Source organism: Ixodes scapularis, unplaced genomic scaffold (genome assembly GCF_016920785.2).
Source record: "Ixodes scapularis isolate PalLabHiFi unplaced genomic scaffold, ASM1692078v2 PGA_scaffold3__209_contigs__length_174095766, whole genome shotgun sequence".
NCBI lineage: Eukaryota > Metazoa > Arthropoda > Arachnida > Ixodida > Ixodidae > Ixodes > Ixodes scapularis.
In genome coordinates, this window is record NW_024609868.1 from 49,527,396 (window position 1) to 49,599,484 (window position 72,089).

At 45.4% G+C, this 72,089-nt stretch overlaps 2 protein-coding genes across 2 annotated transcripts; one reads left to right on the forward strand and one right to left on the reverse strand.

The window, feature by feature from the left end:
* Positions 1-22,071: 22,071 nt before the first annotated feature.
* Positions 22,072-53,382, reverse strand: LOC115316443. Its single transcript, XM_029975814.3, has 5 exons — positions 53,137-53,382; positions 35,537-35,607; positions 30,074-30,151; positions 27,598-27,639; positions 22,072-22,294 (listed from the first exon to the last, which is right to left on the reverse strand). Exons 1-5 carry the CDS (start codon positions 53,351-53,353, stop codon positions 22,196-22,198), a joined length of 507 nt encoding a protein of 168 aa, XP_029831674.2. The 5' UTR covers positions 53,354-53,382; the 3' UTR covers positions 22,072-22,195.
* A 9,815-nt stretch (positions 53,383-63,197) lies between these two features.
* Positions 63,198-67,822, forward strand: LOC8043318. The gene is made up of 5 exons (XM_002416203.4): positions 63,198-63,406; positions 63,647-63,702; positions 63,786-63,878; positions 64,430-64,456; positions 67,645-67,822. Exons 1-5 carry the CDS (start codon positions 63,271-63,273, stop codon positions 67,738-67,740), a joined length of 408 nt encoding a protein of 135 aa, XP_002416248.3. The 5' UTR covers positions 63,198-63,270; the 3' UTR covers positions 67,741-67,822.
* The last annotated feature ends 4,267 nt before the right edge of the window (positions 67,823-72,089 follow it).

Below are 72,089 nucleotides of genomic sequence, written 5' to 3' on the forward strand. Positions count from 1 at the left end.
GCTTTAGGGCTCGTTCGCACAAACCCGTTTTCTTACGTTACGTTACGAAAAGTGTCCGGGAAATATGTTCTTCGTATTAAGCGTGGCTACCAATTCAAGGAGATAGCCTGGCACGCGACATTCGAGACAAGAATGTTTCGGTGATGACAAGCTAGGGCGGTGAGCTACCGTGGCAACCAAGGACCCAAGGCTCGTCGTAACGTAACGTAAGGAAATGAGCTCGGTTCAACTTTTTCACACAGCACCGTTTTCTTACGTTACGTCTAAGTCACCGAAACATTCGTGTCTCGAATGTCGCGTGCAAGGCTATCTCCTTGAATTGGTAGCCACGCTTAAAGCAGTGCACAGATTTTCCGGCGACTTTTCGTAACGTAAGGTAAGAAAACGGGTCTGTATAAACGAGCCTTTAGACTTATTTGACCTGCGATTTGTAATAGTTCGACGGGGATCGGCTCGTCGGATGTCGTTCGTTGTGTGTTTCTTACAGTGTTCTAGAGGGTGTAGTGGCAAGAGCGGCGCCCGCTTACAATGAAGTGCGTGAAGACGGTCGATGTAGATACCGCGAGTGGCGCTGGAGTTCTGTGCCCTAGGAGAATTAATGGCACGTGTGCGATGAACGAAGAAGACGACGAGGATGACGTGGTACGCTTCTCCGAAATGTAGCACCGTAGAACTTCTTTCGCAGCTATTAAGGCTGCAGCCCAAGTGATAGCGTTGCTGAACGATGTGTCAGTACTGGGGGGAAGGGGGGGGGGGGGGGGAGTCGATATTAATTAAATAATCTCCCTCAAAACACGGGAATATTTCAAGTAGAGGATAGCACACACTCTAGAGGCATTAGTCCAAAGGCAGAACTACAATTTACTATACTTCGTTTCACCTTATTTTGTACCGCAGCGAAGGCTAGAGGCGCGAGCTCATAGCGTTGGCAGCTGCTCTTAATTCACGAGAGCGTGTGCCGTCGAGATGTGCCCCAGAGCAAAGAACTCGCGCTTGTAGCCTTTCCTGCGGTACATCATAAGGTGAAACAGAGTACACAGAACAACATTAGCAGTTGTTTCGCACCGCGAAAAGCTCCAGTCAAGCCACAGTAGTAAGCGCCTAACAGCGCTGATGATGGGGCTGACGGGGGCGCGCTCCTAGGGCACAGAACAGCAGCGCCATGGTGTCGACTACGCGCAAAATCTTCACAAAGCGGCCGCCGCTCTTGCCACTACAACCCCCTCTAGAACACTGTAGTGTCCCTCAATGTGGGGGCTTCTTCTTCTCTCGTGCGTACCCCAACGTGTGCCTCAGCGTGCGTCAATAGACCTCTCGCAAAATTACCCAAGCACCAAGGAGCATACAGGAACGCAGCTACACGCGCTTGTGTGTTCCCGCGTTGACAGCAGCAACTTTTTTAACGCAAATATCTAAAGTGGCACCCCGCACCTCCGTCCGCGAACGCCTCTTTATTGTGATGTATTTCGAATCATAAATGCAGGTAAGTCGAGCACGCGCAGCGCGTATAACTACGTTTTTTTACATGCTCTTTGAGCACGAGTTTTTCGTGTAGTTCCGTTCGTGCACAAACCTGCGTGTCAGTGTTTATCCAGGGTGACACTGTGGTACCTTTATTTTTTTTAACTTGTGCTGAGTGTTTGGTTTGTATTTTGCAGGTCTTCCGAGATCTACCTATACTCCGTTTCACCTTATGTTGTACCGCAGCGAAGGCTAGAAGCGCGAGCTCATGGCGTTGGCAGCTGCCTTCACAAGAGCTTGTGCCGCCGAGATGTGCCCTAGAGCAAGGAGCTCGCGCTTGTAGCCTTTCCTGCGGTACATTATAAGGTGAAATAGAGTATAGGTGCGTATTCGGTGCGTGTCTCATGGCGAATTCCCCTGGGCGTTTTGGAGCGCGCCGGGATGAGTTGACCAGATCCGGACTGGAGCACACGATCCCAACGGGGTCGCAACTACGGATTCCCAGTGGAACATGACCACTGCTCCGGGATCGGCGGATGCCTTCCCGTCATTCAACTGCCCGGGAATCTCCTTTTCGCGACCGCCGCGGTCGTTTCGAAGACGTTTTCACAATCGCGGCGCGAACACGTACGTGTTCGACGCACGAGCGGTGGGAATGGCTCAGGCGCTTCTAGCAAAGATTGCCGAAATGCCCGTAGCGCGGCAAATACCTTCTCTTCTCCTTCCTGGAAAACGAACCGGCTGTCGAGCCAAGGGGTAAGCAAGCGGCCATTACGAATTCTTCTGATGTCCAGACAAGGAGCCCAGCCCGCGACGTGCTTCTTCTTCTTCTGAGGCGAGATGGGCGAGATCAGGCGAGATGCCCCACGAGAAAGGAAGTCACGTGTGTGCGCCAAGGGCTGGCCCGGCTGGCTTCCGGTTGAATCCGCCGAAATCGTGGGAGCGACCTTTCTCGGATCCAGATCGATATCTGGAGCGGGAGCTAATCCAAAACGACCAGTGAAATACGTCGGACCATGCCGTTCAGTCGCTGAACGTGTCATTTATTTGGCAACCGAAGCAAGCGACGTCGGTAAAGTCAATGGTGCTCCGGCCGATTTTTTTTTTTTTTTTAAATCGATGTTTGAACGTTTCACGAATTTCGATTTGATCTCCAAGCATCCGATATAATGATCGCAGCACGTCATAAAACACTCGTCCTTGAGCAACGCGTACAAGCTTTCTACTATTGCGTGTTTCTCTTTTAGACTTGCGTGTATTGCCTGTTGTCAAGCAATAAGGCCGCCGGTGATGCCAGTGGCGGGCTCCCGATCCGCTATCCAGACTTGCACTGTGAGAGTTCTGATGCATTGCATCCGCGAAGTGCTGCACGGAGAACCGAACGAACTTGCCGAATGTCAAGAGTGCAGACTGATGCTGTCGCCATAGATGTTGTAGAAAAGTACCGACCTCAAACCGAAACTAGCGCTTTTTCGTTCGACGTGATGGGTGGGAATGCGAGAGTGCCCAGTCGCTGCCATCGTTTATCTATAAACATTGGTTGCTGAAACGCGGGTCTTACATTTGCGATGACTCCCAATTACGCAACTTGGCTGTCAGAGATATCTACAGGTTTCTGTTGTGGGAGCTTTGTCGACAAATGTTCCAATGTTCAGTGCTGGATTGACTCTAATGGCTTGTAGCGTCCGCATGATTAACTTCGGCTATTCATTGACCCATTTTTTACGTTTTCGCTGATTGCACAGACTTTTGCATCTTTCGGCAACTGTGCATGGCCGCCGCCATAAAATATACCTTCCCTTTTGGTTTCATCTTATTCTTGATACTTTACTTCACTATTACCATGGCCGGTCAGGTTATTGCTATTTTAGATCCTACTATGTCCTTCCCAACATTGACCTTTGTGAACGCTCGTGAAGGCTCGTTTAAGTGGCTCGGTATCTCTTTAATACCCAATTCACACGGCAGCGTAAAGGTGCCTTTAGCTTAGGTCCTTCAGCTGAAGGTACCTGTAGTAAACGGCGTTCTTGATCACACGATAAATAAAGGGAGCACTTCAGGTTGATGTCGATTACGTTCCAGCTTAACCGCGAGAGGAGCACGTGATAAATAATTATTCCTCGAAATCGGTTTGCCGCGCACTTTTTTTTTTTTTTGTTATTAGATGTGAACTATCACATTTCAAATCGAAATATTATTTCTGTTTGCATTTGTGGCACTTTGCTTCTTTTTTTCTAAGTCTAAGGGCGCACCTAAATGAGTCTTGCTTTAAAACGCCCGACCCGTCTGGCCACACTGGCCCTAAATCATCTGCGTTCACGTGTTTGAATTGCGAGGTGGGAAAGTTATCACTGAAGTAGCTAAATTGTGCCTGGCAGAAACGAACCACGACGGAGTCTCACGGTTACGCCAGTCACGCGATTGAAAGGAATGGACGACGACGAAGATAAAGAGTCCTGGGTGGGAGAGTCGGGCGACTCGTCTACAACCTCGAAAAAGAGCTCGCAGTAGTCCATCGCGTTCGTGTTCGTAGCAGACATTGTTCTCCACGTGCCGCCGCTGCTACTTGCTAGCTAGAGTATGCGTTCATCATTATTGTATTATTCCATCTTAATTGTGTTCACAATCATTTTATAATTTGATATATATATATATTCGATTTCTTATAATGCATTCAACAAGATATATTTATATATTTGATATTATTTTGAGTTCGTGGGTCCGAGGCTACTTCCTGTAGCTGTTAAGGGAGCTCGGCGAGATGCGTTTAACACAGGACCTCCCTTAGCGAAAGGGACCTTTATACGCCGCGTGATCACGGTCTCCAGCTCCCTTTACGACAGGTACCTGGGCTAAAGGTACCTTTACGCTGTCGTGTGATTTGGGTATAAGACAAGAGAAAGTCAATAATAGCGGCTGTAATCTGGCACGTTTCTAAAGCGTATATGCAAAACCGAAAGCACGAGCGCAATGGTCTCATAGCCCGCACTGACGTCACACCAGATACCATTGTGGTGTCCTTGGTGCTGAGAATATACCTTTTAAAGCGTAAGCTGCGTACTATCGCATTTCTTTTTTCTTTTTTGCAGGACGAAGTAGGATGCACACCGGCATGGTGCAACGACTTTATGTGCGAGCCATGTATAGGGCGGTTCAAGTCACCAGGCTAGATCTAAAATGGACCGTAAAAATCGACGCCGGCACGTAACATTCCAAACTTTTCGTCAAAAGGGGAATTCACAGGTCGTTTTTTTTTTTGTAAAATTACAAAGCGTAGCTCTTTTTCTGTAAAAAATAAGGCCCAGAAACTTGCCAGGGTATACAGCGGGTAGCAACGCAGACGACATGGGTGGGTCCAGTAGCGGGGTGTTTTTGGCTTTCGTATTGATAGATGGCGGTACCTCCTTATCGGGACGGCTCGCGACCACCGTGGTTTATAACAATGAATATAATCTTCTTGAAATGTACCTTCAGTTAAAAAATAAATGCGAAAAATAAAAGCAAAACTTAAAATAAAAAAAAAAAACGCGTCTGCATAACGGCGGTGCTTTTGCTGCCAACGGAATTCGTCTGCGTGTCGTCTGCTATCTTTCTGTAGAAATAAATGAACTGTGCAAAGGACGAGGACAGAGGTAGAAACGAGTACGACACACGGAGCGCAGACTTCCAACTGTTTATTTGGCGCAGACACAACAGTATATATAACAGCAGCAATCAGTTTGCGGCGAAATAAGGCTTAAACATGACCATCCAAAAAAGAAAATTCCTTGTCTGATAGTGAAACAGATTGCACGCTAATGCAGTCGTGACCTTTCTTTTTAATGAAGTAGGCTTCTACAAGTTTTCTTTCCGTTGCCTCATTTGCTCTTGCGAGAACACGTGTCCTTTGCAAATCAGGATGACAATATCTTTCGCTGGTCGGCTGCACATTCAGACGCTGCTCCCGACGCCACCTATCAATACGAACGCGAAGGACACCCCGCTACTGGACCCTCTCGTCTGGGTCGCTGCCCGCCGTAGACCCTGGCACGTTTCTTGGCCCTATTTTTTTACTAAAAGAGATTTACACCTTGTAATTTTACAAGAAAAAACCGACCTGTGAGATACACCTTTGACGAAAACGCAGACGACACAGCTGTGTGAACGAGCCTTGAGTCGGCCGATTTTGCGCCTTCTTGCTTTTTGATCTGCGCGACGTCGTAGGATCAAAGACCTAAGTTGGATGACCCCATTCACGGTTGTCACGGGATCATCATCAACACCTGCCTTGGTTCACACAAGTACTGAATGCTAGACAAAAGGCATTTCTAGATAGATGGATAATTAAATTTAATATAACCTGAGATCTCACGTTATATACGAAACAGCGAATGTTTTTTGCAAACATAAGTTTTGCCAGGAAATGACCGAGATGTAAAGCGGCCGATAGAAGCCAAGGGAGCCAAACCAGCGCTGTAAGCTAAGGTATCTGGACAAAATTCACGATTGGCGTTTCTTACAAGCACCGACAACCACTGTTGGAAAACGCGAGAGACACGTACCACGAGGCCACGAGCAAGAGCCGCACCAGTTTCCTTTCAGGGGTCGGTGGTGCTCATTTTAGTGCTGCGGCGCCATTTGCTTGCAAGTGTCGCAAGGGGCACAGGCTCGTGCATTGGCGTATTTGATTATTTGATGTCACGTACAAGACAAGCGAACAAATCCAAGGGCTTTACCATCTTTACTAAAGGCATGTGACCCTTCGGTGTGACCTAGGGACTCGCGGAGCGCGAGGTTACGTGGACATCGGCCATGGTCATTCTAAAATTGAAAGTCAAATCTTGTCGCGCGGCGGCGAGACACAGCACGTTGCCATGGCATCACTACGCCATACATGCGTCGCCTCTCATTGCTCCTATTTTTTGTGTGGTGCAGCAGACCGAAATTTCACACAGATCATTCTCCGGCAAAAAGGCAAAACTGCTTGGCAGCGTCAAGCAGAGGACTCGTGCCGCGAGTCGCCGCCCGTGAAAGCTCGTGAAAACAGCAGCAACAACAAATTCTCTCTCTGTCTTGGGGGATTTGGTGCAGGTGTCGTCATCTCGTTAAACCCAATGAAAATAAATCTAGTGAAAACTGCCCTGTCAAATTTATTTACACAAATACGTAAATACCAAGACGTTTAGGCGTCTCTCCAGGGTTATATAGATAGCAGACGTGTCTAGTACGTACTACAATTCGTTTTGTCGCATTTATCATCTGAGTAATTTTAAGTTCAAAATTGCTTCAAAATGCATTTCAATCAGTCAACATTGAAATATTCCTAGATTTTAATAAAAAAAAACCTCAGCGCTCTCAGGGGTAAATCCAAGAGTCGTACGACCTTCATTACATCTTCTTAATTAACCTAAAAAATAATCAATACTCTGGTGCATTCCTGAAACTCAGGTTCGTGTAGCGAAATTTGCCCATTTAGTGACGAGCGGGTGTATCATCCTTAAACATCAAATAAATCCTTCCCATTTCCAAACACCACTATTCGCTATGGGGCCAGTAAAAAAAAGAAATAAAAAGAAAATAAAAGGATACTTAAAAATCCCGGTAGCATGAAGCGCCACTCGTCTTTTAAGGAGCCTCAGAACTGCCTGTTGAAAACACCTTTCAGATAAAGGTTAAAAGGCTGTCCTCATAGACCGCGCCTGCATCCAACACCTTTGGTGCGCAGCTTTTTCTGTGAGACGACGCGTGTTCGCGGTTGCTTGAGGAAGCGCTTCGCCTGCAGTCTGTTTCACTTCAAAATGAATCGCAGAGCGCGCTACGAACTAGCCAAGCCAATTCAATGCCGTGAGTCTCATGTGACGTTCACGAGTGGCGCAGCGATGCGCGTAGTCACGTGATATGTTGACAGCGCTGTATTTGCTAGAATTGCTTGTAGGGTCCGTTGCAGTCCATCATAAGGTGAAATGGAGAGAATATAGCAACGGGGCAACACTTTCCGTTCCGCAATCGGCCGTATACGCCACGGAAGAAAGTTGCAACAAAATCAACTATTCGCGACTCCAATTCGCTGTACACTCTAAGAAAAAAATACCTACCCTGGGTAGTCAAAGTACCGTTTTGAGGCTTTGACCACCCCAAAAAGCGAATGACTAGCCATTGGGCAAAGTGTCGACCGAAATGACCACTCTTCTGCAGGTTACAACGGGAAGGGGGGGGGGGGTCACTTTCTTGTCCAATATTTACGTGCAGGCAGTCGTAAATGATATTAGTAACTGGGACAACTACAAAAAGACTATAAAATATGTTCTTTAGCTTTCTTGATCCTTCAAGATCCGCCAAGATCACATCTGTTGTGGAATTCGCGTAAATTGGTGGAATAAAACGTTTGTCAGCGCGAGCAGCAGCACTGGTTCTCAACAATCGACGCTTGGCTTTACGTGAGTATTTGCGGAAATGAGGTAAGGATATTTTTTTGCCGTATTTTATTGTGCAGCTTATTTAAAAAAAAGTCACTTGTCGTATATCTGATCGTATTGAACCATTGAACACTGAGACCGAAAATCGGCAATGAAAACATGTTCAGAGGTATGTGACTGTGTCGCCCGTTCTGTTTTCCTCAATCTCGAACTGGTTGAATTTCTGGGCTGCACCCGTCATTGTTGTGATCTCCCGGCTGTATGTACGTAGCCCGTTAACCTTCCAATTCATTAGCGGGTTCCAGTTCAGTGGCAGTTTAGTAATCGGCTTTTACTAGATTGTTGCGTCGTCACGGACGCTACTTGTGCTGTTATAAACGCCAGCTGGAGCCCGAACTCTCGCCTCTTTCGCCGTTCGTGTTCTTGAGTTTTGATGTTCTGCCTATGATTCATTAAATCTAAACCTAAAAGTCGATGAACTCTGCCTCTTCTCTCGTCAGGGCACCCCATAACCGGGCCGCTGTACCGGCCCTTCCTAGATGTCTCCTGCCGCCAAGTGGCAGCCTGATCGTCGAACCATCAACATCGTCGCCTCTCCATCAGAGAATCACTACATTTTGCTGCGTCGGCCGCTACTACGTTTTGGTACGTCGGCCGAGCCTGTCGGCCCATCCCGTTTCTTCGACTGTTTAACTTTTTCCAGGGCAGAAAAGGAGCCTTTTTGCGGTTTTTCACGACGTTCTTGCGCTCGTGCTCGTTCAGTTTTTTTTAGGGCAGTATATAAGCTTCCCAGGTTCTTTGCACTATTCCAACGCTTGTGTTCCTTCAGTTCTTTTACGGCAGTAAATAAGCCCCTGAGGCTCTTCACAGTGTTCCAACGTTCGTAATCGTTCCATTCCCGCCTGCCCTGCAAGACGTGGCCTTTCAAACCGTCTGATCTTTTTCCTTCGGCCAGTCGCTCTGCTGTACCCGTTTTTGGACTTCACGAAATTTCATTGCATTGAGGCATGCTCTATACTCCGTGTACCCCAAAGCTGCGACTACAGTGGGAACTACGTCCCCACCGTACCAATCAGCCGCCTCCTTTTTATCAGCTAACCCAGTTATCTGCGCGTGGGTATGAGCGGGAGCGTGATCACGTGGCGAAAGAGATATGTATGATTGGTCGGACGAGGACGTAGGTTCTACCGCAGTGTCAGCTTAGGGGTGAATGGAATATAGTCAGCGCGCAAGATGACCGCCCAGCTCCGGCCTCCAGAGAACTCAGTGTTTACTAGACGGCCGCTGTCTTTATTGGCTTCCTTGCTCGATATCCTATGGCGAAGAACCAGCGCACACCAGCACGCGCCACGAAGCTTCATCAACGGCTGCCCGTCCGTGGAGGAGCTGGCATCTTCTCCGTTCATGACGGGTGCTTTCGGTGAATCGCATTGTCGTGTAATTGTTTCTCTTTCGGCGACTGCTTCTAAGAAAACGTTTCCATCATAATCGCCTGTGACCTCAAGAGCAGCCATTGAACCGACATTTTTCTCCGACTGAAAATATCTCCAATATGGCTAACTTTCCACGAATATCCAGTTTTCAATATAATTTCTCGTTGACTGCTTGTGTGTTTGAGAAAATGAGTGTTGTGCTTTTATGTTTTATTATTGTAGTCTCCCTGTAGCTATTGCTAAAAAAATATTAAGAAAGCGAGAGCAGTAATTTCTTATTCTCCTTTAAAGGTGTGCGGAAGCGAAATTTTAGCACCTATTCTTTTTTGGTGTAGACGTGGTCTCATTTACGACAGCAATGTTAATTGGTCCCATTGAATTTTAGAAGAAAAAAGAACGCCTAGATATTGGAACGCTGTTACCGTGTGACTACGATGTACAGGGGGAATTAACAGCGCACCTACATCATGAGCAACATCATGATGTGGGTGTGTACATCATGATGTGGGTGTGTTTGTCATGATGTGATGCGGGTACATCATGAGCAATTAACATGCCCGAACATCTGTGTTAACGCGTGACCACATAACTCATAATTAAAACCTAGGGGGAGTTTCTTACGTGACATAGTCATACAGACCCCTTTGTTTTCATTTAATTTCATTTGCCAATCGTTGCACCGCTTGTAAATTTTGTTTAGAGTATTGTTTAATGGTATTTGTTCGTTGCGTGATTTCACCTCTGAATATAAGTCGCAGCGCAGTAATCTGCGAACAATTTTATGCGAACATTTATATCGTGAATTATATCACTGACAAGTATTAAAATCAACACGAGTGCCAGATCTGTTTCTTGGGGTACTCTTGAGGTTTAGGGCGATGTGATAGAAGCTTTTCTGTTTAATGTTACAAACCTTTGCCTTCCCTTTAGATAATGTTCAAACCATTTTAATAACAAGTCAGATTTAAGAACAGCTTTAAAAGTTTAGCGAAGAGTTTGTCGTGGGAGACTTTGTCAAATGGCTTTGCGAAATCCAGAAATATGATATGAACTTTAGAACGTTTTTTATATACTCACTGATTTCATGCGTTGTTTCTAATAGTTGAGTTACGGTTAAAATACTTTCTATGAAAGCATGTTGTTCTTTGGATAATGACGAGTGATTTTCGAGATGATTAGTAGTGTGTGAGCATTTGATATGTTCTAGAGTTTTGCAATTCTGGGACGTTAATGAAATTGGTGTGCATTTAGTTACGCCTGTTTCATTTCCTGAGTTGAGGATTGGAACAATGATTGAGACTTTCCAACCAACGGACAGAAACCCGAGCGGTAGAGATTGTTGGAAAATAATGGGCAGATATTTAGAGATCAACTGCGCGTAGCGCCATAGAAATGATGTGGGAATCAAATCGGGTTCGGGGATTTTCTTTTCGTCAAGGTTTAGTAAAAGAGAAAATGTACCTTCTTCAGAAGTGTGCAGTTCGGCAATCTTTGGAATATGATCTAAACTTTCAACTGGTACAAAGACTGATACAAAGTTACTGTTTAGAGCCTCTGCAATAACAAACGCTTCTTGGGTGAAATTACCATGAAGTAAAAAGTTGTCTGAAAGTATCTGCTTAGGTTGAAGGTGCCTTTAAAGTTTCTTGCGTGAGGTTGACATAAAATTTGAAACTGAATAGTTGTAGTACATTGACTTCGCCGAGGACTTCATTTGTTTATGAGTTTAGTTAAATTCGCACATAAGTTATTTATATTTCAGGGGAGGGTTTCTTTTTACGTTTTTTCGTAGCCGGGAAATTTTCCTGCCAATATAAATGATCTCACGTGGGATCCAGGGGTTCTTATTTTTTGTGTGTTTCGTTGGAACATATTGAGTAACGCAATCTTCAATAAATGCTTTAAATGAGTTACACGAGTTCTTCATGCACACGTTCTGAGTTTCTGAAAGAAGTCGAAATGAATCGAGGGAGAGTTCTAGATGATCTAATATCAAAAAAGTGAAAGCCGTTTACAACTCCCTGTAACGCCGAATTGGAGCGCCGCTCTTGAGGAGGAGGAGGAAAGGGTACTGAGGGGAGGGTATCCCCTATTCCTCCTCCCCTCATTCTTTAATATGCTTCGGGGGGGTCACCTGACCTCAGTGGGAGGGGGTCACGTGATCTCGGGGAGGGGGCCACGTGACCTCGGGGTCACGTGACCTTGCGGGGGTCACGTGACCTTGGGGTGACTTTGGGGGTCACATGACCTGGGGTCACGTGACCTTGGGGGCCACGCGACCTGGGGCGGTCACGTGACCTTGGAAGGTCATGTGGGGGTCACCTTGGGGGGTCACGCGGCCTTGAGGTGACCTTGGGAGGTGTCACGTGACCTCGGGGGGTTACGTGACCTGGGGGTCACGTGATTTTGGTGTGACCTTGGGAGGGGTCGCGTGACCTTGGGAACACATGACCTTGGTGTGACCTTGATTACGCCGACGGCGACGGCGACGCCGCTTAAGCCGGAAACGGGCGCCTAAGAGCTGCGCTCCAAAATGTCATCCGCAATAAAGGGTCCATGAAACGATTTTTGGGTTGGGATAAATCATTTCAGATTGGGATTTTACTAATACAGTCATGTCTCGTTAATATGGACCCCGTTAATCGGGACACCCCGCAATATGGACGAAATTTTCGGCGACCGGTCTCCCGCCATGCAATTCTGTCCCGTTAATACAGAAACCCGCAGTCCGGACTATGGACGGCTATTTTGGGGAGGAAACGGGAAAATACAGGCATTTTTGTCTCGTTAATATGGACACGTGTCCACGAAAAAAAATATTAGTGACCCCAGTGTGTACTACTCGGAATTCACCATTGCCTTTTTGTTCCCCGCCTGGTTACTTTGAAGGCGAGTCCACATACCCGACAGAAGAAAAGGTTAGTGAATCGTAGAGGTCACAGTTTGTACCCGGAATTCACTATTGTCCTCCGCCCTTGAGATAAGAGCTGCGCGCCTGAAGGTGGTCGTTTTTTTTTTTTTTTTTTTTTTTGTTTCTTGTCTTTCAAGCTTAAACGTATGCCATCTCCTTCCGGGTTGGCATACGTGATGAATCACATTCGTTGTGCATAAGAGGCAAGAGGCAAGGCTGGACGCTTCTCCGGTCATTTCGGAGGTGGAGACGATGACAGGTGTTAAGCGTAAACGGACAGAGCTTTCTGCTCAGCTGAAAAAGGAGATATGCAAATTCAAAATTGAAACGCCTTCAGCGTCTGTTCAGTACGTGAAAGAGTGGAGTGGAAAACACCTTGGCGTTGATCTCGGAAAATCGACAGTCCACGCAATTCTAAAAGAATCAAAGAAATGGATGAGCGTTCCCACAGCCAGCTCCAGTTCCTGCCGGCAGCGACCCCCAAAGTTTGAGAAGTTGGAGGAGGCCGTCAACATCTGGTTTGCGGAAATGCGCTCCAGAGGGGCCGCCGTGAGCGACGAGATGCTGCAAGAAAAGGCGAAGGAGTTCGGCACAACGATGGGTAAGTCAGTTCTGAGCGTATCTTTTTAAGCACTGAGTTTGAAAATGTTTTCTCAAAATGTTACGCATTCCTCCCCAAAAATGTTGTTTCTTCTAATGATTTTTCTAGTTGCTCGTTCTTGTGCAATTACGCATCTACGTTAAAATAACTGTTCTCTCTTCAGTGGTTTTATTTTAATGTCTGCAATCTTCACGTCTTTATGCAGACATTCATGACCTGAACTACTCAAGGGGTTGGCTCAGCAGGTTTAAGAAAAGGCATGGAATTTCAAGCCACCGTATTCATGGAGAGAGTGGAAGCGTGGATACAGCCGCCGTTGCCAGTGCTCGGAAACAGCTTGCGGAATTTCTTGCTCAGTATTCTCCAGATGATATTTACAACTTCGACGAGACTGGCTTTTTTTACAAGTTGGGCCCATCTTCGACTTTGGCATCCGAACCTGTGGCTGGAAACAAGCGAAGCAAAGAGAGAATCACGGTGGGATTTTTGTGCAACGCAAGCGGCACCCACAAGTGGAAGCCCATTGTCGTGGCAAAAGCGGAGCGACCACGATGTTTTGGAAAGACATTTGACCCGAACATGTATTGCTCTTACAATTGCAACAAGAAAGCATGGATGACAGGAAAGATATTTGAAATCTTCTTGGCGAAATTCGACCGCTTCTTGAAGGCTGAGAAGAGGAGGGCTGTTTTGTTGGTTGATAACGCATCATGCCATTCTGTTCGTGCGGACTATGAAAACCTTACCTTGAAGTTCTTTCCACCCAACATGACTGCCAAAATACAGCCCTTGGACGCAGGAATTATTCGCGCGGTTAAGGCACACTACAGAGGTGAACTTGTGCGGCACTACATCGCTTGCGCGGAAGACAACGAACCGCAAACTGTTGACTTGAGGAGGTGCCTTCAAAAGCTGAAAAGGGCGTGGGACGCGGTGAGGCCTCAAACCATTGTGAACTGCTGGCGTCACGCAGGTATTCTTGTTAACAGCTCTGCTATGGAGGTGGAGGATCCGATGGATGAACTTCCGCTCGCGGCCCTTCGTGAAGCTCTTCGACAACTCGGGGAGAAAAACCCAGATGAAGAGGCATCGGCATTCTTGGATATAGACGAAGAGACTAACAGCTGGGAGCCTATGAGCGACGAGCAGATCATGGAGCTTGTCGGTGAATCCGCTCAACAGGGCCATCAACTTGTCGAAAACTTTGCGCCGACAGAAACAGACGATGAAGAAGAGAGACCAACCGTTACTCGATGTGAAGCTCGCCGTGGCTTGGAGACAGCAATCGCCTACCTTGAGCAGGAGGGGGACGGAGAACGTGCACTTCAAGTGGCCGAAGTGTTGCGCTTTTTGGACACTAAAGTGGGATCGAAAGCGTCAGTGCAAACTCATATCTCCTCGTTCTTTGCGAAATAAACAATGCTTTTTTTTTAACAATTATTACCTAATGTTTGTGTTTTTGACCTTGATTCGTTATTATGGACGATTCACGTTATGGACGATTTTTCTGGGGAACGGAGGCGTCCATATTAACGAGACATGACTGTAGCACATCGTTCAGTGGGCCAAAGGAAAAAAAGTAGAAAGTCAAAAGCCTGACTTTCAGTGCGAAAATCTGAAAACACAGCGGACTATTTCGTACCTCCTCCCCTTCGTAAGCTCTCAGCCTTTTCACTGTGATACATCCGCGGTCCCAAAAGCGCGTCATCGGGTCCAAACTGACGTCACACGAGACCGGACCTCAGTTATTCCCTTCACCCCTAAGCTGACATTGTGGTGCAAGCAACGCGCTTGCCGGACTAATCAGCCGCCTCCCTTTCATCACCTGACCTCATACTCTGCAGCCTCATTTGCCACGCTCACGTGGCAAATGTGGCTTGCCAAACGAGCACGTAGCTTCCACAGCACGTAGCTGTGGAAGAACAGCACGTAGCTGTGGAAGCAAACGAGCACGTAGCTTCCACAGCTTCGGGGTGAACGGGTTGGGGAAAGCAACTTTTGTCTGAATTTTCAGGGACGGGCTAATCTTCTAGGGGGACAATGCCTCTGTCCGGGTACACAATCCAGATTTTGGAGCGAGAGGAACCTCCCTTCTTTTTGTCTTCTTGAACTGTTTGGTGGAATGCGCGATTTATGAGCTGAGGAGGAAAGCTAAACAAGAAAAAGTTGGAAAAGCGTTTCATGACCCCTTTAAGAAAGTCATAAACGGAAGCCGTACGTGTCGAGTCGCGATGGTTCATTTTTAATGGAAGAGAAACGACTATCATCCTATGTGCGTTAATACCATCGCAAACATCAGTGGCACTGTTTTTAGACAAGTCGTGGCTTACAAAAGCAAGATCTAGTACAGCGTATAGACCTATGAAAATGAATGATTCATGACAAAAGAAAAATATCACGGAGTCGCTAAAATTTACTCTCAATCACGCGTTGGACGTGAGTGAGTTTGTGAGTGAGTTTGTGGAAGTATGGTTGTGAGCCAAACATGTCAGTCATAACAAGTTGTGTAAAATATACATGCACACATAAAAGAGTGGTTTATAAAGTTGTAAAACTTTCTTGACAATTGTTTGATAATTTAGAAAAGTAACGATGAGTGGGCAATGTGTTTTAACCTCTTCTATAAAACTATAAAATATACAAAATAAGTTACTATTGCATAAAATAAATTGTCAAATTATAGAAGTATAAAACGGCGAGTACCCTCGTTAATCCGCATACCTACAATTACAATTTATGGCAGTCCCTGTAAACGAAATCGTTTCCAGACACAGGATTTGACGAAATAATACAACGGCCAAGCCGAGAAGGTTGATATTGGGTGCACAGCAAACATAACCGACTGCCCCAACAGATCCCAACCTGGGACAGCTGCCCGGGTGAGAGGCCAAGCACGTGTTCTTGAAGAGCGTTGTGTATTGCTTGATTGGAGGAACAGAGAACACAGCACTGCGTGAAGACTTGGCAATACGTGAATACGTGCGCATATCGCTTTCAAAAGTATGGAAGGAGTAAGAGCGTTATTTTTTCGGTATCTATAAAACCTATATAATAAAAAAAAACGCCTATTATCCGGCCCACTCAGTATCTGCTGAACAATATAAACAATGTATAATTTAATTCAGTTCGTTTACGAAGAGCCTATAAATAATACTTATAGAACCGTGAAAGCGTATAAACCTCAACGAGGTAGAGGGGCTTAGAGCGATAAACCGGGGTTCCGGTCTGCACTCGAAAGTGACCCCCATAAGGCGGCTGCCATTGTACGCAAGTTTGACCACTCGTCACATGACCAAACCAAATGCGTGACGTCACAGGAAAGATGGCAGCGCCCATGCAGCGGCTGGCCCCAGCTGGGCCGGAGCTTGTCGGATGCTTTGTTGGTTGTCGTTCGTCTCGGCGAGTTGATTTCAGGCGCAGAAGCCGTCATATGAGGCCGGTCGACAGCGACTTCAGAGTTCAGCGTGGTGTCTGACGTAGGTACAAGGTGAAAATACGGAGGAACGGTGTGCATTTCGCTGGTGACCGACGGCGATATTGCCACGGAAGAGACAATCTGCCCTACGTTGCTCGCACCTCGGATTGATTCGGATACCGCTAGGATAAAATTTAAGGCGACGTTTCTGTGCTCTTGTTGACCGTCGGAACCATCGAGATCTGCAGTAACGCGTGTGCAATATATTTGGATACAAAGTTTAGCAACGGAAATTGCGTGAGTCGTGCTTGGCAGTGTGCAATCGTGGTGTCGCTTCGTCCAAATGCCCGAAGGCTCACTTTGGTTGTGCGGTGCACCGGAGAGCTGCCTTGCCGCTTTTAGTTCCCGTGCCGTGCTAAGTGATACTGTGCTGCTTCCCAAATTGTTTCGGCGTAGACGTGCTCTTTTACGGAGCACAGGTGTGCGGCGCGCCGAACAGCTGCCTTCAAGCTGGTAGTTCCTGTGCCGTGCTTTAGGTGATGCTGTGCTGCCTACTAAATTGTTCTGGCGTAGACGTGCACCTTCACTGAGCACAGGTGTTGCAGTTGGTATTTAGTCCGCTGGTCTGTCGCACGTTTCGTCGACACCTAAGTTTGAACACTCGTTACGCGAATTGCAAGCTGTGTGGACATTTAATCGCGCGTGTTACCTACCCCACCCATTCACGCCGCTTTGCGACGGAAGTCTGCAGCGGCTCATTACCAGAAAAGTGGTCTCACATCGATTTCAGTTCAGCTCGTCCACGGTAGTCGCCAGACCCCGAAGGAGAGGATTTATTCATACAGAATACCACTAAAGCAGTGCAGCTTCTTTAGTGGTCAGGATAGACTCTTTTCTGTCTGTTTTGTTATATTGTCTCGGATGCTTGCTCCAGTCCTATTTTCTATCAATATTTACTACTCTGGAAAGTTCCAGGCCATGCTCAGCTGTCACTGTATGTTCTAATGGAGGTGCTGCGCACTTTACCCATAGCCCTTCACTCTGTGCCTACCCTGGCAGCTCCTCAGCCGAGTTGCCCGATAACAAGACATGGGTGGCATATTATCACGAGTCTTACACCCCCAGCGAGCCGTGAACCAAGTCCTATCCCGAGCCTGGCAGCAAAATTGCAAGACGAGCGAGTACCACAAGGGCAAAACTCGGAAATACACCACGAAGAACTTGAAATCCAAGCCAGGCGCTGCTACCAGCAAGAACCAACGGAATTAGGTTTTTTGCCAGAAAAACTGAAGCTGACTAAGCCAACAATGACAACCCTGTTGCAGCAAACCACGTTCGCTCCCACCATCGTTTGCATGCCCGTCGCACCTCGCACTCCGATGCCCTTTCACGCAAGGTGCACAAGACGTCGAGGGCTGGATTGAACAATGTGACCGTGTCGCCTGCCACAGTGGGTAGATGGACAACCAGCTCCTGCAGAACCTATACTTCTCGTGGAAGAAACTGTGAGGCACTGGTTTGAGAACCGCGAATCCTCCTTAACGTCGTGGGAAGTTTGCAAGACTGAGCTGAAGTGCATGTTCATCAGCCAACATTGACAAGAGAGAGCCGAATTTCCGATTCTGTCCAGGACACGGCCCCAACGAGAGCGTCACCACCTTCGTGGAGGATGTTTTGCTTCTGATCGAGCACCCACGCCAACCCTGATGCTACAGAAGACAAGAAGCTAAGAATCCCATGTTCCTCATGTGAGGGACAACACCTTCAGCAGCCTTGTCCGCAACCCCACGACAACAGTCGAAGGGTTCATATACAATGCAGCTTCCAACATTGAATGCACACTGCAGGCCCGAGCACGTCACTATTAAAAACTCCCCAGCGTCGCGACACTCAAGTCGTCCAGCTGCAACTTCGACGCCAGCCCCCCAGGCATCCGTGACATCATTCACAACGGTGTCCGGGAGGAGATAAGGAAGCTAGTTCCTGCCATCAGTTGCCTGGCTTTAATTTTGATCGCCGAGATTTTTTCAGAAGTTTGACAGGCATCTCAACTGGAGACTTCTTCGAGCGAAGCGGCATCTGACGAAATGAGGGCGACTTATGCCACAAAGTCACAATGACCACCACCGGCTACCTGTTACTATTCAATGCAAATTCAACGAAACACCCCAATGCCGAAGCATTCCCGATATCGAGAAGAACCAGTGTAGGTCCGCGCTGAACAAAGTACACCGAGGAAGACGGAGGTACTGCGAATGGCCGACCGAAAACCACTCTGCTACCATTGCATGAGGCCGACCTTGTCTACTGGAGGTGCCCGTACCAATGAATTGGCTTGCAAGGGTTCGTGCCGAACGACCCTCGACCGCGTCTTAACGAGCGTCCGGTTAAGATTGAGGATTATCCTCGGCGGTCTTTGTCCCTGGTGCCGACATAACCCCGAAGCTTGTGATCTACTTCATCTGGACGGAAGGTAAGCACGACAAAGCAGGTGAGCGGCAATGCAAGGAGAGTTGATCTGGTGTCGGTTGTCGTCCAAGGACAATACCTAATAATTTGCTGACACTAATTTTCTGTGTCCACGCCATGAAGCACACAATTTCCAACTTTGAGGGAGAATGCCGCTCACTGACCTTAAGAAATAGAATGGTTGGTTTCTCTCAAAAACGGACTGCAAGCGTCAAGAGACTTCACTTTGCCACACAAGACTTGCACAAGTTGCAGTGGTCGTGGGATGCACAATAAATCTCCATTACGAAATGGAAGTGAAATGGCTTGGATAGCAAACATTGTTGCCAGCTATCAAGTCAGCGGTACAACAAAAGGCACAGCCATATAACCAATACATGCCTGAGCTTGCTGCATTGATGCAGAAAACTACCAGGAAAATGTTGCGGATTAGAAGCCAGCCCTGCATCTTCAGTGCATCAGATGTCAGTAGGCGCACATGACGTATGATTACAAGACGGCATCAGTCGGTTAAAGTTGCTACTCGACCATACTGAACACCGACGTGCCAGGAGCGTCATCCCACAACAAGGTCCACAGGTATTACAATTGAACGCCTGACAGGAGACTGTCGCAGAAAGAACTCATTCTAGAACCATTAACTAAGAATCAATAATTATGTAATGCAGTGGAAATAAACATTTGATACAGTAAACAGATAAACCTATTTCCACTTGCCTTTATGCCTTGAGAGTTTATACACCAAGAATAGTGTTCACCACACGTGCAGGTCCTTTTGAGGACAATCGCATCTCTGACCCTTCAATATTAATTGATGGGACATACCAGAGTGGCAGACTTGTTGCATTTGGCTGCACTCATTCCACTTTTCCTGAACACAATATTGAGCATATATTTTAATCGTATGTGTTGATGCATTGTTATACAGCAAGACACTTCCTATACGTAGACCCTTTGCAGAAACCCATCAAGCAACACAACTGTTGCCATTTTTTTTCGGCGTAAAGCACACAAATGGGCCCCAGTTCACGTCAAATGCTAATGCAGCATTCGAGTCCAATAGGCGCTGAGCCGAGTTCACAGTGATGGCGGACGTAACATTCTTGTTGAACAAATGACCAAAGTATGAAAGCCTGGGGTAATTAGAGTAGTAGCTACTGTAATTTGTTTTATCACAATATGGCAAACAGCAAAGGCTACAGTCTCGGTGAGCCAATATGCACGTTGGAGAGAGGCACATGACAACATGTCATTCAGAGTGCTCCTCTGCACAGATTTGTCACACACCTTCGCTCTGTCTCTCCGATTGGCTCGAGGGGGCTGTGGCGGTTATCCTTTTCCAGGTTACAATGATACAAAGTATAGGCAACCCACACTTTTCAAAAAAAGGTTATTGAAGAGACCGAAAGCAATGGTCAACATTTTTCAACAAGACTGCTCTTCAGGCAAGGGATGAACACAAATATGAATCATCTTATCCAGGTAATTAGACCAAGTAAATAATTGACTGACTAATACAATGCAGTTTTGATGAAAAAAAGTATTGCTGCAATAAATCCTACGAAAGAGAAAAAGGTGCAGTTAATCTATGCATACACAAAAACAGTTGTTGTTATTGCAAGTCGAATAGCTTTGAAGCAGGTGCCTGCAACGATTTATTCATCCCCACTCAATAAAACGTCATCCTCGTAGCTGAAAATAAGTGTGCACTTCGCCCTCACCAAAAAAGGAAGAAAGGCGATCGAATGTAGAATTATCGATTAGCACAAAGGGTTAAAGATCGCAGGAGCTTCCGCGCTAAAAGTTGCTATGGTTATTCGGTGACGCTGGCCTGAAACAACTTCTCCTAGGCCCTAACGCGACGTATACCTTTCGCGTCGATTCATAGACATTTCAATGTTCAAACAAAGCTAAGAGAACGCGAAAATTTCATGCTAAAAGCACTCAAAGTTCTATCGATCCTCGAACAGGTGTTAATATCCAGATGATCCAGAGCGATCTTGCGCAGAAAAGGTATGAAGTCCCATTCCTTCATATTTTCACAATATACCTGCGTCAGCGAGCACGAAAAAGCCCGAAATCGTCGAAAAGCCGCTGCACATCACGGCTGCCGCGCACCGAACAAACTCGCATCCGCCAGCTCTGGGCGCTGCCATCTTACCTGCGACGTCACGGATCTTGTGAGGTCACGTGACGAGTGGTCACATTTGCGTAAAACATGGCGGCAACCGGGGGGGTGCCACTTCGGGACTTCCAGTTTATCACTCTAAGCCCCTCTACCTCGTTGATAAACCTATACAAGTTGGTGATTCATGACAACAACAAAAAAAAAGAACAGCGCGAAAAGAGCCGAGGGACAATTCGAAGAAACACAGAGCGACTGGTGTGCGTTCCTTTCGCTTGTCTTTTGTCATCTTTGCGTCTTTTTTTTTTTAGCAATATTGGTACCTTTTATAATCATCGTTATTTCATATTGTGTACATAAAGCTAAACACCGTACTGTACTTGACTTTACCTTGTGTCGGAGCGTAGCTGATGCTACGAGCCGATAGGGCCGATCAAGCAGTGCCAAAAGCACAATATCACGACTCTTGTCGTATTTTTGTGCGTGTGCTGTTATGAGCTAACCCAGTGAAGCGCAGTGAATGCGCCGTGACCTTTTTTTCTTTCAGTAGGTGTGTCCGTGGTTGTATGTATTCTAGCCTTTCACGAGCTCTAACTTATGACGAAGCAAATTATAGCACGAGAGATGGTGCCATTAGTCATTTTGTGAGTCCGATTTTTTTTTTTCGCTTTGCTTATTTACGTTTTGAGATTAGCGGAATAAATATTGTTCAGCATGTCACCTGCTGGAGCATATTGAGGCTAAGGAGGACCATCTAACGCAGTATGAACTTCGGTGCCTGGAGCGCGTTCTCAAAAGTGGTCCCTTGATATCCACCTGATGACGTCATAATTGTGTCATGCCGCATTCCTGACGGTCGCACAGCATCGGAAGGAGATGCCGAAGACGCCTTTTCTGCTGTGAGTCGCACCGCAGTCAGACAGTTCATGGAAGCCAAAGCAGACAGGGACCCTTGCGTACGCTGGCCTTTATTGGCCGAACGTTTACGACTCAACCGCCAGGATTGCGACATCCAACAGCGTGACACGCCTCGACTCTTGTGGCGCAATTTATTGCGCCACAAGAGTCGAGGCCCTCCCTTTTCTGACCCTAAAGAGGGGAAAAAATATTTTACATAGTGGTGTGTTATACTAAATTATAAAACCTAATTCCCTCCACAATGATTGTAAAGGGGAGAAAACAACGTCAAAAACGCGTGCACAAAACACGAACACAAATAACTCAGTGATCGTTAAATGTACAATATACATAATTAAAACGATACGTATAGGAAATAGTTTATTTGCCGGAACTCAAATATTCATATCGAATCATCCCACTCTATTTAGAAGACTGGAAATTGTGAAATTGAACAATCGAATGCCTTAGCTCGTTCTTCCTCTAGATCATGTGTCGACCAATTGCAGCACTTGGCATTCAGATGGTGTCGTGTGCCTTATCCTGCACAATACTGAGGTGTCATTGACCATTCCTTTGTCATCCGGCTGGAAAAGAGCAACGCCACTTATTATGATGCTTGCACTTTTAATAAGAAATTCTAACATGGAGCAGTGTGATGTCTTGAACTGAATTTGTAAAATTTGGCGCAAACAAAAAGAACGAAACGCGTAAGGCTATTCGCTCAAATTGATTATTAATCAAAGCCAGTGCATGCTAAAACATTCCCGTGAGTACACTCTCCCGGAGATCATTCGTTGAGCCACTCACTCCATGATGCATTACAATAACTTTTTTTTTTTTTGTGCTGTGCTGTGAAACGTTTTCTAAGCAAGCGCAGTAGCTTTCTTCACCTAAATACCAGACGCCGCGCATGCCTCCACAAGAAACTCGGCATTTTTCGCGTGGGCTATAAGAGTTTCAAAGGTTTAAACCTGAGCTGAGTGAATTTCGAGCCACAAATGAACGTTTCAACTCATACGGCATGCAAGTTCGTTCTCTCCTTGCGCGGGCGTTTGTTTGCTCCCCAAATGCGCCCACGTGCTTTTGTTTCCCTCCGACCTCTACCGATGACGATGGCGATGGCGAGGCGTTCAACGGCCTCGTCATCAGGCGTTCCTCGCACCTTTTCTATGTTGTCCTTCGATCTGCATACTGCTGCTTGCATTACGATGCGCCAAAGACGCATTTTGGAACCCTCGCTCGCCGTATAAATCCAGTCCACATTATTTCATATCGCCACGAGCGTCTTCGAGCAAGCGCGCCCATATACCGAGGGATTCTGCTTCTGCACTCGCACGAGACGGTCGCAGGAAGACTCTGATGGGGTAGCAGCATTTACCGGCCGTAGTTCCTTTGTTGATGGCGCGGCTGCTGCCGACGAGCATAACCGCTCATTCACACTGGAAGCGGAACCGCGTTCGCAAAGCGGTTGCGAACGCCGGTTGTATAAAGATCCAGTACAATTTCACGCGCACTCGATGACATCAAGTGCGCGTGAAATTGTACTGGGTTTTTATACAACCGGCGTTCGCAACCGCTTTGCGAACGCGGATCCGCTTCGAGTGTGATTGAGCGGTAAGGGGGTGCTACTGCCGATCCCAAACGGGACGACGGTTTCGAACTCTGTTCTTTTGCATGGCAACTTGAAGGCGCATGCCTCTCAGATCAAGGACTTCAGGACGGAGCTGAAAAGGTGCGATGTTTTGAACCAGATAGTTTCATTCGGAGCTTTCCAAATAAACCATGTGTGGATGGCAACGCTGCGGACGCCGGACACGAAGCAGCGCCTCGCCGAGACCAAGTAGCGCAAGGTCGAGAACTTGCGGTGCACCGTCATTGACCCGAGCTGCTCCGAGATACGTCTCCGTGTCCATTGGGCGCCATTCCACGTGCCGGACGACGCTGTTCGGAAAAGTTTGGAGCCCTTCAGCAAGGTCATCGAGGTCAGCATAGAGAAGTGACGAGTCGACGGACTCGAAGGAATCGAGTCGATCACGCGCATCGTACGCATGACGCTTAGGAGCGGCGTCACACCAGACGGGATCGCCCCACCAGCTACGCTTCCAGGGCTTCAAGGCTCTCATCGTAATTCCAGGACGAGCGCCGGTCTGCTTGGGCTATAAGCGGACCGAAAAGAGGAGAGAATAACTGGGAATATTTCGGAATCTCGTCAATTCAACAGTTCAGAAGTCATGCTCACATTTTATTGGCTCTTCTCTTCGTCTTCTGACAGAACGTTTCGAGGTTGCTGGATATCTCCAGGAACATATTTTAAGGCAGTTGGTGTATATGATATCTCCAAAGAAGTCAATTCAGAAAAATACTAGTCCTTCAAAGCGGGCAGTCCTTCCATATTTTCATAGAATTTCTCACAACATCAAAGCGTTATCCAGCAGGTTTAATGTTGGCACTGCCTTTTTTACAGATTATAGATTGAGCCGTTTGACCCCTTCTGCCTTGAATGTTTCAGGTTGTGCGATAAAACACATGATGTGGAATGTGCGTCGGGTGTCATTTACAAGATACTCTTTGATTGTTGCCTTTGTTATATTGGACAAACTAAGCGGTGTATAAATGAGCGGTTGACGGCACACAAACGTTGTACAAAAAAAAAAGAAAAAAAGACCCGTACTCCGAAGTGTCAAAACATCTGATCAAATGTAGGAACTGTGTACCGTTGTGGGATTTAACTTCAGTAGAGTTCCGGGAAAAAAGATGACCATAAGCGGTTTATAAAGGAATCATTAACGATATTAGGTCACGGGAACGCAGTTAATAAGCTGCGGTTTGGGTTGGAGAGCGAACTTGGGCGTTTTCTTAGGCTGTGAAAAGTTTTGACCTTCAAGGTTTATGTCTGTAGGTATCCGGGTAGAAGGGACGATGGGTCGTTCTTTAATTTTGTATGTGTATTACTGGGCTTGGGGTTACCAGTGTGTTTTGTGGTCGGGAAGCGAGAGGTCAAAGATAAGAGAAGTGCGTGACGCAGAGTCCGTTGTCTTTGTTGTTTAGTCAGAGGATACGTTTGTGGAAAGAGGCATTCTTTGGGGTTCTCCCTTTTCTTTTTTGTATCGAACTGCCTATATAACCAGGTTTCGGAAATTAAAGATTTCGGCTGTGTTACAGACTTTTTAGTGTTGTGTCGTTTACCCGCAGTCTCGGGGTTTTTTCAACAATGAACCCTGTTTCTTGTCTGAGGTGCGCATGTTCTGCGCGCCGAACCTTCTACGCCGATTGTTCCAGAAACCCACGCGTGTACAAAAGGGGCTCCGCGTGGCGAGCCGGAGTCAATCTCGCCCCAGTGCTCGATCCTGCTGTTACGCCGCCATTGACGCCTGCTACACTAGGGAACCTTCATGACTTTGCAGAGGTGCTGGTCCTAGTCTGGCCCAACTATGCTCACACAGACCGACATTGATTTAAAAGCTTCTTTGTTGCGGTGAAATTGTGAGGGTAAAATGGGACTATTTCTTTCAGTCTTGCCTTCGAAAAGCTTGAAGGCGTAATCCTGGGATCGAAACCACCCGTCTGACGACAGTCGAACGTGGCTTGTGGGTTGGACACGAGAACTGCGTGAGCCCGCAACTTCGGCTCGTAAGAATCAATGCCTCGGCGAACACTCGAGTAGGGACTCTTGTCCACTCACTGCGGTGATGAGAATAGCCCAACTCTAACAATGTCTGAAGTTCAGCACGCGTTTTCTACTTAGCCAACCCGAGAGCGTGGGTATGAATAAAGTTGGCGGCGATAGGATAGGCACAAGGCCACGCGACCGCTTGTTTTGGCTCCGAGTTTATATGATAAACGAAGCTAATATTTCTCGAATGTTTTGGGGGACTGCCATTGCCTGGAAATCAAAGCTAAGGCCAGTTTATTGCTATTAACGTCAGGGAGTGATTCTATGTATTATCTAGTGAAAGTAGAATCATCTTTTCATGACCTGTCTAAACATTTTGTTTTCTTCAGTCATTCGTCCCCTCATCAATTGTCATTTGTGACAATGGGGACCTTTAGCAAACCGATGCCGCGTTCCAAATACCGCACTACCGGAGCCTCTGAAGTATGCTTTTAAGCCCGTGCAACGCGGCCACGGTATCCCCCGGGCGCGCGCTTAAAAACATGCTTCAAACTTCAAAGGCTCCGGTAGTGCGGTGCTCGGAACGCTGCAGCGGTTTGCTAAAAGTTCCTAATATTGAACATATACGGTGTAGTTTCACATGCTCAGATTGCAGTGAGTTGACTGCATTTTAGGCTGAAAAGTGTCTTAGAACTAGTCGTTTGCAGGGCTCTTTTTTAAATCTCTGACTGAGTGAAGAAGTGTTCTACTAGAAAGTAAACTCACGAATATTTTTATCTTTAACGCGTTAGCATAGAACGCTCGTTTTGACGAAAACCCGGTGGTGTCTTTCGTTTGTGAGCGCCGGGAAGAGAGGGAGAAGGAGGGGTAGAGGGTGACGCGACAGACGCTCCCGAAGCACTGACGTCAGTACGCAATTTCTCCCTCTCTTCACGGCGTTGACAAACTGACAGACACCGCCGGGTTTTCGTCAAAACGAGCCCCTTCGTTATCGGCAAAGTCACGCGCACACCTGGCGCGCAGCCAGAGAGGCGGAGGCGCCGCGCAGCACCTCCTGGATAGCAAAGCCGTAGTTTTGAGTGAGATGGCGTAATCAGAGAAGGCCAACGCTGGACACATATTGGAAACAAGTGCTGCATCAGCACTCGGCTTCGAGTCAAGTTAGAGCCGAAAGTTGACGCAATCGTCGTGTCCAATCTGTGATCAGCGTTGGCCTTCTCTGATGTCGCTATCTCATTCAGCACTACTGCTTTGTTATCTAGAAGGTGTTGCACTGCGGCGCGGTGAAATGCGGCCGTGCTCAGTTACCGCTCTGCCGTCGCCGGTTGTTTTTCGCTGGGTTTTCGTAGTAGCGGTACGTGGACTGTGATGTCTGTGCGTAGTGAAAACAATGGATGCAATTTTTTTTAAGAGTAATATGGGTATGCGGTTCCTTCCACGAGTGGTATGGATGGTTTTTTTTTTCATGAGTGTTATGGATGACCGTGTCAAAGGGCGTCGACGTACTATGACAGACAGAGTATAGAGAACGGGTGAAAAATAAATTACAGTAAGATCTATTGGTGCATTTATAGGGAATTCGTTAGCATGACCCTTGGAAAACGCCACACATGTCCCTTTGTGGGAAACGCTAACACTGATCCCTTAACGAGGCTAAAAAGAGGAAGCAAAAATAGAGGAGGCAAAAGAGAAAGCAAAGAGAAAAGTGAAAAGGTCAGGGTTAACGTTTCCCAAAGGAGGGCGTGTGTGGCGTATCCAAGGGTCATGATAGCGCATTCCTTAAGAATCCACCAAAGGGTCTTTCTGTAATTGTTTTTAGGGTGTACGCCTTTATCTGTTTCTGCGTACCCAACCAGGGGGAAGAACACGAAGTGAGGAGTTCGAGGAACAACTAAATTACATTTAATGAAACGCAATCTACAAAGCAAAGTAGAAAAACTAACAATTCGTGACTGCACGTAGCCCAAGTCCGCATCAGGTGGTTGGGTGCAGTGTTTTCAATGTGTCTTTTATAGACTAAGGGAAAGTAAATTTTGTGCTTACTGTTACCTTGGCAATCCTGCCATGCATGCAGTGCCCGACCTCAAAGGGAAAGACTCTTGTGGTGTCCTTAAGGCGTGCATAAGCTCTACGTTTTCTTATTTTGCGACGAATGGTATTAACTAGAGTTAGTTTAGAAATGAGGCAGGTATTTGGCACTAAAAGCATGTGGTAATTTTTTTTAACTATCACTTTGTACTGTGCTCAATGTTCCGATGACGTCTGTAAACCTACCGAATAATTCTTCATGAAATCCGGGTCTTCATTCTTTTCTTTCTGAAACGACAGCCAATGGAATGAAGGTTATAACATGACGAAATTATATCTGACATTAATTGCGAGGTCACGTACAACAATAAGACTTGTGTCTTCATAAGAAAACACAACTTGAGTGATTGACATTCATCGAAATCAGGGCAATTTCTAGAAATGCACAACCCATAAATACTGTTCGCAGTGCAAAACCTATGTATGTTTTATGAAAATCTTCTGTACCGTAGCTCAAACTTTCTTAGCGCCGTTGAATGAGGCGAAAAATATCTTAAGGACATAAGTTATATATTTGAATTTTTGCGATCATGCATTCTAGCATAACTTTTTTTGTGAAATGGCCACGCATAATTGACAATTGTTTAAGATGCGTACTAAATCATCGTTATGGCCATACATTTATTACGTTTTTTCAGGGTAGCTGTAAGCCATATTGTGATCTACTTCTGCGATATAACGTTAGGCGTCATTTAGAATAAACATCACGCCCTATCAAAGCGGGCCGCCCAAAGTCTGCCACGGTCACGTCGGACGTTGACAATATTAGTGCAATTTAGCTTATTGTATAACGACGTTGCAAACATGACTCAGTTACGTGTATGGACACTGTGGCTCATTGATTCCACTGCCTCTCTTTCCCAGAGTGATTGCCGCGCGGAGCGAAAAGGCTAAAATCGCATATTCCATGGGAATCACAGATTTTGATTCTGTGGCCTATAAGCCGCAGTGCCAAGTACCTACGCCTGCAGTAAAGAAAAAATGTAATGCTAAAAACAAATTATTTGCAAGTTTTAACGGTTGCGTGACAGCTTTTCGTCGCAAAAGCGACAGCCGCGATGGCAAAGGCGACCAGTTTGGGGCAGTCGCTTCCAGACCGATTTGTCAGACCGGACGCAAAGTCTCCGTGCGGCTGAGCCAACCAGCAGCCCCTCGAAAGTGACGTGTTGCTAACGCATTTGTTTACAGTCAGCTTTTCGGCGAGAATGGGAATGCATGTTCGCCTCGGTTCGCGGTAGCGGCCATAGGTACAGTCATGGAGGTTTCTGCGGCAGTTCTGAGCAGCGCTATTAAAGAGTACCCATTTTCTTAAAATAAAAAGCAGTATACCGAATTTAGATTGAGCGATTAGAAAATAACTCGGCTTGGCTGCAATTCGGCGCCACATTTGGCTTGGCAGGTCAACGTACTGCACCGCAAAAGCTCGAAAGAGTGCCTGTCTGTGTAGCTACAGTGCTCTCATTGTACAGTTCTGAAGTTAAAGGTCAATATAACGAGGCTTTCTCATGTGGCGAAAACGACGCATATGTAGAAGTGCTACAAAGGGAAAGCAGCGAAACGCAAACTTGACGTAGCATGACGGTCGGAATCGACGGAGGCTCCCAAGAATGTCTGAGAAGCGACTTGCCGATCGCTTACAGTCTGAACGTCGGTGGTCGCTTGTCGCATGTCGCTATTTGGTTGTACAACCGCTGCGAGTCGCAAGTGTGAACGCACTTTAGCGTTCTTGTGTGGAATTTTCAGTATTCTATTTTGATTTACTTAATTTTTGCAAACATGGCCAGGGGAATAAAAGCACTCCAATATACGATGTGATCATATACACGATCACATTGTCGGGAAGAAATTGCGTTTTGTAGGAGTGTGGCTGATTTGGTGACTACAGTTTTCACAGATTTGCAAGACGAATTTTCCCCGGTTGTGACGGCGCCGCGAATGTGCGGCACAGAGATCACGATTTTTTTTTCTCTCCATTGAAACTTCTGCTTTGAAAGCAAAGAATTGTCGACGACAAAAGGTGAAAACGGAGTGGTCGTATGAGCGCTCCAGTCAAAACCACGGCAAACACTGGGGCTAGTTGTGGCAGTGAGGAACTTTTTCACCAAGAGCTCAAAAGGCCCCGAAAAAAGGGAATATGACATAGGATATCTACAAAATCGCAGGCGTTGGCACTCCAGGGAACCCTAATGTATATGCGGCTCAACCCTCAGCGAAAAATATGTTTCACTCATCTGGGGTCTTACCTGGTTGTCTTCGACGCGGGACGGGTGTATAATCAAACTTTATAAAATATACTTTATTAAATGTGTACGTTCTTTTAAAGTAACTTTTTTGATAATACAGTTGATGCCCATAACTCTGTTTTACCCCGGTGCATTAAAAATATTGGCTCCTTTAGTTTACCCTAAACAAAAGGTTATAAAACGTTTCGACTTCGACCACGTCCTTTGGCGTAAAATGCACAATTAAAGGTTTTTAGTATTTTTATATGGTTTATGCCAGTGTTTCTCAAACTTTGCTACCCTTCAACTCATCGAAAATATAAAATTTCGCGTCTTGGGGTGATACCTTCTCCTCTAACTTTTGTGGCATAAAAAAAAAGAGAGAAAAGATTAAATGAATGAATGCCTCATACAAGAAGGGACAAATATATCGTACTTACTGCTTCGCAGATTTCCTGCAATAGGCCAGATTCGTCTTTACTTTGCGATGTCATGTGATCCTTCCACTTCTTTGCGATCTGTTGAAAATTATTCAGTATTATATCAGGTAATGGTGGTACGGGTAATATTATCAGGCTTGGCGGATATTATATGGAAAGATAATCTTCACGATCAATAAATGAATTACCTCAAATATGTTAATTTTATTTTTTAATGAAAGGTTCGATGGTCAATGTAATTTAACATTCGCCTAAAATTAAATATCTGTCGCGAGTTGAAAACTTAAACTGAAATAAAGGCAAAGGCGTTCTTGAAAAGATCCCGCCGACTCGATGTCAAAAGTGGTCTGCTTATCTTTTATCGTTAGGTTTATCTGCATATCTGTGGCACTACTTCAAAATATATAAGCACCAAACCAGACTCTCGGCTCGACTCTTTTTTCGCGTCAGCGTTCGGCCGCTGCATTCTAGATTTCGGCGATTTCGCTTTAAGTTCCCTAGGAATGGAAAAATGCCTTTAAATTTCACAGTGCTAAATTGACCACTTAAATGCAACTCTGATAAAACTTTCATCCTGCTACGTGTATGCGCCATTATTTCAGGCCTAATTTACCGGATGTTTGAAGTATGATGCAAACGCAGAAACACTTAATGTTCACCCTTTCCAGGAACAAAAAAAAAAACAAAAAAACAACGAAAAACAGTACATAATCGCCGTCTATAGCTCCGTGCTCAGGCACAAAACTTAAAAAATAAAAATAGCTGAAAACTTTTTTTATGAACATGAACATGACCAGTTACAACATAGTAACTTCGAAGTAAATTATTCTTGGATAACACAACAATATATTCGATAAGCACGTTCTGGAGGCATCTTCATACTGCTTTGTCATAATTTGATTTTCCTTTATGTGTAATAGAATGGTTTTGATTTCTGCATTTGTGTGGAAGCCTAAACCTGCTCACGGCAACCAAAACCTAGCAAGTGCTCCAACCAAATACTGCTACTTAAAACCCTAATTACGTGGTGTGGATATTTCTGGGAACCACATCTGGAACGCCGTGCAGAGATCACCGTCCTCATTGCTTTTTTTCCGGTGCCAATGAACGACTCTTGTGCGGCGTCCACACGAAGAACAGACCGATGTCACGAGCCAGTTTGACTACCCCATCGCTGCCGCGAAGCATGATGTAATTTGAGTTTTTCTGCACGTGCGGGTACCTCACTGGAGCTCTGCGCGTGTGGAGCACGAGATGGCACGTGACCTCTCGTGCACTGCCGTCTGCCTTCTGTGAACTTGTTATAGCAGCGCAACACATGCGCCGTACCAGGCACGTAGCCAGGATTTTGTTTTGGGGGGAGGTGGGAAGGGCACCCATGAGAAAATGCTCTATGAGGGGGAGGGGGAGCGGAGGTCCCAGCAGAATGGAAGATTTCGGGGGGGGAAAGGGCGGGCCCCAGTTCCCCCCCCCCCGCCCCCCCCCCCCCCCCCCCCCACTCTCTGGCTACGTGCCTGCGCCAAACGATTAGTGAGATCAGTTTATTGCGGATTAAAATTGGTTTGTACACCTCTTCAGCACTTATCACAGGCGAAAAGTACAGAGTCACTGGACTATGGACGCATGCTCGCAGTATTATATTCAGTAGATGAATACTGCTGCATACGCTCAAAAAGGGTTCGTCCGTCCAGTAGATAAAGATGACCGCGCACAGAAGGCGATTGTGGATATGACTGCGAGAGCACTGCTTTCCGCTCAGTCGCCGACTTATGTGAGTGAAAAGGGAACATTCACGGGCAGGCTACTTCTAATGTTTCATTATTATCGTTGTGATAAAAGGATTTGAGATGTCGGTTACGTAGATACCAATCTATATGTATGAGCGTGGTCTAAGACTCTAAGCTCGCATTGCTGTATCCTCTCCTCTGTCGACTCAATTTTAAGGTTCGTCCTTTATGGCTACAACTTGTCGGTGCAAACATCTGATATCTTGGCTGGGAGCAGTTTGATGACAGGTCAAATTATCTGTGGCAAGGAGATAACCGAGCTCACTGGGGTACATGGCGAATCACCTTAAAAATCCCAGTCCATACTTAGTTTCGGCTGAAGTCCAGACAAAACCGACGGTTTGAGGTGATGGAACAACCAAGCGGCGTCAAAAACGCAAGTCACTGGGCCTTTTAGGGGCGAAGCTATTTAGGGTCTAGCCTTGTCCGTCCGGCGTCCGTGCTCACATCGATCTTGATGGTGCTCGTGCTCGTGAGCTCACGAGCACGTGAGCACGTGCTCACGTGCTCGTGTAAAGCAAAATAAAAAATTCTGAAAAAAAAATGTTTGCGCAGTCGAGAGGATTCGAACCTGTGCGGGGAGACCCCAATGGATTTCTAGTCCATCGCCTTCACCACTCGGCCACGACTGCGGGACGAATAGGGAGCTCTGAGATGTGGTAGTAACTTAAGAGCTGGGGATGTCATGGATGAAACGTTGCATGTAGCCGCTGAACGTCTATACAGGAGAGGGCGCTGCGGTCAAATGCTTATATAATCGCTTTAAACTTTGCATGCATTGGCTCAATGTTTATAGACGAGAGGGTGCTGCGGTCGAATGCTCAAATGCGTATATAACCACGTTCCATACCACACTTTCTCTTTCTGACATGGATGGAAACGAACGAAAGGCTCGGCATGCTGCGGCTCAGCGTCTACGCAGACAAGCATCACCAGAGCTTCGCCCCAATCAACATCATTCACCACGTGGAGATGCGGTCAATTTTGTTTATGGTTAGTTCAGCGAAGATAGAACACGTACAGAAACACGACGAACACCATGATGGTGCGCTTTTGGCACTGCCTGATTGGTCGCGTCAGCTAGTAGTGTCGGCTGCGCCTGGACGTAAGGTGAAACGAAGTAGAGTAATATATCTGACATGTATTAATGTCTGCGTAGCTAGAGATCTATAGTGACTCATTTGCACGGTGCGCATAGAAGAGATGAAAGATAAGCGCGTGAAGGGGGGACCAGCCAAGGAGCTCGAGAGACTGAACGACCGGCATGACATACCAGCTTTCGGTGACCGCAGCAACCGTTCATGGATTCCGCACATGTAATGTATGTATTGTAAAATATTGTATATATGGAGTATTAACAGGACGCCATATTTGCGGGTGCTCTTTTGAAGCGCATGCTCAGAGCGAGCTCACATTAATAAGCTGCTAAGACCGGCAATCCTGACGGTGCGGAATGCGCGTGGGAGAACTCTGGAAGCTCGCCGTCAGCACGCGCTCAGCAGTCACGCACACGGATATGGCCACCAGTGAATACTCCCTATAGTGCATTAAAGAGTCACGTACCGCGAATCCCACAGATCTCTCACTTCCCGCACGTTCCATTTTATGGTGCTTTTTTCACATACAATGCCGAGTAAATTCATGCCGTATATTTAGGTTAGTTCATGTCATGGAATTCCTTACGAGATATAACTAATACCCTCTTCCAAAAATGTACCCGTCCAACCGACCGTTCATGCATAACCCCACAGCAGGACATAAATGCAAGCACAAGCGGTCTGCACATTTGGTTTCGAGTAATAAAAGGGCATTGTGCCCGCTTGTAACAGCTTACGACGAGATAACACACGGACAGACTTACTTCGTGTACCAGGCTGCCCTGGAACATTTCCGATGTGTATATAACTAAAGTTTTTGCAGCATTTATGATAAAAAACTCTGTCTATGAAAAATAGTCGCTTATAACATTGGTAGGATTATTTCCAGCCAGGGATGGACAGTATTTCAAATAATTAAAGTATTTGAAATAACGTATTTCAAATACTTTGTGTATTTTGCCTTTGTATTTAATTACAAATTGGGTAATGTATTTGACGTGTGCATTTAAATACTAAAACGTAGGTATTTCAAATACAATTGTAATTGAATACAATTTTGTGGGCGAAAATACATCTTGTTTTTATGCCTGTGGTTGCAAGATATAGTCTCCATCCTTTATTCGGCCATATGGCTTTTTTCTTTTTCTCCTCCGGCTTTATCTTAAAGGCACTGTCCAGAGCAGGAAGAAAACTACGTTCCGCACCGAATGCAGTGTCTCTCAATCAAGCACAAGCGTTTAGTGACTTTGTGATTACGGTGCTAGTCCAGGGCAAGAATAGTGACGAAATCGACGTTCACAGGCAGGCTGGCTAAATAAGTGCCTGTGACAACTTGTGATGCTTTCCAGCCTGATTTCCATCCATATTTTTGCCTGGAACATTCTAAATGCGCGGGTCGTCCAGATTTTCGTAACTGGTGCGAGTTGCAACAATAAAACATTCTCTAGCTAGTGCTGCACGTCTTGGGCGTCTCGGTTCTTTGTTGGTCTATACCAATCTGTAATCGACAAAAAAAGCTGCTTGAAGCTCTGTATTTTTTCCACCTATTACGTCCAAGCTGATTACATTTTTTTTGTGTGATTATATTTCTATTACGTTACAAGAGCCTCGCACACTAACTCCCGAGTGTGCGATGCAAAATTAAAATGAGATACCCAGAAACCCGTTGCAGGTGCCCTGAAGTTGCCGACGCAAATTTTGAGGAATGTATTTAGAAAAGTATTTGGAGGAGACCAAATACATTTGGTTGTATTTGTAACTTGTATTTAAATGCTTTTTTGAAAATGTAATTAGATTTGTAATTAAATACATTTTTGACGAAGTATTTCGTATTTGTATTTCGATACATATTTGCATGTATTTTGCCCATGCCTGTTTCCAGCACACGATGAAATAATGATGCGTACAAAATGAGCAAACATATACGCCCATCGGAAGCGTTCCAAGGTCACCCGAGGGAGTACAGGTGTAGGCCATGGTGTGTTTTCTCGTCGTGAGCAATAACAAGCGGGCACACAAATGTGTGAACCGGCCTTCGCAATGACAACTTGAGCAAAACGATGTAGACAAGCACTTACTCATAATTAAGCCACTACTCTATTCACATCTTCCACCCGGAAATCAAACCCAGAACTCCCTCGATCCGCACCCTATTGGCCAATCCCTGTGCCAGCTAAGCGATTTGTTTAAGTTATTGCCAGATTGTTTTCAGTGTTCAAGAGAACCACGTAGGTAACCATTCACACTGCACACCAGCCTAGGTACGACGGACGCCGAGTGCTTAATAAATTCTTATCATGGCTAGCCTGTCAAGAACAGGCAAGATTTATTGGTCACCCCCTAGTACGTGTCCTACTACATATTTTACTGCCTTACTTCACTCTAGACTCTGCGTAGTGCGTGGTAGTGTAACAGATTAGAGTTGCAGAGTACAATATGTCCCTCTTCACTCAAAACGACTCTTTAATGTCTTTCAAATAAATCTAAACGATCACACCTTACGTTCTAAAATAATGCCTTCCATGCGTTAAACGAGTTTGTAGATTTAAGTAACTGGCAGTTGTCTTTATTATACTTACTTCTTCCGGGAGATTTTTCAACGTACACTGCAGCGATGGTAATGCAAAATCCGATCCATTCTTCTTTAGCTCTTAGGGCAACACAAAACAACAAAAAAAAATGTAGAAAATGCTTCTATTTTGCTATTTAAACATTCAAGCATCTGGTATTTTCTATATACGTACACACCAAATGCTAACTTTCTTTCGAACGCATTTGCAATCATCAAAAATAAATTCCTGAAAAAAAAAAAATGTCGTGCTGATAATTAGAGAGAGCAAGCGCTAATTTTTGTTTACATTTAAGAAACATACTTCATAGGCGGTGATTCTTTTATATTTTAGCAATTGAGTCAATTTAATTCGTTCACGCTGTTACACCCCCCCCCCCCCCCCCCGTATAAAAAAATAAGAAAAAGGAAGAAAAAGAGCATTGGTGTACACTATTTGCTCTCTAAGCACTGTGGATTGGCGCATGCAGTCTCAGTGTAACTCTGTTTTTTACATGCAAGCATACATATCTGTTATTCGAAACCTAATCTCATCGTGCCTCTTGACGGGAACCGCGTACGCCACTACTGAGCAAGATAGGAACACAAATGACGAACTGTAGAGCTAAAATATATTTAAAACTAAACAAAAAAAAAAAAACAAGGGAAACCGCAACAGTTTGGGCACCATTCTAATCAAGGCCTGCCAGCTCCAACCGAAGAAGAAAAAAGAAAGAAGAGGAAAAGGTTCGAACAAGACACACACAAATCAAAAAGATAGCGACGTCTAGTACAGCCTGGTCACGTTGGCCGCCTCAATGGCGGAAGGTCATGCCACCTGTCACAGTCACAGGCCTTGCGTCAAGCCGCACCCGCCGTACTGAAAACTGGAGAGAACACCAGTCATTAAAGATGGTCAGCCAGACTGGTATCTTCCAGGAATGTCAGGATCAGCGCGAATGTTTTCGTAGTGATGCCCCTGGTACCTGGCAGAAAAAGCAGGTGCGAAAGGCTCTGCCTTGCTGCGCCTGTTTGACAAAGTTCAAGGTGGAGTCTAGAACGCTGAGCGTCGAAGATTGGGCAGTCACGAAGGAGATGTTCGCTATCCTCGGGAACTTGGCATGTCTGACAGTGCCCGTGCCACAGGGGCAACTCAAATTCCATTTAGAATGAATGACATTTGAACGATCGGCCAATCAGCGCGCGTCGCTCCGGGCGTGGCGTATTCCACGCGTGACAGATCGCGAGCCGATTCGTCGATCACACGGATGTCATTCGTTGTAAATGGCAGTCGAGTTGCCCGTGTGGCACGGATGTAAGATGTCCACGCATTCGACGTGGTAAAGCCAAGAGGCCATAGAAAGCTGAGCGAGTTCGAAGTTGGTGAAGAAGGGCTGCTTCTGGGCGACTTAGTTTGGCTGGAACCTGTGTTTGTGGGGTTCCTCCGGCTATGCCTGGGTTCGGGTGTCTTTTTTTGCGTCTCACGTGCAATGAGAAGCCTGGCCTCATTGATATTCGGTACGTGGAAAGTTCTGTTGGTGAGTTCATGAGCCTGAGCTGCGATTTGGTAGGCCCTTTCATTGCCGTCGATTAGATGGCAGCCACTGGACTGCTATAGTCCAGCCTTTCTTTTCTAAGGGCTAGACTTTAAAAGCAACAATGCGGGCCAACGGAGGTGCGACTTCCAGCTTGCTGAGAATTCGTAGTGCCGCTCTGGAATCTGTGAGAAAAACCTCCCTTTTTTGGGGCTCACAAGGTCGTGTAGGTATCGAGAACAAGTTCGAGTGCTTTTAGTTCTGCGATGGTGGATGGATGTGTAGAAGCTGCGGCGATCGGACTTCATAATGGCGAGTTTAGGGATAATTACCGCTGCTGTTGAGGATTTCTTTTGGTGGCAGACTGAGCCATCGGTGAAAACGCTTGTCCAACTATCGAAAAAGCTGTCGAGGCGTTTCCCGCGAGATTACGGGAAACCACATCGAAAACAGATTTTTTGCTGCGTAGAGATTTATTACTATATATTGAGAGGCACAGTTGTATAATGGGGTGGTTGGAGAGGGTCGCCATCCATTGTACTGCCACGCTCCTTAAAGTCTGCGTAGACTTTTCTGAGTTGGAAATTGGGATGACTATAGAAGTGTTGCAACAGGTTGACGGTAGACCTTGTGAGGGTCTGCCGGGCGAGATGCCGTTGTGCCTGACAGAATGCTGGATTGGCGATTGTGTTTTGTCTAGCTTCGACTAAAGTAGGACATTCGGTGCGGACGGTTGAAGACCGAGGCAGGTTCCGAGGGCTTTCCTTTGAATGATCTCCATCTTCGTTACCTGAGCGCATAAGCGTGACCTGAGCGCGCTTCGTACGAGCACAAGTGGGAGCGCATAAAGTAACCAGGATTTAATCAGCCCCTTAAAACAGTTGCAGAGCCATCGATTGCAAGGTCCTCAGCGTGTATCCTCGAATCCTTCGAATTACGTAGAGGTGCAGGGTGCACCGAGATATTGTTTGTTTCACGACTGGACGCCAGGAAGGGCAATCACCTACATGCAGTCCAATGTACATGTGGTTGCGCAGCCTGGTTAGGAAGTACCGTTTACAGAGTACGTGAAAGAGCTGGCCTTAAAGCTACGTGGATGGTGAGCAAAAGCCGTGGTTTTAGATTGCGAGACAGTTAAGCCAACCCTAATGAAAAAATTCGGTAAAATCTTCCGGTGACATCCGGTGAAAACTGGTCAAGTTGCACCCGTTTTTATTCGAAACCAGCCTAGTTTACCAGTCTTTTGCTGAAAGATTTGCCGGCAGCTACTCTCGGCTACCAGATTTCGTTGGGATTTCACCTGCTGTCACTTGTTTCCCCGTTTACCAAACTTCACTGAAAGCCGACGCGAGGGGAAAGGAACGACTAAAGCCGAGACGAGCCGGGGACTGGGTCTATAATTATGGTGCCTAGAACGCAAGAAGGAAGAGTCACTCCTTACCCTCTCTCCCTCCCGCTGGGTGCGTGGAGAAAGTGTGAAAAGGACATTTAGCTGTTTCTTTTGAAGAAAACCGTTTTTTTTTTTTTTTGTCAACGAGCGCAAACTGGGCAACGAACGGACGTTCTCAGTGTCGGCTTCCCGTTGCATGTGTGCGGCCTGTATCTACCAGAGCAGCAGGGTGTGCGGACAAAAAAAAGAAGATATTTCAGTGCCCTGTTGCTTATGCCCTTTCGTCCGTCCGGCTTCAGAAGCATCTAGCGAGCAAACAAGACGCCGGAGTAGCCGCTGTGACGGCATCAGGGACGACACCGTGACTGTGCTTAGGATTTCTCAACAGCGGCAGATGTTGGTTGCGCATTCGTGGTTTTCGCTAAACGTGCTACTGACAGTGTGTTTTATGTCAACATTCTGCTCTTCTCTCCATTTTGAACAGGTTGGAGTATAGCCTGATGTGCTTCTCTACAGTTGACGCACTGTGGATTTGCATTTGATGCTGCTCTTGCTGTTAGTTTTAGGATGCGGCTCTGCACAACGAGAGCATGCAGAAGCATGCGACTGCACAGTGCATGCGACTGCACAGTGTCCGAAACCAACACAGTTGTGACACTGATATGGATGGGGCTTGAATTCCGTCACTTTGTGTCGTACTCGTCCTACACTGTTAGAAAAACTCCTGTCAAAATATGGGACACATACATGCTAACCTTGTTGCCACAACATGTACTGTATTACCGGACTACAGAACATGTTCCATACTTCTTTAGTACGGGACATGTTGTTGCTGTATGGGCAGCCACAACAAGTTCCATACACCATCATCACGGAACAAGTACTGTATGCTACAGGAAATGTACCATCGTGGCACACAGCAGCACATGTTCTGTTGCAAGCCATGCCAGAACATGTACCATTTTTACGAAGTACATTACATGTTCCAATGCGTCCAAAACGACACAGGTTACAGTTCTTGTACGTACGGAAAAAGTTCAGTCTCGTTTGTGATAGTACTCGCCCCATTTTATGTTACTGCCGCTATTCATGAGTACATCCGGGCTTTGTATGTCACATGCCAAGCTCCTCCTTGAAAAAGTTGATATGCGACATGCAAAACAGGGATGTCCTGGCAGTTTGCAGGCGCAACTTGATGCACGTCTTTGCAACATAAAATTACCTGCAATGCGCAAATGTTCCCCAAACTTGTATGTATGGAAAATTTGAACTGTCGTATCTAATGCGAGCACTATCCTGAAAACAGAACAATGAATCTGTGACATATATACTCAATAGAACAGCCAGGAATGCCATGAGAAAGTGTTCACATGCTACATCAAGTTTAGAGAGCATTGTACACGTAGTGACGGGGATAAAGGCAGATAAACATTTGTAAAAAAATCGTTATCAAACTAAGTTCACACTTGGTCCTTTTGGTTCCAACCCATAGCAACGAACCCACTGCAAAGAAGACTGAACAGTTTGCTGCTTCAAAAATATTTACTTTTATTTTTCTTTTAAATGACTAGAGCAGATACACAATAAAAAAAAACACAGTTCATGCCGCAAATATTTTGGGGGGCAGCTCAGCCATAAAAAAAAATATCAAAGTGAGCAGTCTCCTAAAAAAATGTGACCAAAAATTATGCTGACATGCTACATCTCGAAAAGAACCATCTTGGCCTATACAACAAATTGTAATATTAACAATAAAAAAGAAAGATTAATCTAAACAAGCACTGAAGTTTCTTTTCACTTCTTTTGGAACTTCGAGAACTCTTGGAGGGCTCCCTGCGCCTTCAGATGCACCAGAGCAACTTTTCTTGACGACTACCGGGACCCCTCCTGCGGGTTCGTTGCCACAAGTCGCCTGAAAAAAAAAAGATAACATAAATAATGGGTGGGATTTCTTAGAGGAGGAAGTATAACAGAAGCTAAGGCATTGTCTATCGGTTAGTAATTCAATCTGGACAAATTCTAAACCTCGTCTTTAGTATACTTTCAAGCCGAGACACGCCCTTAATTTGGAAAGTCCGTGCACACACCATGAGCCTCCAAGTCTGATCCTTGCATCAAGACGAATTGTAATTGTACACACAAAAAAAAAAAAAAACGATTCAGCTTACTGGCATCAGTTCTCAATAATAACTGGACACATCTCGGATCTTGTGTCAGCACACAACGCTAAAACATTCTACAACCCGAGACGGAGGCTACAAAGAAGGACGAACACATCCGTCTCAATTGAAACGTATGTCTTCGGAGCCTCCATCTCGGTTTGTAGAATGTCATATTAACCAGCTCGCCTGTCTAGTAAAGTTGTGCCCAACGATACTTCGGTTAAAAAGAGAAATTCACAGTACCAGTAAATGCAATATTACAAAAAAAACTTGCCTGAAGTGCTTAAGCAGAATATCCTGGTTAGTATTAGAGGGAGGTTATCATTTGAGCCCGTTCTCGTTTCGCCCTTCTCACTTGGCCCTTCTCAAAACAACCATTCTCAAAAAGATCTTCTCTCTTGGACCTGGCGTATTTGGTCCTTTCCCGTTTCGTCCTCGTTTGAGTCCGTTCTCGTTTCGCCCTTTTCACCTGGCCCTTTTCAAAACAGCCATTCTCAGAAATATCTCGCTTCGACCCGTCGCACTTGACTCGTTCTAAACGAAAATCGTTTTTTTGGGGGGGTTATATTAATAAGTACATTGATATATTTTGTGCGTGCGTGTGTGTGTGTGCCACGCTACAGGCATACTCTCTCTGCCAAGGATTTTAGCAGTGCGTCGAGATCGTCGTGAAAAGCTACTAGCTGACAATAAAACAGACCAAGTATTAGTCGCATCCAGATCATATTCCGAAATGTCACGTTTTTTGGGGTCTCTCGACCTGGGACAATGCCACCACTTCTATATTGCAGTGTTTCTCATTGGGGTCCGCGAAGCCATGTCTCATCAGTCAAGCACGGCAATATTAGTTGTCTTTCTTGACGTCGTTCAGAAACGTTCCAATGTTTGGGTGAGTACTCTCGTGCGTGTGTCAATGAGATAAGTCTACTTCACACTAGCAATTAGTTATATCCATTTATTAAATCATTATCATGATAGCCTATACCTTTCTATTCCCCTCACCCCGAGCGGGGTCCTCCATCGTCTCCGCCTTTCTACAAGGGGTCCGCGAAACATCAATGGTTGAGAACCACTGCTAATATGTATGCTATTTCTGTTCAAACAAAGTTTCCGAATTAAATGTTCATCGCTTTTTTTTTTTTTTCGTTTGCTTCGAGAAAGAGAAGGACGCGTCATTGTACGATTCTCAGTGCGCACCTCTACACATAACGTATACCTAATGGTATGTTGGGGGCCCAAGCAAGGTAAGACTCATCAACAAAGCCGCGAAGGCATAACAACGTTAGAAGCATGCCGAAGTAATGCCATTCGGTCGTAGGGCGAACGGGCAAAATGAGAATGGGCCCAGTTGCGAAAAACACGATTCGGATCTTATGAGAAGGTTCAAACGAGAAGGACCAAATTAGAATAGGGCGAAATGTGCAAGGTTCAAATGCGAATGGGACGTTTTGAGATACACCCACTATTAGAATGCTGAACATTCATGTCTTTTGGTTCATATTACTTATTCTAACTGATAAGCATAGCCCGGTCACAGGTATATTCCTGTGCCCCTGCAGAACAAGGGCTCATGTATTTGAAGCCGATCGATACTAAGGCGGATTAAAATATAAGTTGCATGCTCCGTAGGATGCACAAGTTCTAGTATTGGTTCTATATGACAATGTATCTGAATACCAGATTCATACTGATTCTTTCATTATATTGCAACATAATAATATGATTTCCAGAGAAACGGTCCTCCCATGCAGGTCACGCAGTTACTGCAGCACATCCAATTAATGTGAGCAACGAATATTTTCAAGCGAATTGTGAATAAGGGTGTCTAGAAAGCAGCACGTTAACATCAGGCCGTTGCCTTTCTTAGTTCGAAGTTTCAACAAAAACATGGTACAAGATGTTCCAGGTTGCTGTTGAACGTGCCAAACAAACACAAATGCTAACGCTAATATGCTGCTCTACAAAACATATTTCTTTCCGAATTGCTGCCGAAAGTTAGACACTTTGTTTAATGTAATTGACAATGCCTCAGCGAAAGTGTGACCAAGCTGAATGAAACCCTTAATATCTACATGGGAATACTGCAATACGTTTGAGGAATCGTTATGCGTCTGCTACACCGAGCGTTTTTTTTTTTTTTTTTTCTTACAGTTTTGTTTAAAAAAAAAAAGCCATGAAAGCTACACTTAGCTGATTTGTGCGAGTGAGTTATACGCCCAGGGGGCATTTGGGGGTGGTTAATCTTCGCGATAAGTCGGCTAATTAATTAAAATTTGTTAATTAACTTTTTAATTACTGAAAATAGTCATATGGTTCCAATTAGAAACTTGCTGAGCGTCGTCCAAAACCCCTGAATCAGTAATTTTTAGAGAGACTTTGAGCGCGTGAAAAGAGCAACAGTGCGCTGAAGTTACTACTCGTGGAGCAAGTACAAGGCTGGGGCTAAATAAGAGACAGAAAAATCGCACAGGCGCCTTACCGCGACAGCTAGCTTTGTATGTGCTCCACGAGTTGTAACTTAAATGCACTACTACGCTTCTCACGCGCTGAAAGTCTTTCTAAAAATGACTGATTTAGTGGTTTTCGATAACGCTCAGCAAGTTTCTAATTGGAACCATATGTCTATTTTCACTAATTAAAAAGTTATTTAACAAATTTTAATTAATTAGCCGACTAATCGCAAAGATTAGCCACCCACATAATGTCCCCATTGGCGTATAACTCACTCGCAGAAACCGAATAAGTGTAGCTTTCATGGCTTTCTTTAAACAAATCTGTAAAAATAAAAAAAACGCCCTGTATATGTACAGTACTCACCAAAGGAACACGCTACTGTATTACCTCTGGAGATTACATCAATCCATGACGTAGCGCACAAAATTGTTGCATTAAGCAACATGTTACAGTTGTCGTTCGGACACCGACAAGTTAGCACTTTTATGAGGTAATGAACAGTTGGTGTGTTCCTATAAGTTTCGGAAACATTGCACATTGCCAAATGAAAACAGAATTTGAACTTTTTTGACTTCTACCATATTATATAATGTAAACGAAATATGTTTCGAGGGCTCAATATTTCCCGATTGAGGTCAAAGTTGAAGTTTTGGAATAATTTGCGGGTTCTAATTTTCACGATGCGGTGGGATCTCAATATAGATCCCACCGCGATGCGGTGGGATCTATATTGATGGATCTATCACGATGCGGTGGGATCTCAATATGTTGACATTTTACCAGAATTGTTCGCGGGACCTTTTTTTTTCAAATTGTAGGCGATTTGCAAAAATTAGGTTCTTGCGAAAAATAAGTCGATTACAGTCTTCGAAATTTCTAATTTTGAGCCAAATTGGCTTTGCCGGAAATACGTTGAAGAGCACACCATCATTCAAAAGTATGCCAAACTGCTTAGGATGTTGGCAAGGACACGATAACAAATTAGCTACATAATTTATTGCTAACGGCCTATTATGTCATTAACGCTGTCAAAAAGTATTTAGCAGTTATTGCTGCTTCCCAGACAAAAAAATCGCCTATTTATTTCTTCATGAAATGCAATATCCACTAGACAATTCTACCACCTGAACGAATTAGAACTTTCCATACGATACATTTTTCCAAAGCAAATTCACAGCGCACATTTTCATAACTGAAAGGCACATCTATAGTTACCTCTAAACGAACTACAACGCTGCTAGCAGCTCAGCAGGTTACTTTAGGTATGTGGCGTACATCAGCTCCATGGCAGAGAGGAAGCTGACTCCTTCGAAGCACCTGGTGCCATCCAGTGGCAGTCAAAGATGCTTCTGCGTGAAAAAAAGTCGATTTTTTTAGTCATAAAGGAACGCTGAACCAAACGTTTATGATTTTAACTGTCTTTGAGAGCATTAATACCTAGGACTTCGGGAGTTATATTGTTTTCAAACATGGCACACCTTTTCAGTTTTTATCTGGGGAGGAGATTCTCAGTTTCTTCCGGTTAACATATACGTATATCCATGAGTTTTATCGCTTTATTCCGGTGATATATACAGTATTTTCCTTTAATTCACAAGGAGAAATCGCACTCCGTTGAGGTGAATGAACTTGATAAGCGATGAAAACAAGTCAAATCCCATCCTCAAAAAAAAAAAAAAAAAGTTAACTTGACATTCAAAACCCAATTACAATTCACGAGCATGCTCCTGAATGTGCGAGGCTGCATGCATAATGGGTGACTCTGGTCGCATATTCACGAGAAAGCTCGTGAATTGCGAGGTTGGTTAGGTCATGATGGGGCGAAAATATTTGTTTGAGGGGCTCTGCAGTATTTTTATTGGTAGAGCCAAGCTCTGCCATAGTGAACATCAACGCGCGTCGTGCGTACAGCCACTTCTAGTTGAGCTGCTCGACGTCGTGCATGTAGCATTACTCTACATAAAAAGGGTGTCCTCAGGCCATAAGCGGGAGTTCACTCTGAGCATGCGCAGCGTTCAGAGAGCTCCGATGTGGCGTCCAGTGAATACCACCTATTACAATAAAGGTTTCAACTCGACCGGGGTAATTTCGAAGTAAATTCGTTTATCAGAAGCTCAAGTTATTTAGGAAGTATCAGTCCGGAAAGAATGGCATTAATTTAGTACGCAAAACGGCCGGAGCATCCGCGGCACGCGCACGAGTATTACCACGACGATGATTGATTACTGGCTCAGCGCGGATAAGTTTACTGGGCGACTCAAAATATCGCACGATATTGCGTTACTATTCCTAAGATGCAAAAGCCTGCGCTATTTCTCTGCATCAAGCAGGTGCCACCCTTATTTCACCGCATATTTAGCAAGCTGCCAAGATCGCTCACACGGTCGAGTAGCAGAGGAACGCAGTGCTCCATTATGCTTTCAGACGCATTTAAAAAAAGAAAGTTAAAAACAAGCTCCGTTTCTCAAACGCTGTATTGAGAATATATTACGCTTTCGACCTTATGAAAATACTTCGTTCCTTAAAACATAACCGATTAATGTTCACGCCTTCTAATCCAATCTTCCCTCATCCTCCAATTGCCCCATCCCCCTCCCCGATCAAGCGCTAAACTTTGAACCATGTGAGGTTGAACTTGGCGGCGAAACAAGTTTAATTCGACGCGCTGAAGCACGCATGTTGACAGCTGCTTGGCATAATAATGCGGGAGTACTGCGAAAACTGTGCCCTCCTAGTGCCCAACTACTAAGTAGGAATAATGAATGCTTGGAGTTGGGCTAGTTGGTTTGACATTGATGGTATGCTGCGCTGCGTAGTTACGCGGAAAAAAACTGGAGAAATGAAGTTAATGCAGAAGGACAGAAAAAAATATGCATGAATTGGCGCAGACTAACAACTGTTTAATTTCTTTCCTTTTTTTTTCTCCCCCGGCCCGTATTTCCAAAATTGCGGCTAAGAAAACGAATGGTTGATGTCTCGAATTTGTTGGCTTCTGAACTTGATGGTGTTTGCCTGGGGCCTGATCTTTGATATACGAACTGGATGGTGTGTTTTTGTAGCGTTTACCTGGGGCCTGATGCTTGCTCCGACAAGTTAGGTATCTTATTGAGTAGATCTATTTCTTCTTGTCGCAAAGCTAGTGATGGCTCACTGACGCACGCTCCGTGTCTACCCGAGGCCATGTGAAAAGCCTCGATTATTTCACGCTTTGTTCTGTCCTTTGATCTGGCCAAGATGGAAGTAGTGTCAAGGAGAGCTTTGCAGTTGCATTTTGAACAATGCGCTGCAAGGTTGCCAGGTGTTTGCAGTTGTCCGCATGCATGGTTGTGCTCCCTTAGTCTCTCGTTAAGGCATCTTCCAGTCTGCCCGACGTAGGATCTTCCACACGACAGTGGTATTTTGTATACCACACCTTCGACACATTCAACAAATTTACTCCTGTGTTTCACTTGACACAGTGCCTTGCTGTTAGTCTCGTCCACTTCATTGTTGACCTTCCTGCATAATCCTTTGAGCCTGAAAGGGGCAGATAGTGACACTCTGACTTCGTACCTTGCGGCGATGTTTTTTATCCTGTGTGAAAAATTTTGTATATATGGCAGTATTACCATTGGTCTTTTGTCCAAGATCTTCTCCTTGGTTTTGCACTTTCCTGTGAGTGTGGAAATACATTTTTCTGCGACAGCTACCAGTATGGGTTCAGGATAATCGCTTGCGTGTAGTCTGCTTGTTTGCCTCTGGAAACTTTCTGAGACTTTGTGGTGACACGATTTTTGAATTGCTCGCCACATGCATCCTGAGGCAACACTCCTCTTTACTAACTTTGTGTGTCCAGAGTCATACGGCAGAATTCGTTTTTTTCCTCTAGTTTTGTACATCCAGCATGTCTGTCTGTAATCAAAAGTCATGTGGATGTCCAAGAACTGAAGGCTGCTTTTCTCAGGTAACTCAAAAGTAAAATCCAGTCCTCTGTGCGCTTCTCGAAACTTCTCCATGATCTTTGAACGTACCTTGTCTGTTAGTTTGTGTATTGGAAAACACACCAAAAAATCGTCTACATATCTAAAGCACTTGCTGACTCCATTTTTCTGGAAAAACCCCTGTAGTTCTCTATTTCCTTTTGCCATGTACAGGTGGTACTGCCATATATACACAATTTTTCACACAGGATAAAAAACATCGCCGCAAGGTACGAAGTCAGAGTGTCACTATCTGCCCCTTTCGGGCTCAAAGGATTATGCAGGAAGGTCAACAATGAAGTGGACGAGACTAACAGCAAGGAACTGTATCAAGTGAAACACAGGAGCAAATTTGTTGAATGTGTCGAATGTGTGGTATACAAAATACCACTGTCGTGTGGAAGATCCTACGTCGGGCAGACTGGGAGATGCCTTAACGAGAGACTACGGGAGCACAACCATGCATGCGGACTAGAGCACTGCACGGGCTCGGGCCGGCCCGAAAGCCCGGGCCCGGCCCGGCCCGCGGGCCGGGCTCGGGCCGGGTAGCACGTATTTTTTAGGGCCCGGGCCGGACTCGGGCTTGAAAAAAAAATTTTCCGGGCCGCGTCGGCCCGGGCCGGCCCGGGCCGTGCCAGGTCAGTCGTGTGCCGTAAATTTTAAATTGTTAACAACAATAGAGGAGTATCTACACGGCCAGAAAGACTACTCGGTCTGAGCTTTGTGACTTATGGAGAGCGCGCGAGAAAGAATTCCCGAAAATGTCCATTCCAAACGCATCCTGTGCATTCCTGCTACAAGTGCTAGCAGCGAACGGAACTTCAGCGCGGCGGGCTACATTATGCAAGCAAGAGGGACCTGCCTGAAGAGAGAGTCCATGGACAATTTATTGTTTCTCCACAAAAATATGTAGGCAGGAAATTTCTCTTAAGCGAATTGAATAGAACAACGAAAAGTACAATATCTCTTCAATAATTTCATAAATAAAAAATTCCCCACTTGCGTCTCAACGATTGTCGGTGTGCCATGAGTTCAAAGACTGTCGCAAATGATGCGCATATTTCACCCATACTCTCCACAATACATATTCTAAGTCGACATATTTATGGTATAAAAAACTCGGTCCCAGTTTTTCGACTCGGGCCGGGCTCGGGCTCATATTTGAGAATGCTATCGGGCTCGGGCCGAGCCCGGGCCGTGTCTCTACCGGGCCGGGTCGGGCCGGGCCTAGAAATAAAATATTCTGTCGGGCTCGGGCCGGGCCCGGGCCGTGTCTCTACCGGGCCGGGTCGGGCCGGGCTTAGAAATTCCGGCCCGTGCAGTGCTCTAATGCGGACAACTGCAAGCACCTGGCAACCTTGCAGCGCATTGTTCAAAATGCAACTGCAAAGCTCTCCTTGACACTACTTCCATCTTGGCCAGATCAAAGGACAGAACAAAGCGTGAAATAATCGAGGCTTTTCACATGGCCTCGGGTAGACACGGAGCGTGCGTCAGTGAGCCACCACTAGCTTTGCGACAAGAAGAAATAGATCTGCTCAATAAGATACCAAATTTGTCGGAGCAAACATCAGGCCCCAGGTAAACGCTACAAAAACACACCATCCAGTTCGTATATCAAAGAGGCAGCTACAGCAAACACCATCAAGTTCAGAAGCCAACAAATTCAAGACATCAACCATTCGTTTTCTTAGCCGCAATTTTGGAAATACGGGCCGGGGGAGAAAAAAAAAAGAAAGAAATTAAACAGTTGTTAGTCTGCGCCAATTCATGCATGTTTTTGTCTGTCCTTCTGCATTAACTTCATTTCTCCAGTTTTTTTCCGCGTAACTACGCAGCGCAGCATACCATCAATACTAAGTAGGGTCGGGCAGTATGCCGCCCCGAATCAGGAACTATAAAAGGCCTAGCTTTATGCAGCTGGGAAGACGAGACGCTACACGCTGGGCATCCCGAACTTGGAATATACGACACACTTAGAGATAGTAAAATAACACTGCGGTAGGAACAACTTAACGTATACGTACCTTGGAAAACAAAGCCGTCTACGCACCGCTGAACGCCTCTGACGAAGCGATAACAACGTCGAACTCGCCTTCCGAACGGGCAGAGCACTCCGCGGCTCGCGGGCCCACGCCGGCCGGCAGCGGCTTGCGCACGCGCGGGTGAGAGATGTCTTCTTGCGCGCGGCGTAACACGGCTCACGGGCACTGTACTTCCGCGGTCTGATAGAGTTCCATAAAAATTGCTGGATATCCGGCACTTTTGGGCGCGTTCAATTCGCTTATACCAGTTGAACCGACTATAAACTGTAGTCTTGTAAGGCTTTTTTTTATTTATACGGATAAGCTCATACTTATTGCCTAAATAGCACATTTCAATGCATATGGTACAGTTCCCGTTTTTGAAAGCAAACAGCACATTGTATGCATTTCCAGAAAACGGGACATGTTCTATTCGGTTTTTCCACGTAGATTGATGGAATTTTCTAACAGTGTAGCAGCATGAAACTTGGCAATGGTGAACTGTTGAATGTTAGCTTTACGACACCTGCCACCTCAAGACGACGTCCAATCGCAGGTTTTCTGAAATTGGAGGATCTGACGGTCCGGCATCAACAATTTTGATGGCACCAATCGATGTGGGACCCTCGAGGAATAGGTAGGCCCTGACAGCGACACAATAAAGTTCAGGACATCTCAGCAGCATCCTTGTTGTTTGGCCGTTGCGCACGTCAACGGCGACGACGTTGAGGCTCTTGTTGGGACGGACCAGAGCCATATATTAGGAGAGCTTGGCCAGTCTATGATATCGCCGCCGTAGCGCCCCCCTCTCGAGTGAGCCAATCAGCCCACGGCGCAGAGCAAGAGATGTGAGCGCATGTGCGTGAACTCCCGGCTGCTCTCAGCTGAGCGACAAGACGCCATTTTCATTCATTCGCCCGATAGGATCGATATCCAAATTTCGGTTCTCTCCTTTTATTTGTCAGGCTCTGGCAAGAAAATAATATAGGGTTATTCCTCGGTGGCTTAGAAAGTTAAAGAATCAAGTTTCTCCACGTTTGAACGAAAACTTGTATTGAGGCGAAGAAGAAATAAGCCCGTGGCAGAAGGCGCATATCCTCAACAATGCTGTGCGCCGACATGTTCCGTCAAAAGGGCGGTCGTTTCCTCTTTGCTCCATTCTTCCTCTCTCGCTCCTTCGGCGCTCTCCTCACTTTTCTTCACTTCTCTCCTCACCAGCGCCTTCGTCGCCGCCACCCACTGGCCGGACTCTCCAATTATACGGCTCTGGGCGGATCTGACGGATACACTCTGGACAAAGCTTCCCTAGGGCGTTGGAAAGCCTAGCTTTTGGTCAGGTTTCGTAGCGGCAAAGATTACTGTGAGTCCTTCACAGACGTTTGGCTGTTTGCGAATGGTTCTCGAACTCGAGAGCAGAGTCGGACAGTGATTTGTGTGAGCGCTTACGTGATCCTGACTTGTTCCACTCTTCATTGTCGGTGTTGCATTCTTCCATATTTTCGACCTCGCTCTCAGATAAGTTCGCCACTGACTCGGATGTCCAGAATGTGGGCGCAGTGTCATGAGCATCGTGTGTTAAGTCGTTTAGCATGCTGTGTCGTCCAGGAGTTGATGTGGACTATCGATACTAGGTTCGTGACGCTGGCGGCGGCGATTTCAAAGCTTTGCTGCTGAAATTCAAACGTGGATCCAGGTATCTCGGTTGGTGTGTGCAAAATACCACCCTTACGAGCGGCTTTCCCGCGACTGCTGGAGCGTCGCCGGTAGTTTCGAAGCTTCTTATGGTTGGTCTTTGAAGGTCACAGCTGGTAATAGGCGACTAAAAGGGCTGCCGAATTGACGGAACGAAAATTTTACGTCCTCTATCTCAGGCACTTCTTTCTTTCCAATCACAAATGAAAAAAAAAATGAAAGACGTTTACAATAGATCCTTCCCGAAATTCAATGCCATCTAGTGGCTGAAATGGTAGTTTAACTTTTGCCGTACTAATGGCGGCAATGAACCTGTAGCCAGCAGTATTTTATCGTGCACCGTCACTTTCGCAAGTCAACGGCAAACGAAAATATGCTCTTCACTGTATACTATTGTTTCTCGATCATCTCTTTTAGTGTCGACGGCCACAAAGATGCAACCAGTCAGAATGAAGCCCTAACCCAGATAGACGCCTTGATAAAATTCTATATATGAAGGGGCTTTGAAGTCGATTATGTGCTACTAACAGATTGACCGGGCCCAAGTTATAGAAATGAACGCTTACGCAGCTTTTTCATTCAATTCCTGCCTTGCAACGTGCTAATGTCACGAATGTATAGGCCCCACTTCAGCTTAGTAGTGTCTTCAACTTGTTCCGTCATCAGTAAACAGAAGGCCGCCATTAGCACGGAACATATGCCATTTTTCAGATGATGATGATGGTAATGAAAGTGGCCAGACTGACTTTCGGAAAGGGTTTATTCCCTGTAATGCAGAATTAGAGCGCAGCTCTTGAGGACGAGGAGGGCAGGGTACAGGGGGGAGGGTATGTCCCTGCCCCCCCCCTCCGTACCCTTCCTCCTCCTCTACAGGTCCCCTCCCATTTAGAGAGAAATTCTCGCTAAATTAAGCGTAAATTTCCAAGCTAAATTTAGCAGAAAATTTAGCGAAAATTCCCCCGCTAAATTGAGCAGAGAACTTTTCCCGCTTAATTTAGCGGAGAAATTTAGCGAAAAATTTCCCTCCAAATTGAGCGGGAAAACCGAATTGGTGTTGAGGTTGCGTGACGCCGATTTCCCCACTAAATTTAGCCGAAAACTTTCAGCTACATTTTCTCGCTAAATTTAACGTGACGTCACGTGACGTGACACGTGACGTCGCGTATGACGAACGACACTCGTTTGTGACGTTCGTGGAGGCGGGAAATATTTTTGGCTAAATTTAGCAAAAATATTTCCCGAGAAATTTACCGAAACGATTTTCCGCCAAAATTAGCCGGAAAATTTTACCCTCATGATGTCACACGTGACGTCACGTGTGACATCGTTATGGGAAATCTTCCATAAGGGAACACGCAGTTACGACGACGCCGACGCCGCTCAACCCGGAAAGGGGCGCCTAAGAGCTGCGCTCTAAAACCAAGTATACAAGTATTGTTAGCTACCGCAGTACAATGTTGTATCATGATAATGTCTCGCTCGTTTACATTCAGTCGCCCGTACAATACGCACACATGATATTTCAATCTTAAAGGGCACATGCAAAGAAAAAAAACATTTTTTAAACATTAGGGTTGGGAAAAGAAAATCATAAAACACATTTACAACGAAAAAAGAAAGATTTTTTTATATTTATATTTGCGGTGCTATACAAATTTGTAGTTGGCACCCGCGGGCGCCGCGGAAAAGTGGCCGCTATTTGTCACGTGGAGCTTGCGCTCTTTCGGAAGCTTCCTATGATCTCTAAAAGCTACTTATTCATCTTTGTTTCAAGTGAAACAAAAAAACGAAGATTAATAAGTCACTTTTAGAACCTAAACGAAGCTCCTAAAAAAGTGCAAGCAGACGTGATCGACCTGTGCGCCGGTCAGATGACGGCGGCGACCGGTCAGATGACGTCGGCGAGCCCCGGAGCAGTCGAACCTGCACGGCGATGGCGGCGGCGGCGGCGTCGAGAAACGCTTTGCATCGGCGGAGCACCACGCTCAGCGTGCGGCGGCGGCATGACTTTGAGGCAGCAACGGCGCTGCGCGAAGGAGCACGGGTCTACCACATGACCGGCGGCGGCTCCCGCGGGCGCCAACTAGAAACTCGTTTAGCGCCGAAAATATAGCTCTAATTTTTTTTTCTCTTCGTTGTAAATATGTTTTATAACATTTTCTAGACACCTAGGCTGTTTAAAAAACAATTACTTTTCTTCTTTGCATGTATCCTTTAAGACAAAGAAATAGTCACTGTAACGTTCAAAAATTGTGTTGCGTGAGAAGCTCTTCAATCTCGTTGATTTCTAACGTAGGGCATTTGCCATAGTCATGCGGTCACTTGACCTATTCTAGCTTTATACATCTAATAAAAACTAAACGGCAACAATCGTTTACCCCAGCCATTATGAAGTTTGATTGAGCTCAACTTTACCACATATTTCGGGATCGGTTGACGGTGGTGTAGGCGTTGACGCTACTGTATTTTTCTGCACTGCTTGCTTCACTTTGGTTACTGCTGCCTTCGGGGATGCTTGCTTCTTCGGGCCTGTAGATGGCTTCAGGTTTGCTGGTCCATTCGACGTTTGAGCGTCACCAGAAACCAGCAAAACAGAAAACAAAAAGTACGCTAGCACCCACTTGATCTCCATAACCAACAGTAAAAACTCCAAGTCGTAGATTCTCTGCGGCCAAGTAAACGTATGGCCGACCTTTAAAAAGACAGCTAAAGTGTACGTATACATGTGCCCTTTGACGTCGTTCTTTACACATTCGATTGAGTGCCCCCAAAAAACAAATTTATAAAATGCAGAAAACGAAAACAAGCTGTTCGGATTTTAAAAGGCAGGCGTTCCGCTATACGATGGCTTTTGAAAAGGCAACCGAAGGTCAGAAGAAAGGTCATAATTATACGAAGAAAGGCCAGTCTTATGGAATCTTTGTCGAGTGCGTCGTATAGCTCCGCGCCAGTATTTTTTACTCCGGCACTTCACGGTTGTTTAAAAAAGAAAAAAAAGAAACAATAAGAAGAGGTTATTTCGTTAGTGATTCACGCTTTATTACAAAATATTAGCAATTTGGTATTCCTGATCACCATCGATTGCTATGAATGCTTGAATTGAAATTCGGATGAAAAACATTACATTTGCGTAGGGCATGTTTGCCAATATGTTCCTCGTTTTTCGTAAACGATACATTAAAAATGCCTTTTTAAATGCGAATGCATTAACTGTCTCATGGAGCAAGCTGACGTCATCAGTCTGAAGCGCGAAAACGGCTCTTTATTTCCGCCGCGATCCCAACAGGAGCGATTCGCCTTCGGTTCCATTGGCTGGCGCGCGTCGACGGGGCTCCCATTGGCTGCTGTGCCATGGCCTCCGAGATCCTGAAGCGCGCGCGCGCTAGTACGCAGCAGACGACAAAGGGAGCCGACGAGCGGCTTGCATGCTTTCGCATTCAGAACTTATAAAAAATGCTTAAGTGTACCTGAAGCTTTTTTTTTTCTATGCGGTTTTGGATGCAGGTTCATCTTTCAGAATTCAGCGGGTATAACATACAGCACGAACACGTGTTTTACCCTTGACTCTACTTTTGTATCGTCATATTACGTCCGACCGGACCCGACGCTACATGACTCGATGGAGCCAATCGAGAAGCGCCCAAAAGGGCCTCGTCACGGCGCTCGTTGTTTTTGTGCGTTTGCAATCCGCGGCTGAGCCAATCACGCCAAAAAAAGTAATTGCAGGACCAAGGCGCATTTAGTGCGCGTGATTGGTTCAGCCGTTCATGACAAAGGCACAAAGACGACGAGCCCCATTGACGAGGCACTTTTGACACAGCTCGATTGGCTCCATCAGGTCGTATAGTACACTCGAAGAAACCTCAAGCGTCTGCTCTTCCGTCCAAGGTATTTGGAAGAGCCAATCACTGCAATCTACAGAGAGGGCTCAGTCAATGACGTGGCTGACAATATAAATGTTTAAACCTAACTCAAAACAGTCTGCCCTGGGCCCTGAGCGTGACGTTTCACCATGCTCAGTGCTGCGGTGCAGTTCGTTGCGACTGCAGTTAAAGGACTCGTTCCCGTTCCCGGTCATAATTTTGTTGGGTGGTGCATTTAGCCTGTGTAAATACATGGCGGGGATCTGAGTACACTGGGATATTACGAGACCACGTTACCCAAAAAAGTTACGAAATACCGTTACTTGTTATTCGCTCGGAAAGTAACTAAATGCGTTACTCGGTACCTATTCTCAAAAGGAACGCGTTACATTACCTCAAATGTAGCGAGTTACCCTTCTCGTTACTTCGACGACCCACAACTGCTTTTGTTTCACAGTTTTTTGTTTTCTTTTCGGTAGTCGTCGCACTGTGCAACAATTTCAGTGCTTTGCTTAAATAATTTGGGAGCTGGTGTCTCAACCTCTCTAAAGTAAGGAACCAAAAACCGCTTTTGCCTGTATGTCTTAGTTCTTATTTTAAATATAGACAAAGGTTGAGGTTTTCGGAACCTTTCAACTTCTTCACCATCTTCCGAGTCACGTGCACTGTGACGTCCGGTGAAGCTCTCTCTCTAGATCCATCAGTGAGTAGCGGGAAGTCATCCGCTCGCGGCTGCGTGACCATGTGCTGGCGCAGCGCGAACAATTTGGTGAAAGGAGGAAAGTCTCATCCGGGTCCGGCCATCTCCCTCCGGCTCTGCCCCGGAGCCCCTCCGACGTCTTGCGGCTGTTCGCAGTAGCAGAGATAGCTCACGGTTTTGTGGACCTAGGATAGATGGCGCCACTAAAACTCCGTATAATAAAAGTTTTGTCGATGATACCAGGTTTTTGACGCATTTATGTTTATAGATTTATAGAAAGGTACTTTTTATCGAGCACGTATTAGCACAAGTTGCTAGCTTTCTACAAGACCCCCATTGACGTCATGCCGCGTGGTTCTCATGGCCGCCGCTCGCGGCTGCAGGTCGGGGAATATTCTAATTTTAGCCTCGCGATCACGCTCCGGAAACGCAACATTTCGAAGGAAGGAGGTGTGTTTTTGTCCTTTGTGACAAGATAAACAATGCCAAAAGTAGAAGATGCCGATTCTTTAAACGGCTTACGGCTTACGTACGGGTTGCTATGTCAACAACTGCGTCGGCTCTAACAAAACTGTTTTTTACGCCGTTTTTGTTGGAGCCGACGTAGCTAATGCCACAGCAACACGTACGTCGCAAGTACTTGCAGTCGCGCTAAGTCAAACTCACGAAAGTGTGTGAACTAACCTTTACCTGGATAAGTAACGTCCTCCTCTTGTCGTCACGCGCATGCACGGGTCGTGGGACGAGACGCTCACTGGTTATGCTAGAAACACTAAATAAGCTACACTTTCAGAGTACCACATTCCTTTTCTTGGGCATTTTGTCGACAATACAGTCGCTCTATTCAACAATACTCTGGTTCGCTGCGGCATCATTGGACAGCGGCAGTCACGTGAGTCGCTATCATCATCATCGCGTTTTTTCAACGCCACCATCTTGGGTCCAGCGATCCGCTGCCTGCTGCTGTTTTACTGTTTACTGCGTGCGCACGGTGAAGTCCGTCGCTCAGGATGCATTTTTTCCTTCTTTCGTCGAGATGCAAACAAAACGACCTTGATTCGCTGCCACAGCTGCGGCTACGGCAGCTGGCGCAGGCGACTGCTAAAGCTCGGCTTGGCTCAGCTACAGTCACTCCTCCATCTGCGTGTGGACCCAAGATGGCGGCGCCTGACGCGCTTCAGACGCGTAGTTTGGGAGTTTCGGTACTCTGAAAGCGTAGCTTTATTTAGCGACTCTAGTTCTGCCACAGTCTTCACAATGCCTCGCAAGGGGAGGGAGCGGACTGAAGAGTTTGCTGAACGGAAGCTGCGGCGTGCTGAGTATGAGCGTGCTGATTGTGCCAAAGAGACGTCGGAGGGGAGGCAGCGATATTTGGCTACAGAAGGTCGTGCCAAAAATTCGAGAAGCCGACAAAAGATCGTAAGGTTCATCTCAATTTAATCAGCGTAATATTACCTTCATAGGTAATATCGCGCTAATTCTACTGCATTCTAACATAGTCCGCAGCGAAGCACCACGAAAAGGAAGCCCCTATTTTTGTTTAATATTCACCCACAATTACAATCCTCCCAAGCACCGAGGCGCACTGAGTATTGAGAGAAGCTTTGTCTTTTGTGCTGAACTTTTTTAAAGTGTTTCTTCTGCAGGCCCCTATTTGTAACAAACGCTAAGCCGACTACTCAGACCGAAGCCCGTTTTGAATATAATTTGCTTACTTAAGAGGAAACCTTCACATTAAACGTTCAATGTTCACTAAACGCCGAACAGGCATTTGTTCTCGTTTTGGTTCAATGATTTCTGCACGAAAAATTAATGAAATATTGAGTTTTTCTTCCTCTCCAACTAAACGCAAAACAAGCCGCGGCATTATTTTAATGGTCGTGACATACTCTGGCACCGGAATCGGAAGTTCTCTCGGCGTAGGAGACTGGGTTTTACCACAGGGTGTTACTGCGCTGATGGCGCCGCTGCCACCAACATATTTTCTGAATCGGCGCCTCTCATCACCGCGATAGCAATGGAGACGTCGCAGCTGAGCGAAATTCAAGTAGATATTTTGTGCTAAAGCGAGAGCATGGGACTGATACCATACGCCAATACACATATTGAAAAGTGCGGCGAGTCTACCGACGATGACTTCAGTTCATCGACGGAATCGGACGACAAGTAGTGGCGACTCCAATGTACGGAACATACACGGATGACCTCAGAGCATACACGGATGAGCACGCACGGATGAGCATACACGGATGACCTCAGACTTGGGGTCCCTTAAACCGATGAGCCTGCACCACGTGCTTCGACATGGTTCCTCGAACGGCAAGCGGTGAAACTGAAGCCGTTTCTTTTTAGGCTCCGGACTGCACAAACTGTAATTTCGGCACTTGCAACGAACGCGCTAGCTACGACTGCGTCCGTTGTGACTGGAGCGACCGGAACAACCACTCTGCGCCGTGCGTACACACTCTTGCAACCACTGCAACAAACGCAGCAGGTCGTCTGCACGACGGCCACTTCTCCGCCGCCGTCAGCCATTTCCAAGGTGCCTCTAAAAAGAAGGGACGCGCTGTTACTCACTGGCGTAGCAGAAAATAGACAGTTTTTTATGGGCACTAGATTTACCAATTTTTATTTTGTCACGATAGACTCGCAGGCTAGGGTGGATGAAAAGAGAAAATAAAAAGATGCAGTAGGCTGTTGTGGACGATAACGACTTTAACACACGACATTACCGATAGTACAAATCTCGACACTCGCGTTTTATACGATTGCAAAAGACGATATAATCTTAGCATCGATATATCAACGTAGTATCGTTCAGGAACGCTAACACTAATCACTTTTTTCGAGTGATAAAAACGCGTCAAAATTCGCATACTTCATTTACGCCTTTAAATACATTGGTTGTTCGCTTTCGGGTAAAACCCGATTTTACCCGATTTTTACACTTCGGACATGTTTCAGGAGAATCGGGTTGAACCCGATTTCTCCCCGAAGTCCGAAACCCCATAAACAACCTATTTATTTTTACGCCGCACGGAGTTTGCGGTGCACGCACGATAGCTACCCTACCTCGGGACAACGGTGACCTATAGTTCATTTCGCAAGCTGCGTGCAGCACTGTGGATGCTACATGACTCTCAACTCAACCAACCGCCCAACGAGCGCGCCTAAAGGGGTATTCACACGGGGGAGAAATCCCGGGGATTTCTCCCCGGCACGTGCAACCCACGACGAAAACGCCAGGCTTTGCGATGCGCAAAAGCCTCGCGTTTTCATCTCGTGATGCGCGCGTGCCGGGGAGAAATCCCCGGGATTTCTCCCTCGTCTGAATACCCCTTAAAGACCGGTTCAGACACTTGCGTTTGAGTGTGGTTGACTGCGTTGTGCCGACATCCAAAAGCGAGTCACCGACGCATCTGTGCTACGTATGAAGCTTGGATTCCAATTCAAGGAATCATATTGGCACGCGATATAAGCAGCAGGGATGTCTTGGTTTCTCGCAGCCGCAACGCAGTCAAACGCAGTCAAACGCAACTGTCTGAACCGGGCTTAACTCACCGTGACATTCTACGGAGGCCGGCTGAGGAAAAGCAACAATAGGCGTTGGGCCTCGGAGGGACATTTCCGTCCCCCCGCTGTGCAGGTGGAACCGCCTCGGCACGCCACGTAGCTTCGGCCCTGCTGCACAGAGCTTGTGAAATGCACTAGCAATCCCCCTTCGACCGGTGAGGTGTCGACGCCCCACGGAGTCTCTCGGGTAGCATGGCCATCTCGCTGGCGTCCAACCTTTCTCACGAATAACGTCCGAGCCAGTCAGTCACTGAAACGGATCTGGAAAACTTAACAAGTTTATTTCATAGCAAAATATCTGGTCGAAGACAACCGTCCCTCGAACGGTCGGGTTTTTGGTTGACACCTGAGAAAGAGGAGGATTCCGTGGGCGGTACTTCCCTTGAAGCGACCGACGGCAATCGAAGCTGGAAAACCCTGATGTTCCCCCCGATTACCAGCTTGAAACACATTCCCAACTTTAACGCGTTAGCATTAAACAGCTCGTAATACCCTCCAATAACAAAAAAAAAACCAAATGTTGAGTACATTTGTATATTTAACCCGAACAAACCCGAATTTCGGAGTGTTTCCTCAAAAATCCCGATTTCTCCCCGATTATCAGCCTGAAAAATAGCACCCGATTTTTACCCCCCGAATTTAGAAAAATATAAAACCCGAAAACGAACAACCATTTATGCACCAGTAATACCTTCAACTTGAGCGCACGCATGGAATGCGCGAAATAAGAAATTCGGGCGATGTTCGCAGGCACAAATGTTAAGAAAGCACCACTGTAGTCGAGGTAAGCAAACATGATGACACACGTGCGTTCCTGTTGTCCTGAGGGTGCTGCCACAACATCGCAGCACGAGTGGATGGATCTTCCCTTCTAGGAAGTTCTAGGTTATCATCGCGACACACGACGAGGATTCAGTCAAAGATAGCGAGCGCTCTACGCGGAACGATGAGCTTCAACAACGTCAACCACGTCGACGATTACCACCGACGCCATGTTTTTCAATAGACAACAGGAACTGAGACCTGCATACAACGCTCGCGGCCGAGCTCTCCTCAGCAGACGACCAACGCTTGTTGGTTGACAGCGCAGGCGCAGTCTGATGTTTCTCTTGCTTCATTTACCACGCGATAGATGGCGCATAGCTCCGAGCATGATTAAATTAAGAAATTTCCGTCACATCGCTAATTATGCTACAAAATGTGGATCAGAATATCCTTTAACAAAACTTTTAAGAAACATTCGCCGGTTATTTGTTGTTTATGATCACAATACTGGTGAGGTAGGCTCTTATCCAGTAGGCGACGTGGATGCATCGCAGTGAAAAGGCAAAGAGCTGTCGAAGGAAAGAAGATATAAAAGAGTCCGCTTTTCTTTTAAAAGTTCTATGTGGAAAAAACAATTTTGGTTTTCTATTTTTTCCTTTTGGTTTTCCTTTTCCACCTTTTACGACGGGCGACGGTTGAAATTCTATTTCAAAATCGTTTGATGGTATGTTTAACATAACCTCTTACACTGCAGCTAATTTACAGGAATGAACTGAAAGTTGAAGGTATACTGTAAAAGCTTCGCCCGTAGCACGTCATAAATCCATTCCAAAATATCCCAGACATGGTGGCAGACTAATTATTTATGCATGACTGCGCACGCATCATGTAAGCTATCGGATACGCATATGTCAAGGAAACATACGTATTATAACTGTTATTATTAGGAATACAACGAAACAACACTACAAGTTTAACAACAACGCATTTTCGATATGCTCTCCACGCACGATTAAATAGCTCACGAAACATAGTACTGACAACGGGAAAATTTACACGCACCGTGGTCGTAACTTTGGATTGCCGGTAGCTCAATTGCAGAAGTTAGCATGAGTGTAAACTCAAGTGAACGGTTCATGGCAATTTCGATGTGCCCCCACATGAACACGGCGCAGTACGTGCACTACCGAGACGAGCGCAACGCTGGGTGCTTCGCTAGCATTTGCAATCGAAGAAGTAGCGGCTCGGCACCAACACGAGCACCGACACAGCTTTGTTTGTATAAACGTAAATGAGAAAACAAGCACGACCCCGCAGGACACAAGCATTTCCGTCGCAGCCTTGCCACGTTGCTCTCAACGACGCGGTAGCACAATTCATTTTAATACGTCTTTGGAAGGCGGGCAATACTCGGAAAACCAATAAATATAACCGAGTCTTGTTCCCGGTAAAAAAAGACCCCAACTACTGAAATGAGACAAAGTCAATTGGTTTCACGACGAAAGAGGATGTCGACGGAGTCCTCCCGTTTTCTAGAGGAAACGGCAGAGATCGAAACGCCAATGTGTTGTGACCTCCGATGGCGTCCGGTTTATCCCACTCCGCTCCCATTTTCATCGAAAAAATTTTCCATTTAAGCGTCTAGTCAATCCGAAGCAAAATAGTCACTTCCGTGTTTCTTAGAAGAAATAAAAGAGTTGTCGGGCATAGCCATCCTGGAGCAAAGAAGCCAGAGATATCGCCCTGAGACGAACCATGCCAAGATTGGCGTCGTCTGCCGTAATTGTTTTACGTGGATTTCGCGGCAGTGATGTGATTTCTGCTCCATTTGCGCCAAAAATGCGCCAGAGTGCCTGCCATTCTACATCCTGCTTATTTTTTTTTCCAAAATACAAGGGATTTGCGCCAACATTGTGCCAAACGCATCACGAGGTAATAGCTGAGGTCCCGGTATACGGCCAGATTGTTACGGTAGGCTTGTGTAAATTTTCAAAACTTTAGATTATGGCGTCAAATGTCGTACTGCTTGATTTCATCTGTGTTAGGCACTGACAGCACTCGGCGGAAGTATCGCAATGTTTTTCATGTGCGTGCTCTGTTCTGGCAGGTTAGCTAGCTTCGTTGAGTTGACTTCTCGCCGCCCACTGATGTACTGCAGCAAAGCGACAACCGCAAAATAAATATAGCGATTTTGGGTATCTTGTCTCGCTGCAGCGCATCAGCGTGCTGAGGGGAAAGCAGCCTTCCAAAGCCGGATTCTGCAGGACTTCCGAGTGAAGCTGTGGCTTTTATATATATATATATATATATCCTGTATAGCATAATATCTGCAATACTGTGATATTTTTTTTCGAGTTTTAGCAAGGATAATTAAGTATTGGTCGAATATTTGTTTCGACTGCTGTATACAGGTTTATTTGTTATGTCAGTTTTCTTGTTTGTTTATTACCTTTGGATGGCTTCATATATGTTCTATGGCACACTCAACAGGGTGCATTAAGACTAAATTAGCTGGAGGTATATTTTTCATTCAGAAGGCATATTTATCGTTCACATGCCGGTTTTTGCTATTACAAGTTCTACATATCAAATGCTATTGATGTTCATTTTCAAATACATTTTTTTATTTGAATTAGTGATTGCGGTTGTATTAGAAACTTTAGAATCTGAACAAAACATCAATTCGAGTGCTTTAAATTATTTTATTTTAACATTATTGTAGTGGAATATACTATTTGCTTTAACCTTGATTGTGTACCGAAAAAAACAACTATGCACTGCAGTTTATACTGTCCTTCATCAATCACAATCTTTTTGCCGTGTTTGGTGCTTCTACGCAGAAATAAACAATTTGCTCTGTGCTTGAAGGAATCAATTTTGCCGTGCAACTGATGCTAACATTAGGTTCCACAAAAGTGGGGAGGCAAAGTAGCATTGTCTTTCAGTTCGACATACCAACACACGATTCCTAACACAGTATTGGCCGTGCAAAATGTGTGCTTATGCTCCAAAAGTTCTTTTGCGGCTCCAAAATAAACTTTCGGCTGCTCCAAAATGTGCTCCAAAACGACTCTGACCAATCACCGTAACGGGCTGATAATGTCCCCATATACTATAATCATCGCCTAAAGTTACTGTCCTTTGACAAAAGTTCTGCTTTCATAACGCGCAGCTAATTTACGGATGCAAAACGAAAACAAATTGTTTACCTCTATCGTGGGGTACTAAAAATTGTTTATTAAAGTAAGTAAGCATTATGTGCATAAACTCCAAACATCACTTTACTAAAATTGGATGGTTTTTAATAAATACCGCCGTACACTTTAATGAAAGCACACCAAGTTTCTTCCTTAAACTTTCAACATCTGTTATTACTAAGTATAGGAAGAGAATTTGCCGCGTTGTTTCATCTGTTCGCAGCTACACGGAAGCTCGAGCAAAGTCGGATCTGATGACGTCAAGAATGGTCGGCTCAGGTTAAAGCACTTTGCTCGTGGGATCGTCTCGTCGACCTTCAATGTATCCGCGACCTTTCGCGTTGTTTTATACGACGGCGACTAAAATCTCGACCTCACGTTTGCTATAAAAGGAAGAAGGGATAGCCTGTCCTGCAGCCGCTAAATATTGGAAGCCAATCAAAGAAAAGACATGAGAGTTTACTTAGTCAAAGTCGCTGTGCTTCTGACAGTGATGTCCTTTATATTTTGTACGGAAGACCTCGATTCGACAGCAGCGTCCGAAGAGTCAGGGAGTACGGACTTTCTAAAGCAGCCAGTATTTTGCAGTAAGATCTTTATCATTTCATTTTTCTTTTGTTCCACTGAAGTTAAAAGCTTGTTTTGAGGATTTTAGGAATTCTCGTGCGCCTGAATGTGTGAAATAATTCTTAGCTAAAGAATAAAACCCGAGTAAACAAAATGGTGTAAATTTCATTTTTTTTTATTTTGAGAATGAATGTTTAGGTACCGCGTTATTACAGTTCCGGTAACGATCATGGAAGACCTGTGTTTTCACCTTTGTGTAGATGCCTTGTTGGATGACCAGGAGAAGATATTCAAGTGCGCTCAAGATCAAATAAACGTAATTATATACAGGATATATAGCGACATATATCGATAAATTGTTTTGCTGATGTTATGATGAATGCCAATTGCACTCTTCAGGTCCCGAATTCAGAGTCTGCAAAAAAACTGAGCAATTACACATGGCTATTTTGCGAGAATATCACAAGTTTTGTGACCATCGTTTGTAATAAAGTAAGTAAAATTTTATATTTAAAAAGAGCTCTACATTTTAATGTAATATAACGGGAAGTTACACATCAAAGCAACATACTGTGCTAGGGCGGTTTTATCGAATCACGACAAGTGTGCTTCATCGATACTGCCGTTCGTATAATTATTATATGTGTGATGATAACAAGAAGGTGAGGACGAACAACGTTCCATTCCAAATGAGAATCATGCATATGCATATTACAAGGCGGAGAACCGTCAAAGACATTATCACAAAAACTTAATTCACTGGGTAATAAGGCGTAAGTGCTGCTAGGAGGAAACGTTTGTGAACAGAAAGCTTATGAACTTCCCGTCATTGCCTAATATACTAATCTGAGAGTTGTGATGGCTCCTCGCTCGCTAGAGGACGCCAACGCGTCCACTTTTGCGTTGGAGGGTGTAGGTTATTCAAGTTCATTATACGATATAATATTAACACAATGATAACTATAAACCAAAACGTATCAGAAATGTTATATTTTATGTATTATGAAGCTTGATAAACAACACATGTATGGTTTTTTTTTCAGACTAATGAAGTTCTCGTTAACATGACGGTAAGCAAACATTTTAGGACCTTAATGAATATAGACGAACGATTAAATATATAATCGGGTTTTAAGTATAATCGAGGACCGCTTTTGTGTTCTTTGTAAATCATAGGCGCAGTTAAATAAGAAAAAAAAATATTTTATTTAAATGAATCATGGGGTACTTAAGTATCTGAATTAAAATAATTAAACTATAATTGTAGGAACCCCTAAATGGCTTAACTAAATACAATGTTTTGGAATAAACACCGCTTGTACGATAGTCAACGCCACGAAGCTGCTTCCTTATACCGTAACAGTTTGCTTTATTATTAATTAGTAAGAAAGTTGTGAAACCTGTTCACAGCTAGACGGACGCTCGAGCAAAGTCAGGTCTGGAGAGCTCGGGTCAAAGCACTTTACTCTCCGACCTTTATTGTAACCACAGCCTTTCACGTTGTATCCTACCAAAGTGCTGCTGCTCCCAAAAGGGGCCGCTCTAATATCCTTTTGGATGGTGAGCACACCAATCGCTTTCGAGTGTGCCAGCACAACGCGCGGAAGGCTCTTTCAAATACTTGACAGCCTGCTTCTAACACGTTCGAATAGCGCGTTTAGTTATTCGAAAAATAATTGTGCGGTCTAATTGTTCATATTAGTAGAATTATTTCATATTTGTGACGACAGAAAAACGACAGGAAGAAAGAAATAAGTCTCAAACACTGCTCAAACTTTATTGTCACAGTTTCTATTTTTATACCGTTTGAACAAGAAAGAGGAAAAGGGAAAAAACCCCGAAAATTACACAATCTCAAGGACAAAACCTATGGTACGAACCAGGGACTCAAACCGAAAAATATAACATTTCGGTTACAGTTACAGTTACTGTTTCCTCTTGATATCGGTTTCGTTTCGGTTTTTTACAGTTTTAATTTTTGCAGTTTCAATTACCTTGTACACGTTCCTTTTTTTTTCGGTTTCTTTAATAATTTGTTTTATTGAAATGCAAGACAGCTGTTTTATAATAAATGTTTTACAGTAGTTTCAGATATCCAACAACGGAACCTTAACAATAACAAGAATTCAAAAATGTCTTAGTACCTTTAATTGGTCAAAAGTTGCACACGTTTCTAACTCGAACACTTGTTCACTACATATATTTGCATTATATAGTTTGTGATACCCAATCATGCATGTTACTTCCGCTACTTGGGGGTCATCGCGTTCTTTATTATAAAAACAAACATCGCTACTTTTTTGTTCGACAGCGCTTTCTAAGCAGTCCCCAGAAAGTTCTGATGATATTTAAGGTGCCTCCTTGAGCTCCTTCTTTAGAAAAACTAATATTTTTGTTTTTTGGTTAATATCAGGTAATATCGGTTATCGGTAAATAATTTACAGTTGTGGTTACGCGGTTGCGGTTTTTATAAATTTGAAATAATGGTTCCGTTTTGTTTACGGTTCCTGAAAAAAAAATTCGTTTTTAAACAATTTTCGGTTTTGGTTACGGTTACGGTTTGAGTCCCTGGTACGAACACGAACTGTATTTGTCAGTTTGAGGTAAAAAAGCCCGTGAAACTGGATTCTCCAACCAATAGTTCACAGCCCGTACAAATACATGCAAAAGGGGTGGCCTCAAAGTTGTGCATTGCAAAGGACGTACACGTAATCCTCAAAAAAACAAAACAGTTCGCAAAAAAAAAAAGCAGACACAGTTTTTCTTACAGATATCCCCCCTCCCACATACACACACATACACACGCGCACACGCACGCACACACACACACACACAGAGAGATAAGTTAAAACTCAAGAAATCTTTTCCTCTCGGCGTCTAAACAAAGAAAGGGGTTCAAAGGTTTCTTGTCGAAATTGGGTTTTTTAAAAGGCGTTTGTGTTAATTTGTTTTCTGGTGAAAACACAAACGTCAAATTCCACGAAGGGACACAACTGTATCACATTATTGGATGTGCTTTGAAACCTCCGAATAGTGATTCTTAATATGGACACATCATCTATCTTCGGTCAAACGGTCAACGATACAGCGCTTACTCTGACCAACATAGCACAAACCACAGTCAAAGGGGATTTTGTTGACAATCCCTGAAACAAAAGCGTCACTTTTCTCCTTGCGTTTTTTATTACAACTATTTTGAGCCGAAGTGAAGGGAGTCAACATTTTTAAGCTATAGTCTGTGCTAAATGCCGTACAAAGCCCCACTTATTAGCGGAAGATTTGAGGTTATGGGATATTCCGTGAAAGAACGGGAAGAGCTCCCCAGCATACCTCTCCTGCCCAGAACTTTTCTTAACCTTCTTTTAGAACAAAGCTGCTTCTACAGAAACTCCTGAGGTTATTTGAATTAGCTGAGACGGCCGAACAGATTTTTAATACACTCCGCTATAGAGTGAGTGAACGATGCTTGGACTGCGGTACTTACAGAGTGAGCGTAGGTAATTCTACAGTTATGAACTCACACCAGCTCACTTTCGCCCTCACGTTTTGTCGGTTAAAGTGATAGGCATAGCATATAGGACGTTGCAACAGAAGTGCAGCAGAGACTCCGACAACAAACAAAAAATGTCCAATGCCCACTACGTCCAAGCAAGTTGGTAATTAGGCTGAATTTGGTGTCATGCTGCTTGAACGAAGTTTTGTGATTCTAGAATTATTATAGTTTGTTGTAGCATAATAATTGCATCAGAGGCTCCAGCCCCGAACCTCTTGGGTGGAAACGGCGTCAGTACGCCCCTCGCTCCAAACGCACCATTTCCTGACTGAGTGAAAAAAAAGAAATAGCATTTAAAAACGCACACTCTTTTTTTTTCTTTTTTTTTTCTTTTTTTTTAACGGTAGGTGTTTAAACAAAAATAAATCCAGGCATATGTGTATCCAATGCACCGAGACACATTCAATATAAAGCAGAGCTTTTCTTTTGTGCTTATTTCTGTTTGGTTCGTGAAACTTTTTGTTTTTGAGTTTTTATGTCGCAAGAAACGTTAGACAGATATCATTGAACGAAGTCATTTCTGAAATCATTTTGTTAAAAGGAACTGTGGGCAATGCTCTGTTTTTCTAATTACAGAGAAATATATTAATTTAATCTCGCCTGTCATGCGTTACTCTCCTAATGATAGCGTCTCCTGCTACATGTCTGAACAAAGGTCCAATTTTGCGTATTTTTCACCGTCTTATTTCTTTTTTTCCCTGTCAGGATCCGGAAGTTGGCACCTTGTTTGATCTTGTACTGAACTGCGAAACAGAGCTTAAAGTAACCCTGCCACCAACTCCTACTCCACCAGCCTGTTGAAGATTTGAAGATCTCTACTGAAAAATAGTGGTAGAAAAAGAATCAATATTCAATAAAATCAATACCACAGTGCATTAAAAAAATAATAATGAAGCTTTTCTTCTTGATGCTGTGAGGGGCGGGGTCTTTTGTACTATCTGCTTTCAGAATCCTTCCTGTTTTTTGTGAATTTTTTATTGTTTGTATTATATATCTTCATGATATGCTGAAGATGCCGATCACTGAGTTTTAACTTTCAAGTGAATGCATTTTTTTACTGTTTATGTAAGTGCTTATCTGAACTAAGGGATCAGTACCTCGTTAGTCTACTTGGCCTATTGCACTGCCCCTGCTACGCATCCTGACTGAAGGAAAACAAAAAGACTTAAAAACATAACGCTTCAAGCATAAAAAAAAGAAGACTACAACTTGACTCTGGCTAATTTGGGTAAATGGGAATGTGAAACATGAGGTTCCAATCTTCACTCTTTATATGTAATCCAGACGCCAGTCCACCACCGCGTCATATATTGTGCTCCCCTTGATGCTTGGTGTTGTTGTCTTACATCGACGGCCTTAAAGGGGCAGTGGCAGGGTATTTATGCTCGCCAAGGTTTTTATTTGTTCATGATATATGAGAGCCCGGCAAATACTCAGAAATCGATTCCCTGCTCGAAATTCGTTTTCTTTCCGCCCGAAAACCGCCGATCGAGAACTGGCCGGTTTGAGTCGCGCTCACTCTCTTCTCCGTGGTCGTGTGCTGCTTTCTATGGTTTAGACACAAACACCAAATATAGTCAAGGTCGTGGGTCGTCGAAGGCAGACACACAATATTAAAAATAAAAAATAAATATGGTACCTTTTTTTTTTGTGGCTTCTTGAAAGCAGCAAATATGTTTATTGAAAAAAAAAATTTGCGCAGTTAATTGAAAAAAAAAAATTTGCGCAGTTACGTGACTTTCGCTAACTCTCTCCTCCTCGATATTTCCTCTTCGTCCCAAGTTCAGTTTCAGTTTCGGTTTCAAGCATTTGCGTTTTTTTGTTTTTTTGTTTTTTTCTTTATGAAAGATAAACGTGACGCTGTAGCAAAATATTGAATGGGAACACCATAATGCCGCTTGGCAGAAAAATAAAAAATAAATTTTGGGGGGTGTCAGTGTCTCTTTTAGGCTCGTTGACACACTTGCGACTTCCAAGGACCGGAGAAGCTAAAAACCTGTTTTTAAGTCTTTCGTGCCGGCTTACGACCCACTCCGAAGCAGCGGAGCCGGTCATAAGCCAGGCTTTAATACCGGAGTAGTCTCACTGGGTTGAAGTCAAACGGAAGTGTGCGAACGGGGCTTTAGCCCCGCAGTGGAAGTCGCTCCTCTCCTGTCGGGATCCGTAGCCCGGCAGTCCCCCGGCCCTAGGTGACTTTTGTTCGCCATATCACTGCACTCGCACTACTTCCGGCAGGGGTCGCGTTGGGGTCGATCTTTGCCTGCTTTCCTTGTGGCTCGTTGCTAGTCTCGCCTGCTGTAGACCAACCCGCGGCTCTGACGTCACGTTGCTGCGGTGGCGCTGCTGTAAGCAGGGCTGTCAGTGAGCACGACGAGCACTAAGATAACAATATTTGCAGGAAAAACGCGAATAAGCCCCAAAAACGCGACAAGCGACTGGAAAAATCTACTAGAGACTCAGTGAAAAAAAGAAGCCCAAACCCGCTTATAAAAAGCGGAACTGGCCACCCTGGTCGTCAGGTCAGGGGTCTCAAACGTGTCCCGTGGCTGAGAGCTTTCGTTCCTATGCCTCGAGCGCTGCATGCGCCATAAATATTGACCTCTTGTCGTTCATTCATTTTCACCGGAAACGTAACTGCTCTTATGACGTTTTTACACTGTGACGATTCGTTCTGGTCGTCAAGAGAAAAGGGCTCCGAGCTCAGGAAAGACACGTCAACCTCAGAGATTCCATGCAGAACTTCTTTTTCTTTTTTATTTTGACCCTTTCTTTCGCGCTCGCACGAGCGGCACCGGAGCTAGCACGAGCCGCGCGAGTCGTCTTTTGCGGCTCGTCACATGACGGTGTTTTAGAAACTGTCGACCCGACAGTGCGCTTTCATGAAACAAGAACAAAACAACATTAAACAAATACCGCGCTCTGAGATATGCACGAGAGTGAATGAATATGTACATACAAAATGCTAAATGAGAAGACACGCTATAAACAAGTGCACACACTATAAAATTCAAAATTTCAGTCATCGGGTAGAGGCACTTCAATTCGCGGAAAGGGGTAGACAGTGTCATCAGTGACCGCTTTGATCCCTCTGTACTCGACGCACATTCGTGTTCATCCGTACTTTTTCGTGACTAAAATCAAGGGGGATGCCCACGGACTGCGCGATGGTTGCACAATCTTGGCATCGATTAGATCCTTGATCATCGCCTTGACGGCATCACGCTGCGCCGGCGACAGTCGACGTGGTCTCTGGGAGATAGGTCTCGCATTACCTGTCGGAATGGAGTGCGGCTCAAGCCGACAGTTTCCAACGTCAATGCTGGTTCGCGCGAAGCAAGCAATGTTTTTCGCAAGAAGCTCTTGAACTTTTTGAAGCTCTTCAGGTGCCAGCATTGAACCAATATTGAACGTGATAGCCTCAACCGATAGCGGTTGATGTTGAGGGCCGACGATTTCCAAAGCATTTGGGCGATCCAGGTCGGAATTAATTGGGGGGCTAGTTGGTTGAACATCTAGACGGAGGATTTGAAAGCGCAAAAGACTGAGAAGAGATCTGTCTCTTCTCAGTCTTTTGCGCTTTCAAATCCTCCGTCTAGGCGATCCAGGTCCTCCGACGAAGGCAGGCTTGAGCCACTTAAGATGGAAGCAATTTCGTCGTCGCTAAGCTCGATGTCTTCGACACTTGTGACCCCCCTAGCGACTCCAACAGTAGCATCAGAGGGTAGAGCCACTGGTCGAGACGACGGGTTGGCCAGGACAGAGCCTTTTATACTTGGAGAGTTCGGCAGGTGGGAGGGGCTTACGGCCCGCTAGGTCTAGCGGACTCAGCGGGCGCCGCTTCCGCCATGATGTGCCTCCCGGCGAGTGGGTCCCCATTGACATGCGATGCATACGGATGTAGGTTTTGCCGTTTGCGCTTTTGTTGGCGTAAGGAGAAAGTCGAAAAATCAAGCATTTTGTTACGTTAATCATACGTTAATCATAAACTTACCTCGCGCAATCGAGAACTCGGCTTCCAGTCAGCCCTTCTTGGTTTGGTTTCCCAGATCTTGTGCCTTGCGCGGTTTTCTTTTCCTTGCGGGAACCGGTACATCCTGAATCCCTTTTTCGCGTTGTTCGAGAACCCAACGGCACTGCAGCCCCCTATTTATTTTTCATCTAACATCTGGCAGAGTGCAGCGCAGAACGATCATTTTCATCGTCGTCTCTCGCTCCATGGACTCTAGCCAGCCGACTGCCGGCTCGAGTCAGTAGGGCAAACGGGTTTTATCAGCCGCCACCAGCCTTACACCAAACAAGGGTGAAGCTTGCAATTTAAGGTTATAATTATAATGCAATTAAATGCAAAGGTGCAATCAAGCTAGACGGCAAGGCACATCATGGCGGATGCGCACAGTTGCCAGACAGTTTGATCAGTGCTGCCAGACTGGCTGCTGGATCAAAGAACCGCCAAACTCTCCCAGTATAAAAGGCTCTAGCTGGGCCAGGAGTACGAAGAACGTGCTCTCGGTCTTATCCATAACCATGGGTTCAACTAGAAGGCAGTGACGGTCGTAGAGCAATTTTGTGCCGCTCACCTCTATCTTCGTTGATTGTCCTCGGACAAGATTCTTCAGGTGTGCTTGAACAAGCTTTCGTGACCACGGAGGTATCAGCTGCTCCGTAACCAAGATGACCTTATGACATGTCGTAGGCGGAGGAATCGAGAAGCTATTTGCACCCCAATCGATCATGGCCTTGCATGCTGTCACGAAATCGTCACCAAGGAGCAACTTTTCTTCCTGCAGATGTGGGACCACGATGAATGCTTGGTTCAGCATCTGACCGTCAGCTGTCACTGTGGCATTCACTTCGCCGAGGTTCGTGAGGAATTGACCACTTGCACCGTGGAGACGGATGGAAGAGGGTTGAATCAGAAGGTGCAACTGGTCGGCGATGGAAACGTTGATGAGACTTCTCATTGCGCCTGAATCCACGGAAGCTGTCAGAGGCCATCCGTTCAGTTGAACCTGAATTGTTTTGGTGCCCACCGCTGCGCCAGATGGGATGCGCCGAACTACTGATGACCTCTCGCAGGCGCCAGAGGCACCAGCTTGTCGTTTCCCTGCGTCGGTGCTGCAGTGGACTCGAAGCGCTGTTGCCATTCCAAA

Excerpts from the sequence above, each read along its gene's own strand:
- LOC115316443 (XM_029975814.3), bottom strand. The coding sequence starts at position 53,353 with ATGGAGATCAAGTGGGTGCTAGCGTACTTTTTGTTTTCTGTTTTGCTG. Across the intron at positions 35,608-53,136 it reads AACCGATCCCGAAATATGTG|AGCTAAAGAAGAATGGATCG; the intron begins GTAAAGTTGAGC and ends TGTTGCCCTAAG. Across the intron at positions 22,295-27,597 it reads ATTTCATGAAGAATTATTCG|CCGGATGACAAAGGAATGGT; the intron begins GTAGGTTTACAG and ends GCTCTTTTCCAG.
- LOC8043318 (XM_002416203.4), top strand. The coding sequence starts at position 63,271 with ATGAGAGTTTACTTAGTCAAAGTCGCTGTGCTTCTGACAGTGATGTCC. Across the intron at positions 63,407-63,646 it reads AAAGCAGCCAGTATTTTGCA|ATGCCTTGTTGGATGACCAG; the intron begins GTAAGATCTTTA and ends ACCTTTGTGTAG. Across the intron at positions 63,703-63,785 it reads GCGCTCAAGATCAAATAAAC|GTCCCGAATTCAGAGTCTGC; the intron begins GTAATTATATAC and ends TGCACTCTTCAG.